The sequence below is a fragment of the Ambystoma mexicanum genome, chromosome 5q (assembly GCF_040938575.1).
Source record: "Ambystoma mexicanum isolate Mex_15411 chromosome 5q, UKY_AmexF1_1, whole genome shotgun sequence".
NCBI classification, from domain to species: domain Eukaryota; kingdom Metazoa; phylum Chordata; class Amphibia; order Caudata; family Ambystomatidae; genus Ambystoma; species Ambystoma mexicanum.
The window spans coordinates 1,209,105,118-1,209,177,206 of NC_090933.1; positions in this window are offsets into that span (position 1 = coordinate 1,209,105,118).

Here is a 72,089-nt window from a genome sequence, read left to right on the forward strand (position 1 = left end):
CTCGCACAGGGCCAATCGCGTGTGAAACTTCCCGCACACCCCTGGAATACATGTACCCCACTGGCACAGGCCCTTTTGCATGTGAAACATCCCGCGCACACCAGGAATACACATTCCCCACTTGCACAGGGCCAATCGCGCGTGAAACTTCCTGCGCACCCCAGTAATACACGTACCCCACTCGCACAGGGCCAATCGCGTGTGATACTTCCCGCAAACCCCAGTAATACACGTACCCCACTCGCACAGGTCCTTTCGCGTGTGAAACTTCCCGCGCACCCCAGGAACACACGTACCCCACTCGCACAGGGCCAATCGCGTGTGAAACTTTCTGCACACCCCAGGAATACATGTACCCCACTCGCACAGGGCCAATCGTGTGTGAAACTTCCCGCGCACCCCAGGAATGCACGTACCCCACTCGCACAGGGCCAATCGCGTGTGAAACTTCCCGTGCACCCCAGGAATGCACGTACCCCACTCGCAAAGGGCCAATCGTGTGTGAAACTTCCCGCACACCCCAGGAATCCACGTACCCCACTCACACAGGGCCCTTTTGCGTGTAAAACTTCCCGCGAACCCCAATAATACACGTTCCCCACTTGCTGTGTGCTGTGTGGCGGCCCTGTATACTGCTCCAGGGTTATCATAGCCCTTTGCGCTGGATTGGGGATTTTGATGGCTTTTCCTTGCGCGAGGGGCGTTCTTGGGGGCGTAACTGGCACTGCTGCAGGGTCGCTGTGCCGCTGTGCGCCACATCATGTTTTGGTAGCTAAAATTCATGAATACGCTGTGTGCGGAAATGGATTTTAGCGCACGCGGCTGGCGCAGAGATTCGCTGTGCGCCAGCCGCCTGCGCCACTTGTGCGCTGAATTCTATGAATTACCCCCAAAATCTTCTTAAAGCCAAAATTTAATAACTAATGTGTACTTCAACAATGCCAAAAAAATTAAGAGAAAGACTATAAACAGAATACGCCAACAGGTATCTAACTGCCCAAGAGTGTATAACAACGACACAGATTAATGAATATCACAGATCCGTAACCATAAATGCACAGTTAGAATACGCCAACAGGTATCTAACTTTTGCTAAGAATCAGCAGCAAGGCAACAAATATAACATTAATCAGAAAGAAGAAGGAAACACTCAAAGAAAACAAAGAAATAGTGTGCAGCATACCAAATAAAGGTTTTTTTTAAATCCGACAAGGATTTGTTTCCCCCAGACCCAATGATTTCAATAACAAACACAGAAACTGAGCGAAATGCACACTACGCTGGTTTGTAAACTTAAATATGAGGGTGAAAAAAAAGCTAAATTGTCTATTATACAATGTCATAAGTTTACTCTTGGGTGCATAGTCTGCAGCCATGCACGCAAGACGCTAGGACGTGCACACAACTACCGCAGCACACCACACCCATATTCACTTATAACCTCACTGCTTATGACTTCAGTCTTGGGTGCATGGGCTTTGGCCATGCACCCAAGAATCTGGGTCCTGGCTAGAACCGCCACAGCATATGGCATCCATTGTGGCTTCTAATTTCACTACGTATACGCCCTCCCCACAACCACCTGAATGATGTTTTATAGTACAAGTGTACCTATATCTGTGATATGCTGCAGTAGTTGTGGCCACAGGCTACAGACTCGGGCGTGAGGCCATAGATTTTTCAATGTAGGGGTAGGCAGTATATAAAGTCCATAGTGGCTTACAACTGCAGTGTGTATAATTTTGTTCTTCGGTGCAGGCCATGCACCAAAAACTCTACGTTCTGCCCACAACTACCACACCATAAGACACCCATTGGGGCGTGTAACTCCACTACATACAATTGTGCTGTTGGGTGCATGGCCTTCGTTTATGCACCCATGACTGCAGCCCCTCCCCACAGCCACTTGAGTAATGTACTACCACACCATATCACACCCATTGTGGCTTGTAACTACACTACGCATAAATGTGCTGTTGGGTGCAATCACCCATGATTGCAGGCCCTCCCCACAGCCACCTGAGAGATGGGCGATACTACAGGTGTATGCATAGTTGTGGTATGTTGCAGTGAATGAGGCCATAGTATAGACTCTTATTTGTTTGTCCGTAGCTATGTCAATGTGTGGGTGTGCAGTAGCTTAAAGCTCTAGTGCTTAGACATTTGTTGTTGGGTGCAAGGCCATCGGCCATGCACCCAAGTCTCTGCACACTCTGCACAACCACCTGATCCACATTCAATACTACAGGTGTACCCATTGCTGTGAAATGAAGCGGTGGTTGTGGCCAGGGCCTAGAGTCTTGGAAGTATGGCCTACGGCCTATGGCCATGCACCCAAGACTCTAGGCCCTGGCCACACCCAGCACAGGATTTTACATCCATGGTCGCTTATACATCATTAACACACCCATAAAATGAAACATTGTAAGTGGACCACATACTCAGTTCATACTCAGGACTCTAGGCCTTGGTAACACCTACCAGATACATAATTGAATGTATGGCTGTGATGTATGAAAATGATGTCCTGGAGTGCTTGTGGGCAGGGTCTACACTCTTCAGTGTGTGGCCTACAGCCTTCAGCCATGCACCCCAAAGGGTACGTCCTGCCCACAACCACTGCACTCTATGAAATTCATGTTGGCTTACAAATTTAGAGCTTATAAATTTCTGCTTGAGTGCATGTCCTTCGGCCATGCACCGAAGACTGCAGGTCCTGCCCATAAACCTCAGTGATGTGCCGTAGTACGATCCATAAGCAATACTACAGGCGTATCCATTGCTGTGACATGCAGCGATGGCTGTGGCCAGGGCCTAGAGTCTTGAAAGTATGGCCTACGGCCTACGGTCTACAGCCATGCACCCAGGATTCTAGGCCCTGGCCACAACCAGCATAGCCTATTACATCCATGGTCGCTTATACATCACGACCAAACCCAGTGAATAAACATTGTAAGTGGACCATGTACTCAATTTGTACACAGGACTCTAGGCCCTGGTCAGACCTACCAGATACATAATAGAATGTATGGCTGTGGTGTATGAAAGTGATGTCCTGCAGTGCTTGTGGCCATGGTCTACACTCTTCGGTGTGTGGCCTACAGCCTTCAGCCATGCAACCAAATGGTTACATCCTGCCCACAACCACTGCACTATATAAAATACTTGTTGGCTTATAAATTTAGCATCGAACACTGCAGGTCATCTCCACAACTACCTCAGTGATGTGCCGTAGTACGGGTGTATGTATAGGTGTGCTATGCTTCAGTGCTTCTGGCCAGAGGCTGGACTTGTAGCTGTGTGTGCATAGATATTAGAAGTAATGTGTGTACAGTGGCTTAAACCTCCAGTGCTTATAACTTTGTTCTTGGGTGCATGCACCCAAGACTGTACACACTCCACACAACGAGCTAATCGATAATCAATACTACAGGTGTAGCCAAGGCTGTGACATGCTGCGGTGGTTGTAGCCAGGGCCTAGAGTCTTGGAAGTATGGCCTACGGCCTACGGCCTACGGCCATGCATCCAAGTCTCTAGGCCCAGGCCACACCCACCGCAGCATGTCACAGCTGTGGTGGCATTTGAATGAATGGCGTATGCATAGGTAAAAGTAATGTAAATATGGCATGTACTCAATTTTAATTTTCGCTAACAGCACGCGTGTCCTTAGAAGAGTTTCACGTTCCCTGTACAGAGTACGGACTGAAATACTACCCTTATTAGACCCCTCATTGTCTGTACGTACAAACATCCTGAACAAGTCGGCCATAGAAACTACATCAGGAACACCTACTGCCACTACAAAAGCAGTTTTTCACACATCTCACTGTCTAAACCTCCCCAAGCACTTTGATACAGCAAAATAGGTTTCGAAATAGGTTGTTGCCGCTGCTACCCGCTCCGCGATCGGCAGATCCAAGATGTCGGGCGCATCCAAATCTTCTGACGCAGAACACGTCTCACTGCAGCCAATCGGCAGAGACGTTGCGTGCCCGCGATCATTACTCCAGCCCCTTTGCCAATCGTGTCTTGTCCGTGGACCGAACAGGGAAGTGTGACCGTGGAGCGGACATAGATATCACTAATTTTTTAAGCCCTACTTTTTGGTCGTTTCAAAATAAAGTACTACACGGAAGGTGTAGCCGTGCGCAAAGTTTTTCCTCCATTCAGTCTATGGGAAAAACAGAAGTTTTGGGACCCCCCCCTATAACTTTGTCCCTCTTGGACCAAACCTCACCAAACTTTGCAGAGAAATTCAGAGTGACCTGTATACTTATTTTGCAATGTTTCGCAAGGATTTGTCCAGGGGGAGTGGAGTTATAAGCCGCCCAAAAAGTGCTCTTCCTATGGAAACAGCAACTTAACCATAACTATAGGCCACTACCGATGCCGTGTAATATATATATATATATATATATATATATATATATACTTTGCGAAACTCACCTTCAAACCGAAACGCACTTCCTCCAGTTCACTGAAGGATGATAAAATTGATGCTGATTCTCCCATTGCCACAGCTCCCAAATGGAGGGTGCTGAGGGCCAAGTACTTTCTGTGGTGTCTTGAGACCATCTTTCAGATACACCCCCATAGGTCCCGCCAATGCTTCTGACTCTAGGTATCCAAGCAGAGTGGTATTGCCACTGCATTAATGATCTGCAGGATGTAGTTCCAGGTTTTGATCCATAGGTTTAATAGGATCTTAAGCCTCACTTTCTATAGGGCACCCTCCAACTTGACCTTCAGTTCATCACCTTAAAACTTTTTGTGGTGTGACTGAGGCCTGGTTATGGTGGGGGTCTGTGGGTGTTAGACCAAGAAGTAGCCACATTCGTCAGGCACATGGACTGATGTTCAGGGGATGTTCAGGGGAGATGACTGAGCATGAAGATGAAACAGCTCAGGGGCAAGTGAGGGTGGCAGGAATTGGCAAATGGTGATGCCATGAGCAGTGCATGGGAAGTGGGAGTAGGAGTAGGAGTATGTGCAGGGCCAATGGTGAGGGGAACAGCAGACAAGTGGGGGAAGAAGAGGGCTAGGGCAGCAGCAGTGAAGGGTTCAATGTGTCAAACGGTGACAGCAGCAGTCAAGAGGACATAAGGGGACAGATGGCGAAAACAGTCAAGGGAGACGACGGGCCAAAGGGGGACAAAAACTATGGGCGGCTGAAGTGGCCGGAGTGATGCTGCAGAAGTTAATGAGAGGAGAAGCGGGAAATCATCATTCAAGTGGTGCAGGAGGGTGACAGCAAGGAGAGGGAAAAAGGTGAAAAGGGATGCAGAAGTAGTGAAAGCATGCAGGACGGGACAAACATTGACAACACCAGTCCAGTGGGTGAAGAAGGGGCCAAACGAGAGCTTCAGCAGTTAAGGGAGGTAGAAGGGGGCAAAAGGGGAAGACATCAGTCAAGGGGGGCACAATGGGAAATAAGCAAAAGAGAACAAGGGTAGCAACGATTATGTAGAAGGTGCATATGGCTAAGCAGAGGGCAAGCGTGCTGATCCCGAGATTGTTACAAGCACTTTGGAGGGTTTTGGACTTGTTGATCGGCAAAGCACTCCAAAATACTCAAATGGATTATTCTACTTGCACTGCACACATTGGGCCTCATTCCGACCCAGGCGGTAAGGGGTTTACGGCAGCGTAAACAGCGCCGACCCTTACCGCCTGATTCCGAGGTCCCTTAGCGCCATGGAGGATTTAACACCTGCTTTTAGCAGGTGTTAAAATCCATGGCGCTAAGGGACCTTGTTGTTAATTACGCCACCGTAATTTACGGTGGCGTAATTAACGCCTTCCCCACTCCCATTATGCCCTATGGGGTAAAAATGGGAATGGGGAAGGGTAAATGGGGATTGGGGACTTACCGCCCCGCCAACCTCGGAATGGGGCGGTAAGTCCGCCAACCACCATGGCGTAAACATAGTTTACGCCATGATGGTAAAGGTACGACCCAGGCGGTAACTTACCGCCTGGGTCGGAATGAGGCCCATTATGTGAAAGGGAGTTTTCAAGCCCCGTTAAGCTCAGCATAGCTTTGCTGGTGTTTGTGAAACATGCCTTAATGATCCACCACAAGAACATTAGACTATACTATGCTCCCTGTTGCACCAAACAGGCTCAAGACCTGCCATGTCATGCATTTTGAAAATAGTTTGTTTGATTGCGTTATAGTGATTTTACCATAAAACTTTCTGTGGATGAAAAAAGGATTCAAGCTAACCGCATGTATGAAAACATTCTGAGCAGTTTATTTAAACGTCTTCCCTATCCCCATTGCAACTATTCAGGTGCCCCCTAACCCCTTACATATGCCCCCTTTTGTATAAGCCCGCCCCCCCTTGGACAAAAAAGGTCTGGAAACAGGCTCAACATGCTCCCCCACCCCCTCTAAAAGTCCCACTTCACATAGTGCCCTCTTGTCCACTCCCCACCTCTATCCTGATTAAAATCACCCTTTTCCTGGCTCAAAATATCATTTGAGTACTTTTCTTTTTTTGTCAAGCCTCACTGATGCAGCGTACCATGGGAAAGCTGGGACAGGGGGTAACCCGTTGTCCATGGAGGAATGGAAAAACTACTGAAAGGTTTTACCCCAAAATAACAAAAGGAACATTTCTAGCATGTTGCCCCAAATTCGTTCTTATTTGGTGCACATCTGTCATAATAACTTTTGAACCATTGAATGAATTTACGTGTTTTGCCCAAATCGTCCAGTTTGAGGGACGCAAGGCAGACATTATTTGGGACTAGGATTTCATTCGAATCCGTCAGGAAACTCAAAACGTATTAACAATACATTTTAGGAAAAGTCCATGCAAAAGGTTTTATCTTAACAGTAGCGCAGTAATGCCATGTATAGTGTAGTTGCGCCCCTCCCATCTTAGCTGGTTATAAATACCATGTTTAACCATTGTTCAAAAATACAAACCTGAGGGTGTCTATACCTTATGCAAATGAAGAAGAGATGTGATGCACGTTAAACATAGTCAGACCAAATGAGAACATGTGTAGAACAGGTATGTGCATAGCTGGCGAGATTGCCACTCTCATATAAAATACTGGAGCCATATGCCTGTAAGTGAAACTGGTGTTATGCCTCACACCACGTTCGGACCCTAGTCACGATTCTTGAAACTTTTCCATGATTAGCTAGCTTTGCAAAAATTGCGTTCTGCTTTAGATTTTTACAGTCAGCAATTTCGCTTTTACTGCTTGCAACAAGTATGACCAAATATTTGGACAGTGTTTGCAAATTTCCAGTAGTTCTGATTTGTGAATGTGTGAGAAACAGAACATACATCATTAATTTTCCATCTTTGCATTGTAGCTGTCAAAATGGAATTCTCACATGACGGTGATGGAATTGACTTCCCTATTTTTAATGGTCAGAAATATGACTCAGACCGCAATCAGAGCTTCCTGCATGCAGTCTGCCAAATTATCGGACAAAGCTGATGGTTTTTCTACTGATAGCATCACAAAACTGAGTTTTTTTCAGTGTGTGTTTTGTGTATGTTAATGTACCAGTTTGATGAGCACTTGTACAGTCCTTCAAATGAGTTGCACTGTGCTCTCCCATTTTTTCTTTTTTTTAGTGAAAATAAGATGTAAATTCCCATGATCAAATAAAATAGCTGTATACTCCTATATGCAGTGCCAGAAAACACAGTTCCTGTTTACAGTTTAGATTTTCTGAACCAATGTTTTATTAGCTCCTTAGGGAGAGACACTGTGATAGCACACTGGTTGGAAAGCGGGCTCCTTTAGCTGGACCAAGTCCACATGCCTCCTTGGCCTGCTGGCATCTCTCAACCGTCTGGAATTTTGTTTCTGAATCCTCTCGTTTTGATGCTCACCATGGGCCTTCATGCTCAAACCACCTGGTTGCCATTTCCCTTTTCCCAAAACATCTGTTGGCCCCCTCAACCTATTCACCTGCAGGGAACTAATCCAGTTCATGAGGACCATGCTCTGTACTCCCAAACGGATTGACAGTAACGTAGAAATAAGACATACACACCATTGGTTTCTTTTACATGGCAGCCACCTTGTTTTGTATTTTGATTAAAGGAAATTGGGCTTGGGTGTGGAGCCGATTTCCTTTTGGGAAAAGATGAATAATAGCCCCCCAGAAGTAGTCCTTGCATGTAAATAGTACTAAGGTACTCAAGGGAGACAGACGTGGCCTACATTGGCCCTGAACCCCCTCGTTGAGGGTATTGTTTAAATGTTACTCACTAGTTGCAATTAACTGTGATTGTTAGTCAGTAAATAAAACAATGAACCTCCTAATGGTCCATCCTGTGATCTTGGAAGACATGACTTAACAACACCACATTATGCCTGAAGAATTCTGTTCATCCTCCTCATATGACTCAATCTCCGCCTGCGGCAGGTCACTCCATCAAACGTATTGATCCACATTCTGGTAACTGGCATCCAGGGCGCAAGTGGGCCAATATCGGCCAAGTCTGGTCCCCATATCAGTACTTACCGATATAATAAAGTTACTCCCAATTAGTTTGAGTATGGAACCAGCACCCATTTCCACTATGATCTGTATACAATAAGGCAATACACATAAACCAGGATAGTTTAAGGAAGAGGGGTTGGGCTGGACATTGCATCAGATTGTGTTTCTATATTAAGTTCATAAACATAATTTTTCTTTGGGTATATTTATTAATTTGTTTTTTCACTTATAAAGCGCACTAAGCCCAGAGGCATCAAAGCGCTGTTACAAAACCAATTACACACGCATGCAAAGGAAAATGTACGACTCAGAAGGTTCAGGAGCCACATAGGCAGCCACCATGTGTGGTTTTGCGAATAGCAACTTTTATATATTAATGATTAGTAAAGGTATGGATTGTTATTCATATTAATACAGTATGTTTCAGATGCATTGCATTTGCTCTTAAGTTCAGGGTGATCATTTTATAGCAAAGAGGCTATGCAGTAGTGGCAGTGCAGGTTATTAGAGGCAAGTCTGGTGCATTATGCAGCATTTGATGACTTTTCTGTTGACGGAGGTGACACTTTACGGCTGTTTTGGTTATGCATGTGAGGTTGCTGCTTTAGGGTTTATGGAGATTACATGCAAATGCAGTGGTGCCTGAATATGAAAGAGTCATGCTAGGAGTTGGTGGATCTGGATATGGAAATATGGAACAGCAGACTTGTAGGTTGTCAGATGTGTTGTGTTTGGAAGTGGTGTTGGTGACAATGGAGATGTTTCAGTAATTTTAAGTGGTAAAACGATGGGTTTATTTGAATACTAGGGCCACAGCTCTTCCTTCTCAAAGGGACTCTACCCTTCCTCACCTTCCCCCAGAGACTCAATGTTACCCGTGCTCTGGTTCTCTCCAGGCTAGATTACTGTAACAGCCTCCTCCTTAATCTTCCTTCCCCCACACTGCGACCCCTCCAGCTTACACAGAATAGGGCAGTGAGACTTATCCTGGACCTCAAGCCCAGGGACCACATCTGTCCTGTCCTACTAAGCCTTCACTGGCTCCTGGTATCAGTACGGATTAAATTCAAATCCCTCTGCATCATACACAAGGCTATCTGGGGCTGGGAACCACTCTATCTTCAATGCCTCCTGACCAAATACTCTCCTTCCAGACTTCTCTGCTCCTCCGGCACCAACTCCCTACGTGTTAAGTGCTTTGCCAAAAAGAGAGCTGGTGGGCAATCAATTTGCTCGGCTGGCACCCTCCTGTGGAACAGCCTCCCTCTCCCACTGCATCTTGAGCAAGACCTCATGAATTTCTGAAAAAGCCTCAAGACCTTGCTCTTTACCTCCTCCTTCTCCTCCTCTCTTCCCTGCTAATCTTACAGGAGTGTGACTGATGTGAAGGGCCCTTATGTGTCCTCGGGGCCTTGACCCCTACATTTCTCATTTAAGCCGTTGTCTTTCGTTATACGGCGCTTACTTGGCTCACCCATTCATTGATGATTTCACTTACGCTCCTCTCCTCTCCGCACTTACCCTGAGCACTTCTCCTATGAGCACCACAACACCTTGCCCCACTCCCCTACCCCATCTGCACTTGCACGTTCTGAACACTCACAAGGCATAGTAGGTTTGTCTAACCTTCCCTCCATTCTAAATATGTGTTTGTACTATTAATGCAATTGATTTATCCGTGCTGTAATTCATTGTCTTCCTTCCCCTCTCCCAACCCGGTTTGCCCTGTGGGCGCTTTGAAACAGTTTTGCTAATTGTATAAGCCCCTAATAAATGACCAATAAATACAAAAAAAATGTTCATTTCCAAGAGCCCCCTTGTCAGCTTCCTTGTGTTTAAAAAACAATCTTTGTGGGTTTATTTTAACACAAACATTGGTGAATCATTTTGTATAATTTTATGGAAACTAAATTGACAAGCAGAGCGAATTGATAGTATCTCTCTAATGTTATTAGTTCTCTTTTTGATCTGACTAATAACGAAATTGATCACTATAGAAAAGGGTACCACGAAATTATGTAGGTACTGACGTCTCTTAAAAATCAAATTAAGGTCTTAGGTCAGATAAAGTTCCCTTATATTTATGTAATCATTCTTCTGAGTTGTGAATGCCCGTATTGGTTTAATGCAATGACAACACCATCTCGGTTTTAAATTGTGTTGTTCTGTGATGGTGCAAATGGGGCAAACGTCAAGTCATGCCACTGAAACGTGAACGCAAATACAAGATAAGGGAGTTCACTTAAATTAATGATTTTTGACCTTTTTTCCACAAACTTCCTTGATGGGCCTCAATACAAGCAACACACTGACAGAATGTGACACTCACCTGGTATCCACGGGGACGTCACTCAGCCTGGCTGGACCCTTCACTCCCTCTCGAACCTCTTCCCTTGGTAATGCTTCAGAGAGTTGGGCCTGCAATACAGGAGTGCTGGGTTCAAACGTATTGTTCCTTGCTGCTTAACCCCCCACCTCCCTTGAAAACCAGACCTTCCTTCAGCCCTGTCCTCACCTTGATTTTTTGTACGATGCGCTATCCGTCCTGCTTCTCAATGCAGGGGGGCATAGATGGAGCGTGCGTGTTGCAACCGAGTTGCTTCACTGGTGCTAGCCCTGTGCGAGTCCAGTCCTGCTGTGATTCCAACTTGTTAAGGTAGGTTGCTTCTTCACAGTTTTTGATGTTTCAGTCTCTCCTCTTTCTTACTTCCTCCTTATTCTTTTGCTAATGTCTCTGTTTTATTTCCTGTAGGTGTGGAAAGTGATTTTGGCGTTGCCATGCGTATCAGTGTGGCACCTGAATTGGTGAGCGAATGCGCGTTGCACAGCATTATGTGCGGTGCGCAGGGATCATCTACCTTTCTTGTGCTAACCTTTGTTTCTTGTCTTGCTTGCAGGTCGCTGTGATGTTCCAGAATGGATGCCGACCACAAGATGCTCGAATCAGGTGAGCGTCTTGAGCTTCCTTAACAGGAATGATTCAGTGTTCACTAATGCTGTTCTTTCTCTCTCTCCTTTCCAGGTTGCGGTGTTCCGGAGGAGGATGTGGCGCCTAGATGCTGGTGTTCCGGAGAGGATGCGGCACCTAGATGCTGGAGTTCTGTGGACCGGGTAATAGATGGACCGAAGACAGGATGCTACCCACAGGTAAGTGCGATAATAATGATGTTCTTGTTTTTTCAGGGTGCGCTATTCCAGGATTCAGCAGGTAAGGAATTCAGGAGGCAGAGCTAGACACGGTGAGCGTCACGCTGCTAACCACAGAATAACGCAAAGCGTGTTCCTCTGTTTGGGCGTGGCTTATATAGCCCCAGGAACTTCAAGGTCCGACCACACCCAAAACACTAGACCGCATGGTTCAGTTCTGGGAACTGAGCCATGTGGGAGCCTCCATGTTGGACGTGTCCATTACGAAGTGCAGGTCCCCATATTACCTTCACATTTAGCATAAGCCTGGCGCCAGAGGCGCCAGGACTGACTCCAGGAGAGTCTTTGGCAAGGTGGCAAGGCCTTTGAGGCCATAATACGAGACCCCAGGGGAAGATTAACTTGCCTATGAGGGTTGGGCATAGGGACCTGTCGTAATAAAAAGTATATCGTGCCTCCTATTGTAATACATATATTAATATTGGCCTACGCCAAGCTGCTCGAAAGTCATTTGCGAGATCTGTGTTACAAGGTCCTGACCTTTAATCTATGTAGGCCGCCATTTTAGGTCAAACCGCCATTTTAGTATTTATGTGGAAAAATCACCCTGTGAGCTAAAATGGTGGTCAATGTCATTGCAAAATACAACATGGCCGTCTTGACCTCAGGCTACTTGTTGAGGTCATGAACTGAGACCTCGTCCTACGTTGACCTATGTGTAAAAGGATTACTCGCACAAGTAAACCAATCCACAAGTATGTATTATGATAATGTATTTACACATTGGACAAAGAACATCTGTTCTACTATATTGTATTAACGTTTAAGAAGACCTGCAATACGAAACTTAGAATACACAGTTAATGCATACGCTTATTGTTACGTGTAATAAAGAACAAACCAGTTAGACACTGTTATTTGAGACTCTGCCACGAACCCTAGAAATGGTGATATATAAAGTAGAATATTAACCCGAAGAGGGGTTGGCCATAGCGCTCACAAAATGTATAAAAAGCGAATGCATTCTAATGTACAGTCTCTCACTGAACACACTGAACCACGCTGGAGTTTGTTGTGTTGTACTGAGGGCCGATAGCTATCTGACTTTGCACTGTTTTTTAATTGTATTCGATAGAGAATAAAGTACTTTGTATATTCCTTTGAAACCTGTGTTTGGTGTATTTCTTTTTGGGGTACTCAGCCTCGATATTTTGTTTCTGTTTTCACAGACCATGACACAAAAGTAGAATAGGGACAGGTATCTTATTATGTTGCTTTTTTAATATAAACACGAGTAGAATAGAAGTCATTTGCAACACTGTAGGTATTTGTGCCACATTGAGGGAGTTAGGTTGCAGTATACACTGAGAAGATCACTGAGAAATATAGGGTGCTGAATACACTGAGATTACTAAAAGATGCATGTGCGAAGAAATAATGTTCCTGATTAACCATAAAATTAGCACTGAGCAAAGGTTCTGCCATTTTGCAGCAAAGGCCTACTATGAAATGGCCCGATGTGTTATTTTAGAGCCGCTGCACTTTATGGAAAGACCTTTTCTGGCCTTAAAGTATGAGGCAATCCAATATTGACACTAAGCACAACTAGCTAGATAGATTTATGATTATGTAAATTGCTTGATATTGTTTTTAATAGATTGTTAGTGATATTCTCTATGCGGGGCAGAACACTACAACCTTGGCATATAGGGTGTGAAACAATGAAAACAGAACTAAAGTTCCCTTTTAGGGAGATTGTGTTCCCTGCACACTGTCTATGGCCCGGATGGAAGCCACATTTTCAATAACAGAGGTTAAGTAAGATACTGGTAAAAAGATACCAATTTAACTCATAGAGCTTTGGATGCAATTCAATGACTCTTCTTTTTAACAATGAATGATTTGATAAATAGTAATTCAAATGACCATTCAATAGTTCAATAGTTCAATCGTTCAAATGTTACAGAATGTTATTATACAAGCAGCCCACCGTGTTTCGAGTATAACTCTTCATGAAGGGCGAAAAATAAAACTTGATAAGTCTCATGTAAATATGAATACATCATCAATTGCTGATATACAGATACATTTTTATTTTGGGAAAATATTTCTCATTATGATGCAAAATCTACACTTTGGTCGATTTAAATCAAATGAGTAAGTTGCTCCAAAGTTTATAACATTTTTATTAACATGGTATGTGAATGAACTCCATAACAGTCCTTGTGACACTTTGTGTGTTAATAAAGTTAATAGCACTTTTTTTTCTTGCACATGGCACACTCCCATACGTTTGCCTTGTTCCCTCTTTTTTCCAGTGAGCAGAGTCTTGTAGTCATTCCTACAGTTTTTAATGACCCCCGGGGGAGTAGCTGGCCCGGACATGTTAAGTTTACCTTTAAAACACTGTAACCCTAAACATGTTAAGATAATTTTGATGCAAGTGTGTGCAATGTGTACCTGCTGAATTTGAATCAGATAAGGCATAAAGAGTACAATATTCATCACATTTTGAAAAGGTCATTTGCGGCACCTGATTCAGCTTATGTAGCCTACACCTAATATACATGTGATTTAAATGATACAGCTAAACTGCTTACTAGAAATAAAAGGTGACTTTTGAGTTGAATAATATTCAGATTTTTGTTAAAACCCTTCTCTGTTGGAATGCTCTGTGTATTAAAATGAGACTGAGAATCTTACCACTTGCTTTCTTTTACCTCTAGGTAATAAAAGGATATGTCATCCTTGAAACAGTGCCGTTTTATAAGGCTACTAAATAGGACCTATTGCTTTTCTTGTGAATATGACCCTGTTATATGAAACTAAGGAGAAAGTGGCTCACATACCACTTTTTGTCTAATCGTATACAAAAGTTACATAGAGACTCATCTATGGTGCCTTAGGAAGGTACATGTTGTTACCATTGGGGTTTCATTTTTCTTGATGAAGACTTGGAGAAAAAGAGACAATCGTTTTAAAGAGATAATATACTTTCTGAATGACTAATCTAAAAAATAATATAAGTAAAAATTCATTCAATAAGCTAAAAAAATATGGTATGTAATACGTACATACTCTGGAAAGAACTTGCCAATCCTACTGCAGTATCCTCCTCTCCTCCACCCTCCCAGGCCTTCTCCACTGAACTGGCCACCCACTTCTGTTATGTTATGTTATGTTATGTTATGTTACTTGGCATTTATATAGCGCCTTATGTATCATTGGTATAATCTCAAAGCACTGGTAGGTTGAACACCCTCGGGAGTCAGTGGAGAGAGAGACTGTCGTATGGTGCGTAGGTGCACCGGATATGTGTGCAGCTGGTGTCGTTGTTGGATGATAGCTGCTTTCTAGCGATAGGTGTGGGTCTGAGGAAAATAGTTGGATGTGTACAGTCTGGTGGGTGGACACTCATACTGGGTTCTGGCTGCTTTAGGCCTGAGGAACGCCTATGTGAACAGCTAGCCGGAATGTGCTCATCTAGCTGTGTTTTATTAGGGTGATGGGATGATCGCGGATTTGTAGTTCGTATGTGAACAGCTAGGCTGGGTACAGCTGTGTTTTAGTTGAATGATGGTGTATAGTAGAGAGTAAGCGTAGTGGTGTGATATGGTGGTTATCAGTAAAAGCACCTGAGACCAGGCACGTGAGCAGGATGGTGTGAATGTACGTAGCGACATATAGATATATAGTGGCAGGGTGTAAAAAGGTATATATGGGATACAGATATATATGAGGATACAGGAGGATAGCATATATAGGGGATACATGTATATGGCGACGACATGGGGAACTGGTGTAGCCTCCATTCGATACATCCGCTGCATCCGTTCCATCTGCACCGTCCGTTCATCCTCTTCATCCGCTTCATCCACTCGATCCAATACATACACTCCATCCACTCTAACCACTCCCTCCATACCGTCCATTCCATCCAATACATCCAGTCCATCTGTTGCATCCGTTCCATCAGTGCCATCTACTCCAGCTGTTCCATCTACTCCATCTGTTCCAACTACTCCATCTGTGCCATCTACTCTCTCTACTCCATCTACTCCATCCACTCCATCCGTTCCATCCATACATACATTCCATCCAGTCCATCCACTCTATCCAATACATACACTCCATTCATTCTATTCAATACATACACTCCATCCACTCCATCCGTTCCATCCACTCCATCCAATACATCCACTCCATCCGTTCCAACTGTTCCATCTACTCCATCCGCTCCATCCGTTCAATCCATTCCATCCATTCCATCCGTTCATCTGCTCTGTCCGTTACATCTATTCCTTCCGTTATATCTACTCCACCGGTTCATCCGTTCCATTTGTTCCATCCACTCCATCCACTCCATCTACTCCATCCGTTCCATCCACTCCATCGGTTCCATCCATTCCATCGAATACATACACTCCGTCCACTCCATCTACTCCATCCACTCTATCCAATACATACACTCTATCCACTACATAAAATCTCATCCACCCCATCTGTTCCATCGGTTCTGTCTACCCCATCTGTTCCATCTGCTCCATCCTTTCCATCTGTTCCATCTACTCCATCTGTTCCATCCACTCATCGAAATCATGCACTCCATCCAGTACATACACTCCATTTAATAGAAACACTCGGTCCGCTACATCCTCTCTGTATGCTCCGTCCGTTCCATCCGTTCCATCTACTCCATCCAATACATACACTCCATCCACTACATCCACTCCATGCGCTCCATCCGCTCCTTCCATTTCATCCACTCCATCCAATACTTACACTCCATCCACTCCATCTAGTACATACACTCCATCCAGTAAATACACTCCATCCACTCCATTCACTCCATCCACTCCATCCAGTCCATCCACTCCATCCACTCCATCCATTCTATCCACTCGATCCATTGCACCTACACCATCCAATACATCCACTCCATCCGTTCCATCCGTTCCATCCGCTCCGTCCACTTGATCCACTTGATCTGTTCCATTGGCTCCATTCTCTCCATCCGTTCCATCTGTTCCATCTGTTCAATTTGTTCTGTCCGTTCAGTCACTCTATCCGTTCCACCCACTCACTCCTTTATTTTTCTCTACTCGATCAGCTCTGACATTCTTTTTCTCGTGTCCACTCACTTAGGGGAAGAGCCATGTTTTTAGTAGTCTGCGGAATGACAAGTAGTCTTCGGTGAGTCGGATGTGGGGTGGAAGCGAGTTCCATAGAGTGGGGGCCAAGGCTGAGAATGAGGATCCCCCCAATCCTGACCGAGTTGGCGGTTGGTAACACTAATAGGAGGGCGGAGCTTGATCTTAGAGTGCGCTGAGGTGGTAGGGTTTTAGCTTGTCTTGCAGGTAAAGAGGGCCGGTCTTGTGAACTGCTTAGTGGGTGATGCACAGGTGGCCCTTGGTCCAACTGGGAGCCAGTGGAGTGTTCTGAGAGCTGGAGAGGTGTGTCCTCTTGGGCCTAGTGCTAGTAGCATCTTGGCGGCAGCGTTTTGAGCTTGTTGTAATTTAATCAGTGGTATGCCCAGACTCCGAGATAAAGGCACTTAGCGTAGTCCGGTCTCGACATTACAATAGATTTACCAGTGGCAAGTCTGTTAGGAAAGGAGAGGTAGGGAAATATGCATCTAAGAATTTTGAGGTGGTAACGACAAGACTTAGATACATTGTTGATTTGGCGAGAGAGGGTAGGTCAGAGTCCAGAGTGCATCCAAGGTTTTTTACTGTGGCGTAAGTGGTGGGTGGTTAGCCCATGGATGGGGGCCAAGATAAAGGGTGGGGAAGAAGCTTGGTGTTGCCGCATACCATGATTTCGGTTTTTGTGCGGTTTAGGAGGAGGTGGTTTGTAGTCATTCAATGATCAATGTCAAGAAGGCAGGCTGCAAGGTCGGGCTGAGAGTTAGAGTCTGAGTTGAGAAGTTTTAAGATTATTTGAGTGTCATCGGCGTAGTTGTAGCACATGATATTGCATTTCCACAGAGTCCTAGGGAGTGGAGGCGTTCAAGTAGGATAGAGTGGTTAATTGTGTCGAAGACGGCAGAGAGGTCTAGGAGGATTAGTGCAGCGCATCCTGCAGAGTCCGTGGTGATATTAAGATCATCCCAGATTGAGGCCAGAGTGGTTTCGTTTCTGTGTCATGGCCTGAAGCCTGATTGTGCGGGGTCAAGGAGGTTGTTGGATTCGACAAAGGGGGTTAGGAAGTTTTGACCGCATGAAAAAGTTTGCATGGTCAAAAAGTCCTAAAAATGCTACCACCAAAAGTTCGAACACCAAAAGTTCGAACCTTTGGTGGTAGCAATATAGCTGAGTATAAAAAAAAGACTGCGGGGGCTGCAGGGGTGTCCCCCGCAACACCCCGCTCACTATAGTGAGCGGGGTGTTGCGGGGGACACCCCTGCAGCCCCCGTAGCATGTAAGTGTGTTCGCATGAGAAAGGTGCAAACTTTTGGTAGATCGCACCTTTCTCATGAGACACTTTACAGTATAGTGAGCGGGGTGTTGCGGGGGACACCCCTGCAGCCCCCGTAGCCTGTAAGTGTGTTCGCATGAGAAAGGTGCAAACTTTTGGTAGATCGCACCTTTCTCATGAGAATGATTTGCCCGCGGCAAAATCACTCAGATTCGACAAAGAGGTTTAGTTGGGAGTATGCAGTTCGATCAATGAGTTTTGCAAGGAATCAGGTGTTCCAGATGGGACAGTAGTTTTTGGGGTCGAGGGGTCAAGGGATGTTTTTTTTAGAAGAGGCTTGACATGTGCAATTTTGAAGGTGTTGGGGAAGATTCCCGAGCTGAGAGAGTCGTTTAGGATGCTTCTTGCATACTCTCCTGCGCAGGTGGATGAGAATATTTCTTTGAGGACTGAGGCAGGGCAGGGGTTAACGGGGGAGCCAAATGGTTTTAGTGCAGAGAGAAGGGCAAGAAATTCTTCGCTCTAGATTGGTGTGAAGGAGTCAAAAGATGGGGAAGTTGTTATTGCAGTGCTGGGCGGGGGAGTGATTGGTAGAGCGGACGGATTTTGTGGCGGTGAGAGGACGGCCAGGTTGTTGTTAAGAGAAGTTGTTCTGTCGAGAGCAGTGGTGTAGAAGTGGAGAGAGAGCGAGTCACAGAGTGATTGAGAAGGGGTGGATTGAACTGAGGTACAGGTTGGTTTGTCAAATTCAGAAGTGATTTTGTGGAGTTCCTCGCTGCGGTATCCACAGTGGAGAATTCGGGTGTTGTAGAGGGATTTTTTACCTTTTCAAAATTCAGCTTTGTAGTGGCGATGGTGCAGGGCGAAGGTCGATCTACTCAGATTGGTTTTACTTTTCTGCCACTTGCGTTCGAGGGATTTTTTCAGTTATATAGCAAACTTCAGTTCTGGTGTAAACCATCTGGGATAAGGACCATGGTGAGAGGAGGATTGGCAAGTGGGCTTAGTGAGTTATTGAGCCATGAGTCAAATGAGTCGATGGTTAAGTGTTCATTACGTGGGATGGTAGAGGAAGGTCTTTGCAGCAGGACTTTGGCTAGGTCAGGGTGAATCTTTAGTTTGTTCCAGAATTTGTGGCAGAGGGGGGCAGCTGGCTCAAAGATGGGCGCAGAGGCATGCGAGCGGATGGTGATAGGGACAATGAATTGATCAGAACAGATGAGAGGTACGGGGGGTTAGATCTATCTGGTCGTGGGAGCTGAAGATGGCATCAAAGGTGTGTCCTTTAGAATGAGTTGGGCCGTTCATGTGAAGGTATAGATTAAGAGCATAAAGGCAGTTGACCAGTGAGAAGGTCATGGGGTTGATGGGAATGTCTAGCCAGATATTGAAGTCCCTTAGAAAAGTTAGAGAGGGGTGGTTTACTTGGATGGTGGCTATAGAGTCACAGAGGTTGGTTGTGAAATGTCTGTCATATCCGGGAACTCTGTAGATGTTTGGAAATTGTGGGAGAAAGTCGGGGGGAGAGATAGTTTGACGAGAAGGGATTCGCAAGAAGGAGTGCATGTCTGGGAGTCAATGAGTGAGACAGAGAAGTGTGATTTGAAAACAACTGCTACCCCACATCCTCTAGAGGGTCTGTTGAGTGGGATGAGGGAGTAATCGGGGGGGAATTCATGAGCAACAGGGGCAAAGTCATTGGAGAACCAGGTTTCGGTGATAAAGACTAGGTCTGGATTGTCAGAGGTGAGGAGGTCAAAGATGCTCTGTCTGGTTTTTGCTACAGAGCAGGTATTAAAAAGAATGCATCTTACTTGGGAATGGGGGTTGTCCTGGGAGTTGTAGGGGTGTTGGTGGGTGGAATTGGTGGAGTGGCAGGGGACGGTGAAGGGGGTGGGCCAGGGGTAGGAAGGAGAGGGGGGTAGGGTGGAAGCGGGATTGGGGTGGTGAATGGTGCCGTCGGGTGGATGCAGTTTGGGAAGAGTAGGTGGGCGGAGGAGGGGGTGGGTGGAGGGAGGACAGAGTTAGGCGGGCAGAGGGATTTGGGATTGGGGATTCAAGGGTGAATCACATGGGGCTAGGGATGCTAGGTGTGCTGGGCGAGAAGTCGAGGGAGAGGGGTTGGAAGCGTGGAGAGGGTGGTTTGGGGGGTGGTGATGGATGGTGGGGGGTGAGAGGTTGAGGGGACGGGTCAAGATAGGAGGGGTGAGGAGTAGTGGGAGATTGAAGGTGACCAGGCTCGTTTTCTCTTTTCACATGGTTTCAGTGCAGTTGGTGTGTGAGAGGGCATACTGTCCTCCTGTCTTCTCTGTCATCTGAACCCTCTACCCGCTTCTCTTTCCTCCCTTCGTCCCTCCGCCCAGCATATTCACCTTCTTCTATCACTTTGCACCAGACGAGATCTCTACAGTTGTCCGCTCTATGAAAGTCTCCTCGAAACAGGTGCTCACCTGCTCCTCCAGAACCATCAAGGACAACATCGCATCCCTCGTCCCAGCCTTGGTTGCCCTCTGCAACACCTTTGCCACTGGCTCTTTCCCACATAAGCACTCCCTTATGCACCCGCTCCTAATAAAGCTGTCTGCTGACCCTTCTTGCCTGTCTAACTGTTGCCCAATATCTATCATCCCTTTTTGTTTGGGCAACCTCATGGAGAAGCAGGTCATCCCCCAACTGACCCTCCACACCGATATGGCTGTCTGCCTCCATGACCACCAGTTTGGTTTCAGGGCTTCCAGAGGCACTAAAACCTCTCTCCTTAACACCCGATAAGACCTACTCTCTATTCTGGACTCACACAGTCCCGTCAACCACTCCACCCTCATAAACCATCTCCATGAGGCCATTGGCCTCATGGACAGTGCACTGACGTGACTGACCTCCTTCCTTTCAAATAGACCCTCCCAAGTGCAAATGGGTCCTTTTCTCTCCTCCACCTCACTCTCTACCTGTGACGTCCCTCAGGGCTTTATCCTTTCACCTGGCCCCTTTGGCCCACTTGATTGCCACCACCTCCCCTCACTTCCAGTGTTATGTAGAGGACAAACAGCTCTCCTTCAAGCTGCCATCCTCAACCGTCTCCTTCATATCTAACTGCCTGACTGCTATTCGGACATGGTGCTAATGCCAGTAAATGAGAGATCCTTCTCATTGGGATGCCTGCTTCTGGCGTCCCCCCACTCTCTGGTCAGCCTCCTTGGGTCCCCTCCCCTCACCCACCTGGGAGGCAAACACAGTGGCATCATTGTTGGCTCCTCTCTCTCTTTCTCTCCACGCATCACAGACCTTGCCAAGGAGTCAAACTTTCAGGTCCACTTCCTCAGGGGCATTCTACCTTTCTGCGCCTTCCCCCAGAAGCTCAATCTCTCCAGAGCCCTGGTTCTCTCTAGGCTGGACTACTGCAACAGCCTCTTCCCCAATCTGCCTATTTCCTCCCTCTGCCCCCTTCAACTAATCCAGAATAGGATTTCAAGACTTATCATTGGCGTCAAGCCCAGGAACTGCATCTCTCCGGCCCTAAAATCTCTCCACTGGCTACAGGTGTCGGCAAGGATGTAATTCAAGACCCTTTGCATCATACACAAGGCTGTCTGGGGCCTGGGACCTCTCTCAATCTAGATTTACCTCTCTAAATACCTCCTGGCCAGAGTCCTTTGATCCTCTCGCACCAAGTCTCTGCAGATCAAATGCTTCTCCAAGCAGAGAGAGAGGGAGGTAGATCCCTCTTCTCGGCTGGTTCCTCCCTCTGGAACGGCCTCGCTGTCCCCCACAGACTTGAGCCGGATCTTTTTAAGTTCCAGAAACTTCTCAAGACTTTTCTTTTTTCCTCTTCCTTCCCTCTCCCCTGCCCGTGCTTATGTTTCCTCCTGCTGCTGTGACTGTGGCCTGGTCCCTTCAGAGTCATACATGGGCCATACCACACCCCACCAGTCCCCCAGCATCCCTTTCAGCACTTGTCCTCAGTCTCCCTTTCAAGGTTTAGCCCAACCTGGTCCTCCTGTACAACGCACTCCTCTTCCCATACACCTCCCTGGCACTTGCTGCCTTGCCCCCCAGCACTTGCCCACCCATTCCCTTTGGTTACCCCAATCCTGCACTTGTCCCTCTACCCATCCCTGCACTTACCCCATCTCATGCACTTGGACAGTAGGACTGTCATAAGGCCAATATAACTGTTTTTGTTTTTTTTTGTTCTCTACTTTCTTTCACATGCACCCCCCCTCCCTCATCCTGTATTGTGGCACCTGGAAAGAGTTGTCTAGAGGTGCCATATAAATATCCAATACATAAATAAATACAAATACTTACACCAAATAATTTGTACTTAATCTACTTAATTAGGGGATCTTAGTCAATTTAGTTGTACTTACATTATTTGTTTGAGATTGGTACATCAACACAATGCATATCATACATTACACTGCCTGCGGTAGCGGGCGTGTACTTATGGTTAAGTTGCTCATCTCATAGGAAGAGCACGTTTTAGGCGGCTTATAACTTTGCACCCCTGGATGACTGATGACTCCTTACTAACCTTTGCAAAAAAGTATATGGCCTGCTCCAAATGTTTCTGGCAAGTTTGGTGAGGTTTCGTTTCGTCAAGGGGGGCAAAGTTAAATGGGCGGTCCCAATTCTTTTTTTTTTCCATAGATATAAGGTAAAAAAACTTTGCTCACGCCTACAGCCCAAACTGCTGGACGGATTTTCACCAAATTTGAAGCAGCTGCAGTGGCTTAGTCCCATAAGCGTGCTTTTGAAAATTTGGTGTAAATCTGTCCAGTGTTTTTTTTTTAAAACAACCAAAATGTAGGTGCAGAAAAATTTTGATATCTGGCTCCGCTCCGCTGACCCATTCCCCTTTTCGGTCCAAGAACACGCATCTGATTGGCCTATCGGGCGATGTGAAGTCTGCGGACATCGGGCGCGCCCACTGTTTGGATGGGGCAAAGCGTCAATTGCGTCAGTTTTCTTGAAACGCCTGCCATGTTGGATTTGCATACTTTTGCAGGTGTCCGTGGCCACCGCGGTAGAAACCAATAAAGAATGCAACATTTCACTTGTCAAACTCAACAAACAATCCCTGGGGATGTGGGGAGTGATGAGGATAGGATGGCCATAAGAAGCAGTAAATTGTTTTTTTTCATCCCCAAAGTCAGCAAACACTACACTGTGCCTATTTCTCCATTACCACAGTTTTTGGACGGCTTATAACTTTGGCGCCACTCAATAAAACATCTAGCTAATTTTTGAATGTTATTCTAGACCACATTCTGAATGGTTTTGCAATGTTTGGTGGAGTTCTGGCAAGAGGGGGCAAAATAAGAGGAGGGTCCCAAAAGGCTTATACATTTGGTGGCATTTGATGAATCTGCAAAACAGTTAGCAAAACTATTTTGGATCTAGATGTAAATGGTTTTGCAAAGTTTGGTGAGCTCCTGTCAAGAGTGGGCAAAATTAGAGGGGGTGGGGTGTGCCAAAATAATTTATTGGCTTATAAATGTGGTGCCATTTGATGAATCTACACAATAGTTTGCAAAAAGATTTTAGATCAAGATATACATGTTTTCCTAAAGTTTGGTGGGATTTTGTCAGAGGGGGCTAAATTAGAGAGGGGATCTCAACATTTTTAGATGGCTTATAACTTTGTTGCCGTTTGATGAATGTGGCCATAGGTTTTCAGAAAGATTATAGACTCAACCTTGAATGTTTGTGTAAAGTCTGAATGGATTTAGTCAAGTGGGTGCTAAGTTATATGACTATTGTATGTACATACATTTTGACACTTTTGAAAAAATAAAACATAGGCGGATTTCAAGCAAACTCGTGTAAGGAGCATTGGCAGGGACCTTAAAGCAAGGTTTTGCAAATGTGCCTGTGTATTATTTTTTGACAAGTGTCATAATGTAGGTACAAAGAATTGTGATATACCTTTGGTGACTGAGGTATAGCCTGTGGCCATGGGAAGTGACCATATTGTCTGGGTCATGACATAAGGTCATGATCCGGACAATCTGGCTACTGGCTATGACCACGAGGGACAACAAATGGGGTTAAAGTGGCCATGTCTCCCTGGGACCGGCTATGTGTTAAAGTTATTGAAAGTGGGATAGGTTTGAAAGGGAAAAATAAAATGTGCTTGTGGTAATATGGACATAGGGTTCTCTCTTCACCTTCTGCAGGCTGCCATGGAAAGGGAAGAATGGTTCTATACAGAGCCCCGCCTTCCTTTCAATGGTGGCCATCTTGGAAAAGGATTTTAGCACCCTGGGTTCCCGCTTTGGACTGTCTCCCTTTCGTGCAGTAACTCTGATGGACCCTGCTTAGCTTCAAAGCAAGTGGTCTTGTAACTTGTGCTCATTTGTTAGGCAATAAGAGCTAAGGTGGCTGGTTGCTTCGTCGCTATCAAGCTAAGCAGGGTCAGTCCTGGTTACTGCATGGATAGGAGTCCAGATGACCAGTGATTGTTCACCCCCAATGTCATTGTAGCTGCAAAAATATCAATTTTGTAAAACTGTTTTTCTATGGTAGCAGGTAGAGAACTACAGAAATCCTCAGATATTGGTAGTTGTTATACAGCCTTGGCTATCAGGAAAAAAGGTTAAATAAACAAAATGCTTTCCTACCCTTCCAAGCCCTCACCAAGTGCCTCCAACAGCTAGTCCAGGTACATTCACTTGTGCGATGCCTTCCTCACCTCACCTGCCCTCTCCCATTCCCACCACAACAGAAGCTGTTTCCGTCGGTTATCCGCTGCTATTCTGTCCATATCTGAGGCTACAGAAAAGCTTTGTGATGCAAACTTAGTCCCTAGACCGCCTCCAACTCCCAAATTTCACTTGGTGTCCTCTTACCTTCCCCCACCTCTAGACTGATGGCATGTGCATTTTTTCTGACCTGCAAATGGCTTTTTTCCTGATTCTTTTTTTTTGATACCCTCGTCTATAGCACGGCTATCTCTTGAATCAAGCAAAAACAGCAGCAGTTTCATTTATAATCACCCGGCTTCTCAGCAATTTACCCAAGATATAGCTATCTATTTTGAAGAAGCGGGATCACCTTCTCCAACAAATATTAAATAAACAAGTTGTTTCGGACCTGGTCCAAGTTCGGCCAGTGATTTCACCTTTTTTTTTTAATGGGAAAATGAATATGAAGTAAGTCGCAAATTTGTTTTTTTCTTAGTTCCTAATAACTTTTTTTTTTTAACAAATCTTTACCAAACTTTGCAGTATACGTGATGGAGGGGAGGGGCGTGTTCCTAATAGACTTCAAAATGTCAGCCAAATCCATCCTCTAATTCGTCATTTGAGTCAAGTCATTGGAAATTCATTTTCTGAAGTTCCTATAGGAGAATAGCGTTCTTTAATATGTGTGTGGCTGATCTACTTAGCTAAAAAAATAGTGTAAGAAAAACATTGCTTAAGTTCTACATACACCTTTAGCCTAATACATTGTCTTACTTAAGCTACTTATTTAGCTTAGTAAGTCAGCCCCATATATATAGGTACTTACCGATAGTTGTATTTTTGTGTAAGGGTTCAATTCTGCCCTCGTTCTTTTAGCAGTTCTTTATGAGACAGATCAATTCTTGAGCGCTTACTAATAGTTTATTGGGATTTAAGTATTTTGTGCGAACTGTAAGTGATTGATATTGTCAAGCTTGCATTTTATTTAGAATGTGCCCTCCTGATAGATTGCTGGTGTGTGTATCAAATACCTCTTTGCCATTCTTTATGAAGCAATGTTTCTCTACTATGCTAATATATTTCTTGTATACCATTTGAAGCAATGCTTCTCTACTGCGCTAATACATTAATTGTATACCAATTGAAACGTGTATTAATTCAGAAATAAACAAATTGACTATCAATGTCCATTTATGTATTTATTTATGTATATGCTTATAGAGCGCTGAAAGCCTGCATGCATCATGCCGCTTGACCTAAATCATACAACAAACACATCCACATAGCACAAAACAAGACATTTAACACAGATAACTCAACAGCAAACATTGCGCAGGTTACTATAGCCGTGTGCTAGAAGAAAAACATGTCCATAACAGTGCTAGCGTGAGAGCACAGCTGTTGACAAATACTACTACCACTAATTACCATGCACTTCAATAGAAATATACCACACAATAATATCTTTATAAAAACACCACTCGTAGATTATTTGTTAAAAATGTCCCTTTTCTGTATAATAAATTGTAATTATGTGCATTCCTTATTGATCTGGATGTGCATTCCTTATTCATCTGGCTTTAATTAACAGGTCGATTTTACAATTGTGTTTGTTCCTAAAATTACTCAGGGGATACAAGAACCCCTGAACAAACCTGTACCCCTTCACTGCCTGATTGTCATAGTAAACCTGAGATCTGTTGAATTAATGAAAACAAAGGGGAAATACAAATACATGGGTAGGACTATGTGCTCAATTTCAATATAGCAATGAATTGAGGGAACTCCTCAGTGAAGAGAAGCTTGTGAATCAATTTCTCTCTCTAGAAGTAGAGCAACCTCTGCATGTGCCATTCTCCACGGGGATAGGTAGTTACCTCAATGTAAGGGCAGACTGCAAACATACATAAAGATCAGATTCAATTTATGGACTTGACTGCTTGCAAAATGTGATGTGTAGTTCTAGAAACAGGTATACAATACCATATTTGTATCTGTGCAGTCTCCTTTTCAAACAGGCAAATGCATGATAACATTCACCAGAACCGCTAGAGATTCAGAGCCACCATATAAAGACAATGTTATAATCATGTCTTCCACTGATGGCCCTTGTTAAAAGTAGCTCCGTTTACTCTCCTAGACTCTGAAATATTTGGCGGCTGAGATAGCCAAGACTTGAAGGGGTTTGACTGCTGAGTAGATTAATCCGTTATTAGATACACATCCCGGCCTTCCATCAAGCCGGGAGAGAATTGCGCTATAATGTTGCAGAAAAAGTGTTTTTCAATGATCACCAGGGCGGGAACGGCTCTGAGAGGGGAATCAATTTTCACTGAAGAACCTCTAGACATTCATCTAGGTTTGCAAGGCAAACCTTGCAAACCTCTGCAGCCGACAGGCTCTGCAGCAGAGTCGATGGCTGGCTGGAAAGCCATAGCTTGCAACGGAACAGTCTGAATAATGCGGAAACCCAAGGCCGGGGTCATTATCTCGGAGGACCTGCTTGTAGCAATGGAGGAAAGAAATATAGTGTCTCTGGGAGAAGACTGATGATTTCATTTCAGATGCACTTTGCAGAAGGCAGCTGCCTTATATTTCACCCGCAATGACATTGTTTGTTGCCCTTGCTTTGTAGGGTTTGGCGTCGAGGCCTTTTGAGCAACAACAGTCGAGCAAATTAGCAGAATGAAGCATTTAGTAATGCAATGTAATTGCAACTGGCACTAATATCATTCCAGAGAGATAAATCCTCTATTGAAAGGAAATACAATTACAATTCAATTTGTTGTTATTGTTTGGCATATTCGCCTTCACAGTGCTTATTATACAGGTTATTTATGTAAGAAGAGGGGCACATAAGCTTTTGCAGCATATGAATGGACAAGCTTAATTAAGGGAGCAAAGTGTGCAAAAGCATGTTAACATCGACTAAATGTGACCATTTGCTGGCAGAAACTCTCGGCAAAATGGAAAGTAGTTTTGAAAACTGTTAGGACTATTCAAATTCTGTAGAGAAAACACAACCGTATTGCAGGACAATTCTGCATGAACTTGAATGTGCATACCTGAGCTGCATTAGAATGCGATTTTGCAGACACGAACAAGACCTGCATGCAGGCCATCTCAACTATTGTTTGCTCCGTAAATGATACCACATTGAACCCCGTCTAAACGTCAGCGGTTCCCATGACAGTGGGTTGTAATCAGCAAATATGTCCATGCCTTTGAAGAGAAAAGAGACGCATAATGTGGTGAGCGTCCTTGGAATGTGCTGCTGCGCTATATACAATGTTTGACAGCTTGAACAGCAGCAGCACTATATATATATATATATATATATATATATATATATATATATATGACACGGCCCGCGGTAGCAGGCGTGTAGTTATGGATAAGTTGCTTGCTAAACCCATAGGAAGTTCACTTTTTCGGCAGCTTATATCTTTGCTCCCCGTGGACAAATCTTCACCAAAGAAGAAATTAGTGATATCTGGATCAGTGGACCCATTTAACTGTTCGCTCTGCAGACAAACGTCTCATTGGCTTGGAGTATGCTGTGATGTTGGTGAACAGTGGACGCGGGCAGTGGTTGGCTGGAGGGAAATGTGCTGTGCGTCAAAGTTTTTGGGAAACGCTGCCATGGTCTATCGGAGGATAGTGTTGTGATGTGTGTGCCATGCCCCTAAGGCATGGTGTGCATGGCTGGGGCTCTTGTACGTAACAGGGGGCCCACTAAAATTAGTCATATATGCCTCCGCTCCGGCGTCCCATTTCCCTGTTCGGCATGTTGTATCCGAGGACAATGCATTGGAGAAGGGTCTGGAAAACATATTTTACGCATCTGGTGGTGGGATGAAGGGATGGAAAGGGTGGGGGAGTGAGAAGTGGTTCATCTGATATACCTCATTAGAAGAATACGGTAGTGTGCCAGTGGTATCCGTGCCTACTACGCCAACAGGCAACAAACTTTTGTGGTGATTTCAGGCAGCGTTCTTTATGGCATGACACCTCTAGCCACACTCTCTTTCTATAATGAGTGGTGGAAGGCTGAATTGCAGAAGGGGAGCGCTTTCCACAATACATGAACATTTAAACATAGCATGTACTATGGTGTGTTCTGTGTGGTAAGTCCGTTACCCCTTCAATGCATGGCTGGAGCCCTTGCATGGAAAAGTATGTTCACTGGTTGAAAAGGTATGTCCACTGGTTGCAAGTAGGTTTCACATTGTTGTTTTGTGTGTGTGTGTGGTTTGGCAGCATTGCATACATTATTGGTTCCGTGGGTGTGGTGAATGCTGCAGTGAGCAGTCCTGCTGTGTGTCCGCTGGGTGCAGTGTTGGAATAGAGTCCGTATAGAAGAGGGTACGGTTGAACTGGTTCTTATATGTGCTTGGGTATTCTGCATTGGGCAGATTAGTAAGTGTTGTATTGCACTATGCTGTATTTGGTTGTATGCACTTACTAGAGTGTTGGGAGCAGGACCAATGTTGAGAAGATTTTGTGGTTTGGTTGCCAGTAATACAGTGCTGTGTGAATGGAACTGGGCAGCGGTGCCAAATACTGTAGTATGTTTGTGGATTATGGTAACTGGAATATGTTTGCATGCATTGCTGTGTTATGGTGCAGCATTTGAGTTGAATTGGCAGTGCCTATGTTGCCTTTGTGGATTCTGGTACATGGCTGCATGTTCACCTGCATATCTCTGTTATTTTGTGTTGGGTGTGGGCAAGCCTTAGACTGTTCGGTGCATGGCCAAAGGCCATAGGGCTTATGCCATGCACCAAGGAGCCTAGGTCTTCACCACAGCCAGGACAACATAATGAAGTCATCCAGTTGCAACTCTGCATGTCTTCAAAGATGGGGACTTTTACACAATGGTTGTGGAGGGCATTGTACAAATGCTAGAACAGCAGAAGTCAGCTGCTATGCGGATATTAGCGTATGGTGTAGGTCATTGCACGTGTTGCACATTAGGGAGTCACATGCGACCATTTGCGTTTGCTGCAGTTTGCCCTTTATAAAACCCTTTGTATGTTGCGTTGGATGGATTGCTGGAGCCCTTGCACCGACAAGTATGTCCACTGGTTGCAAGTAGGTTCGAAATTGTTGCTTTGCATGTGTGGTTTGGCTACATTGCATACAGTGTTGGTTCCATGGGTGTGGTGATTGTTAGAACATCTTACAGTTATCGGTGCATGGCTGGAGATGGTGCAGTGAGCAGTCCTGCAGCATGTCTACTGGGTGCAGTGTTTGAATACTGTCCGTATAGCAGAGGGTGCGGTTGAAGTGGATTGTATATGTGCTTGAGTAGTCTGCATTGCGCAGATTAGTAAGTGTTGTATGGCACTCTGCAGTATTGCTTGTATGAAGTTACAGGATTGTTGGGAGTAGGACCAACATTGTGAAGATTATGTGATTTGGTTGGCAGTAATACAATGCTATGTGAATGGCAGTGGGTAGGAGTGCCAAACAGTGTGGTATGTTTGTGGATTATGGTAACTGGAAAATGTTTGCATGCATCACTGTATTATGGGGCAGCAGTTGGGTAGAAGTGCTGGTGTCTATGTTGCCTTTGGGAATTTTAGAATCTGGCCACATGTTCGCCTGTATGGCTCTGTTATGTTGTGGTAGGTGTGGGGAGGGCCTAGAGTGCTGGATGCATGGCCAAAGGCCGTAGGACATAGGCCATGCACCCAAGAGCCTAGGCCTTCACCACAGCCACCATGACTTAATGCAGGCATGCAGTTGTAACTCTGCATGTATTTGAAGTTGGTGAAGAGCTCAACATGCTCGCAGACACATTGGCCGAAAATGGGGAGGTTGTTTTTGCAAATGATATGCGTCGACCTGCACTGTTGCGCAAGAAAGAGATCTGGGCGGAGGTGGCGCGTAAAGTGAGTGCGGTTGGCACCACGCCACGCACGGTAAATGATGTCTGGAAGCGCCGGGATGACCTGCGCCTACGCGTCCGAAACATCATCGCAGCAAACTGTAGCCAGGGAATGGCAAAGGTGGTGGAGGTGCCTCACCCATTAAGATGACTCGCTGGGAGGAGACATGTGCGAGCACCATTGGCATGGAGGCAATCGAGGCAGTGGGGGATATGGAGCATGGAGCCCCATCATCAGCTGATGCAAGTAAGTGTCCCAAATAAACCACTGTAATGCAAACCATGAAGATGTCCCCCCGAACTGACAGTGAAATTATGCATCGCAGCGGCCACCAGACACATGTACGCAACCCTGCCTAAAGGCAGTGCACAGCACCATCTTGTCCACATGCATGATGCAGCCCATACATTTGTCAGCCCAGACGCATCCATGCATGACCCAACCATAAGGCAAGCAATCTGTATGTCACTACTCCAAAGGCAAATACCTGCCATTCCATAGAACTGCAGCTACCCCAATGCATGCCTGCGCACGTAGACCCATCAATGATGCTGTCCCTCTCTTGGTCCCCCACAGGCACACAATCTGACAGTGATGATCAGGACCCCACGGAGCAGACCATGACACCAGTGAAGAAGTCCACTGGCACGCAGGGAGTAAACAAGCCCTCAACATCAAGGGGAAGAGTGAAACCAGGACTACCTCACAAGCCCAACACAACCCACAAAGCTACAGCACCAATGTGCAAAAGGGCCACCACCACAGCACCCACACCAGCCACCACCACACAGGAGCCAGTGGCTGAAGGCTCTGTTAACACTCCCAGCAGTACTACCAGAGAGGCAGCTGCCACGGCACCCGTGTCAGATGATGATGCATGTAGTCCGACACCCGGAACACCTACCCCAACAGGGCCCCTGCAGTCAAGACATCTCTGGCACATGGCACATCCCTCCTGTGCATTGCTAGCTCCCTGATGTGCAGCCCCATCTCCTCCCTCCTCACCCCCCTCGTCAGGTGGTTGCAGTTCAACATCAGGGGCAGAGGCACATTCCGTCTGATGCACATATTGTGTAGCATGAAACATGCCATGATGATCTTGCCCACCTTCTCATGCCCATACAGGAGTGCCCCACCAGACCTGCTGAGGCAGCGAAACCGTGCCTTCAAAATGCCAAATTTCTGCTCGATCACCACACGGGAACGTGTATGTGTACGATTGTAGTCCTCTTCGTGCCTGTTCTGTGGGTTCCGGACAGGGGTAAGGAGCCACCTCTTCAAGGGATATCCAGCATCACCTGCATGTGTGCAACAATGGTTATGTGTAAGTGATTACTTCAAATGGGACCTGTATCAATGACACAATAGCATGCATTTATTTCCTGTTCGCATCCACATATCCATGCATGAATAGAGCTACTCAAAGTAACTGCAATGTTTGAATTCATATGATCGACAGGTGTGCGTGGCATCATCTAGTGGGTGCAGGGGTGTTCTATTCCTTATGAGTGCTGATGCACTGTGGTTGCCCACGCCGGTTGTTCCCATGATCTAGGTGATGTGTAGTTAATTGTATTATTTTATCCTTTCATCGTTGAAGCCAGACTCTTGATGATCTGACTTTCCACGCCTGATGTAACCATGCTGGTATGCTGGACCTCTGTGGTGGTGTAGGAGTGAGAATCTGTATTTTGGCCTCATGTGACTGCTTTGTACGCACTAATGGACACATGTCCAGTGTGATGATGTTATTCGGTCATATGCATTGGCCATACTAACTGCATGTCTCTGCATTGTATTGCAGGGGCTACGGTCTGATTATGTGCAGTGTAGTGATGGCTATGGAATGGTTTCAGCACTGCCTCATTTTCATAGTAGTGCAGCTTACATCATGCATTTAGGTGTCAGGTCCAGTCTGGCCTGCTTTGGGGTATGAGCATGGTCCATCCTCTCAGCTAATCTCAACACCCCCCCTCATCTCAGCCAGGTGAAATATGCATCTCCCCCCCATCTTAGCCAGGTGAAGTATGCATCTACCCCCCATCTCGGCCAGGTGAAGTATGCATCTATCCCCCCATCTCAGCCAGGTGAAGTATGCATCGTTCCCCCCTATCTCAGCCAGGTGAAGTATGCATCTCCCCCCATCTCAGCCAGGTGAAGTATGCATCTCTCCCCCACCTTCTGAGCCAGGTGAAGTATGCATCTCGCCCCCAAATCATCTCCACACATCACACTGCCATGAGCTTGACATGCAACTAACCGAGTAACCAGGATCGTTGCCTTGCGTGTCGCTCCATGTAGCGTGGTATCATGGAGTTCCGCGTGACCATTGAATCATGGGTTGATCCGGGAAATCGGGCACAACAATGTGTAATGATCTTGTTTGAGTCACATACCATTTGCACGTTGATGGAGTGGTATAATTTACGGTTGCGGTACACCAATTCAACATGGGTGCAGTCGATGGCACCGATGCAACCTGGGAAGCCTGCCAGTGAATGAAAGCCAACTTTGGTGTTGGAGATCTCCTAGGCAGTCTGTGGTAGGAATATGTGGTCGCCTGTGTGTTTCAGGAGGGCATCGAGCACTTGGTTCAGCGTCCGTCAGAATAATGGGTGTGATATGCCATGCATCGGTCCTACTGTGTGCTGGTAGGTGCCTGTGGCCAGGAAGTGGAGCACATACACCACCTTCAGTAGAGGGGGGATGGTGGTATGGATGTCTATGAGGCTGGCAATGTCGTTATGTATCATGTCCACAATGGTGGTGATGGTGTCCCGGTCCAGACGGTACAGGGTGTGGATCTGCTCTCGGGGTTTAGCCTGAATGGCCTGGCTCTGATTCGAGGGATTGGGGCTGCCTGTGTGGTACAACTGCCTGCACTGGTGGTGCATGCTGTGCCTGCCTCACCCTCCTTCTCCTCCTGTGTCTCCTCTGTGCTGCCTGTTGTTTTTGCTGGAGTTCCACTGCAATCATGTCCTCCAGCCCCAGTATTGCTACTAGTATTGGAATTATTTTGGTGTGTGACTGGGTGTGGGTAGGGGTGGGGTGTGCTCCTTTTGTGCTGGCCCAGTCTACATTGCCTCCACCTGTGATGATTGTGTGCACCTGTGGCAGTTGGGAACACTGCACATGGCCGGTTACGGGTGGTTCGCGATGCTGGTATTTACTCCATGCCGGTAAGGTACTTTTCGGGATTCAATAGGCCATTATTTGCATGTCTGCCAGACTTGTGTTCAGCTCCTGTTTATGCCATGCCGCTATTGCCGGCATGTAGGGACGCGTGCCCGCACCAATGCCGCTATTAGACGGACCGGTATTTACGGTGCCGCTAATAGCGGGTTGGCGGGTCGTAATAGAGTGGTAAGCGATGCCGGTAATCCTTTACCGGCATTGTTTTTACCTTACCTCCAAGCTTGTAATGAGGCCCTTAGTGTTGCTTTTGTGCGATAATGTTACATAAGTTTGTAGTAAGTGAGGTGCTGCAGAAAAAAATGCTGTGAAGTGTACAAGGTAAGTAGCAGAGATTCTGTTGTTATGAATGCAATGTGTGTATGATGTGATATGATGTGATATTGTATGATATGCCATTTATAGTGCGCATATACACAAGTTTTGAAGGTGCGACGAGTCAAGGGAGGGGGAACAGAGGGACACAGAGAGAATGAACCTCCTAGGTCAGGTGTCACGCAGATCGCCCAATTGCATGGGGTGGAGGAGGAGAAATTGCAGTACATGGGAAGAAGAAAAAATGACAATAAGTACAAATATGGGCTGATGGTGGCAAGTGAAAGGATAAGTGCAGACATCAGGTGGTGGTGGAACTGTTAGGGATACAGAAAAGAGTCCCCAATGCGTAGTTTGCTAGAAAGCCAGTGCAGGGGTGCGACTGACAGGGGGAGGAGGCCTGGGGCCCAGATCAGAAGGTGGCCAGTTAACCAGTGCAGAATCAGTTTTAGCCAGGAGGAGGAGAAAACGCAGAGGCAAAGAGAAAGGTTTTGAGGTGCTTCTGGAACCAGCGATGGTTCTCCTCAAGTTTCAGGGAAGCAGGGAGGCTGTCGCAGAGGGAGAACCAAGCCGAAGAATGAGATCTACCACCAACTGGTTGCTTGTAGAAGCGAGTGACCCTGAGGGAGTTGGATGTGGATGAGGGAAGAGCTGGAGCATGTAGATATTTAGGAAGTGAGAGTTGCACGTTATGCGGCCCCAGTGCATAAGGCCTTGTGCATAATGCAGTGGGTTTTGACCTTATTCCTCGCAGCTACTGGGAGCCAGTGCAGATATTTTAGTCCTAGAGAGATCCGATCCCTGGGCTTGAGGCCAAGGACAAGGCACGCAGTCCTCTTCTGGATGAGTTGCAGAGGGCGGAGAGTAGAAGCAGGCAGATTTAGTATGAGGCTGTTGCAATAGACCAGCCTAGAGAGACCCTCAGTTGTGGAGACAGTGAGCTTTTTGGACCTTGCTTTATGTTGGTAACATATCTTCAGTGCTGGTTTTGGTGCCATATTTTTACGATTTATGTAGGAGATGGTTTAGTGGGGAAAAAAATGTCTAGAATTGTCGAAAGGAAAGAAGAGAGTACCTGTTACTATATTACAATGGGTGATATGGGTAAATGGAAACGTTAAAAGCATATACAAATGAAGTGCCACTTGATGGTAGTGGATGGGAGAAAAAAACAGTATGCTTTTTAAGAATGTAATGGATGCTCAGTGGCAGATACCGTGTCCACAGGCACTTATAATGGAGCTGTAAACATACTGCAGAAAAAGTATTCATACCTCCACTTAGTGGTGATGGGTGTTCATGTGCATGAATGTTGATGCACAAATCATGCATTCTTTAACTGAACTTTCTACTGGACATGCTTTCCAATGACAGGACACTTGGAGGCTGAGTGTGTTACGGTAAATACAAAGTGTTGTACAGAAGTGACAGTGTTAGATGCTAACGTCTTGAATGCCATTGATGGATGCCTGTGTGACTATTTAACTGTACCCAATGAGGTAGTGATGGACAAGAAATAGTGGAAAGGGAAGAAGGACTGCTCCTACATTACTGGTCATGGCCCTCGCGGTACTTGGGGAAGCGCACATGCCACATTCTGAGCTTCTAAGGATGCTGGCCAATGGAAATGGGACTGTGGGGATTGTCCAATCAGGTGCTCAGTGTGTGTGTCACAGGAAAGGCAGAAATATTATTTTTCATTACTCTGTGTAGTGAGGCCGGCAGAGATGGAGAGACACACAGTTTTCATCGTGGATAATGTCTTTGTGCTAGATTTGTTCCAGTATGCCGTCGAAAGAGGCTGTTATGGCAATTTTGATTTGGAGGGAGTGGAGGCTTTGTGGTGCAGTGTCGATGTCTGCAGTTTCAGCGTTGTGCTTGCAGAATGTCGACAAGTGGCGACTTTCGCTACTGTACATGTTGCGGTTGTGCACTATGGATCCTTGCATTTGGGTTCAATGGTTTTTTCACGTGTGTACCTTCAACTGAGGAAGTTGATGAAAGCAGTGAAGCACATTTTTCCAAATTGCAAAGGTGCTTTTCTCATGTATACCACCGAGAATAGTATGGGACTATTCCAAAGAATGTTGTCACCAGCCAGAGGTCAGAAGGGGTCTTATCAACAGAATCATGTGTGAATTCTTGAGTCTTGCTGAGGTGTTCTCCTGTAATATGACAACATTGGGTCTCAATATGAGCACCTTTTCAATACAAATGGAATTTATTTGATGACCAGGGCAATGATATTTTGTTTTAGAAGCTACCGGCTGCACTGAAGACACTATTGTAAGAATGTGAGGTGAACTACAAATAAACAAAAAACATATGAAAACAGAAAAAAGTGTTTCTATGGAAGCAGCTTTAAAAAGATAAAAAAGGCTCTTTTCAGATTCACCACTAAAAATGAAATCCCCTACCCTGGTTAAAATGTATTCCCCCACTCTGCACGATAAGTCAGTGGATATCGCAATAGTTGCAGGGTTGCACATGTCACATCCGGGCCTTTTGAAGATGTAGTCCATAGAAATGGCCCTGTGGAGGCTATGGGATTGCTCAATAAGGTTTCTGGGTGTGGTTTGTACGCACAGACTGTGGTACACAGTGTATTTGTCGACAAACATGCAGACGGTGCGGTTATGGTTGTGTGTTTTACAAGCCACAGCGTACGGTTTTTGGGGGATTTCTGAATACATTGATGGAAAGTGAATGGAAAACAATGTTCAGTGGCTGCTCATTTTGAATTCTATCATGTGAATTTGTACTGGTATGGAGGACCTGCAATGAAGTGACTGATTTAGGATTGTCTTTGTGAGACTTTGTTAACGCATGGTCATGCTGACATTATTGTTCTTCATTATGGAGGGAAAAGTTCACAACATGTTATCGGAGTTTCAGTACCGTTTGCGATGAAAGATGCACTTGCCCAGGTCATGCGTGTGTTTCTGATCTCCTGCATAATTTTTTATTGCATTACGCAGACACGGATGTGGCTGCGTTGTTTTTCATTTGGTCCGAAATGGAGAAAGTGCAGTACATTGTGAAGAAGTCTATTTGTGGCTTTTTACGACATGTGACAATGTCGTAATTCCCAAATGGGAATATGACGTTTCATAGAATGAAGAGTTTTTCCCACAAATAGTGTTCATCTCACTATACCTGCCATTCCAATTTTTCCAAGACCTATCCAAAATGCCTTGCTGCCCTTCTTGGAAGTACAGGAAGAATGTTTGTGGTAGTTGTTGCGCACTTAAATGCTTCAAAGGAAAAAAATAACTCTTTTTACAGCTCTTTCTACTCGATTCCACTACAGTGTTTTCCACAGAGCCACGCCTCCCTTTATTTAGCGCACATTCTGTGGAGCCTATACGGTGTGCAGCGCCCTGCAGCCGTTCATTGGCAATTCCATTTTTCAACTCTGAAAGGAGATTTTTTCATTGAACTTTTTTCCTTTTCCAGTTGGTTTCTATTTATGTTGGTCCTGTAACACGTGACACAGAAGGAAAGGAAGGCAAGGGTCGGTTCGGAAGGGGCACCACATACAGGGATAACATACAGCATGTGCAGAGAGTGGGAAATGTTGGCTGGCCCTCACTTAAATAGGCAGCAGTCATTGTCATGCTCCGGGACCGACCTTTCCCAAGCACTTCCAAGTAGCTTCCCCTGTAGAGTGTCGTGTCACAGTGCATGCACAATACAATGCCCTTTACCAGGTAAGGGTCTACAGCACAGCATAAGGTCTGCAAGCATTTTTTAAGGATCCACTGCCCTACAGTAGTGTCCCTGTTGTTGGCAGGAGCAGATGTGGAGAATGCTGTACATGACTTTAACCTACTGCATTGTTGGAAGGGCAGTACCCTGCCCACTGGTACCTTGTGTTGCGATGTCAGTTCTCGCCACATGCAGTATGGACACTTCATGGTGCAGCATTAGCCATAGGACCAGTATTCACAGGGATGAATACATTCTGAAATACAAGAATTCTTAAAACAATGAGAAACGCAGCTTCATTACGTGGAACAGGAAGATAATTATTCAGCACGCCCCATGCAGCTACTTTTCAAACCACCACTGATACTCTTTGTGATCCGAAAAAATCTGCTGTTACTTTTCTTTAAATGCCCCTGTATGTTGGGGATAAAGCAGCACCAGCTTTGACATTTTGCAGACTCACTACAGACTGTCACACCTTAAACGTTTTCTCCAACTATATGACTCGCAGGCGACCCCTTGACACGTTCGGTCACGGTGCTCACTGCAGAGGCAGTGTGTCTGTTTCACGGGTCATGGAAAGGCAAGTAGCACATCAATCAAATTAATGTGACATTTAACACACCCAGGATACACTGGAGGTTGCTGTTCCTTGTTCCCAGTGTGCCTCATACAGCCAGGTGTGCTGCAGCCATAAATTGGTAGGTTTTCAGAGCAAACCACATAGTTGCCAGGACTGCTTGAAATGTGGTAGCATTCTGTATGAATTTGTAGGGGCGGTGTTACCAGCACATAGAAGATCCCCTACGCATGCGCATATCTGTGGAATGGACAGACGTGTGCTCCCACAACTAATTAAAAGGGCAATAGAAGATGCGGCCATGCGGCCTGTACTGGAGTCCTATGGATATCTGCATTGTGATTGCACACATGCCAGCCAGGTGCAGTCTCCCTGTGAAACCTCCATATTGCTTACCTGCAGCCATCTCGGACTGTTATGTGCGCCACAGACTCATACTCTCACCAACACTTAACATGTACACCTTTAATTTCTAAGATATACAGATACTATTAGTAAAGGGGTGGGTAGCACAAATGGATACATACACAGGGGAATTTGGACGTTCAACAAGTTTGTCATGAGGGCAGCCAAGGGTTCCATGAAAAAACTTTGTTAACAGGGCGTAATGGGTCAGTTGTGCTACCAAAAACCTATCACCTTTACAGAAAACACTATGCTAAAGCAGCATTCTGGTGGCAGTGCCCTAATAAAAAACCTATGAAATTAATTGTAAGCAGATTAAATTCAACACTACAGCTAAGTCAATGCCTAGTCTGGGATGCTGAGGGAAACCCTCATTGATATATTTTTATGTCCAGTTTGTTTACTCTGGATGACAACCCTTATATAACACCCCTCTCTTAGAATCCCCATGACCCCACTGAGCCAAGAAGTAGGTTTGTTTTGCAAATTAAAAGGTTTATTTGAAATTTAAACAATATATATATATATATATATATATATATATATATATATATATATATATATATATATATATATATCTCACACTTTTATAATAAATTAATGTTTGATAGCACACTTGTGAAGATGATAGTGATCAACAATGGATAATGTTACAGTGGTACACTCTTTTTGATGGCTTAGAAGTGACATAGAGAGGATAAAGTAGCTGCGAAGGCTTTTATGGCTTCAAGGACAATGCAATGATGAATGAAAATGCAGTACAGAAAATAAACTTGATGTGACTTCAACAAAACACAATGTAATAACTTTTCTTTGACAATTCCCACCCCCCCTTTTTGCAATGTAAACAGATGGAAGAAAAGCACACAGTTCTCAGGAATGCAATCAAATATAATTCAGTTCTCCCCTAGCAAGCTTAGAGGAAAACAGGTAGGAGTTTTAAACACAGGCAATATGCTTTTATGTGGTTGCAATTAAGTGAACAATATGCTAAAAAGGCTTTCAATTCCCTATAGGGGGTTCAGGGTAGTTGATAGATACTTTGAATCAGTTCAAGCCAGCCCTATCAATGATTCAGGGATGGTTATTAGGTTGAAAACAGATTTCAGGGATGGAAGCAAAAACAAATATTTTTACCCGTGGCTAAATTGAAGCAAAATGTCAAATCGCGGCAATTTAGTTCTGTGTGTCGAGCGCATTTATGGAGGCACTGTAAGGACTAGGTTTGTTGGAAAGCTTTGAATCTTAGCTTTAAGATGAAAGTTAAATCTCGTTCATAGCACAAACGGTCCCAGAGATACGGCTGATTTAGTAAAGGTAGTTTTTCGGATTTGAAATTTTAAAGCTCAGAATGACAGATGACAGTTTTCAGTTTTAAAATGACAGAATGACACGATTCTAGGAGGCAGTTGTAATAGGCTAAAATAGTTTAGATTGGATTATTTTAAACTAAGAGATTGGTTTTGGCACAGTGCTAGCTGGGTACTCACACTAGATTTTGGACAGAAGTGCAACTTCGTCACCGATCGGGTCAGGATTGGCTGGATTTCTGCTAGCGGTTCTTCACAGCGATCTGGTCTCTGGGTCTCTGGTTCTGTTATCGGTTCTGCTAGCGGTTCCGGATACAGTGGTCTCTGGTTCTGCGGGTCTGGATCAAGTGGATTCTTAGCAAGCAGCAAACCGCACAGCCCGGCGGTTGAATAGTTTGCAAATGATTTTTGAGGCCTGCTGAAGAGAACTCAGCTTGTGGGTTAGCCTCTCTGCTACAAGATCTGAAGTAAAGTTCTGGATCCCTGGAGTTCTGGATTTGAAGTCTGGAGTCTCCCGGCAAAGCATCCCGCAAGAAAGTGGAAAGTGAATGTGTCTACCTGGGTTTCAATGTTCCTTTTATGTGTTTTGAAAATGGGTGTGTGCCTGGGCCTAACTAAGCCTGCCCCTCTCACTTATCATTGGCCAAGCTTTCCTCTCTCCCATGATTGGGGGAAGGAAATGGAGTGTCAGAGTGATGCTGTAGGTTTTATGGTCAGAGGAACCTCCCCTTGTCAAATTGCACACAAATCTATTTCTGACCCAAATACATATTTATCTATGTACCATTTTTCTAATATTATAGGTCCAGTTAACATATTTTCTGTAGCACCAAACCATCCGATCCCTGTCTTTGTACGATGTCGTGTCCACTTATGACAGAATTCTCCCCTTTTCATCCAGATAACAACCTCTAAACCTTTCCAGATTTTACACAAATGTGCACCAGGGATATGGGTTTCAAATGATAAAGTGTCAGATTTTTAACATGCATACATTTGGAGTAACAAACTTTTTTTCCGCTACTATCCCCAAGAATATACCACAGGGTCCTAACACCTCTTAAAATGTGCACAGAAAAATCACAAGAATGATGATTTTGTTTATATAATTCTTACAACTCCACACTATGAATTATCCATCTTTTTAAAATCATGCTCTGGCCCCAAAGTGGTGTGGTTTTCCAAAGCACATGTTGGAATTTCTGGTTTATCCACTTCCCCCAAGCTCAGCTTGCTCTCACAGGCACTGCCCCTCCCAGTTTCTCCCAAGAGGAAGCCATTTTACGACCCCCCCAATATAACATTTGCCTGAGCCAGGGACAGCGCTTAGTTTAGTTTCCTGTAGTCCCCAGGTGCTCCTCCCCTAATCCAATCAGAGAGGTGTCATCTCCTTTTGGCAGGGGCAGCAGAATGCAGCCAGGCCTGGGAAGAGTTGTTGAGCCAGTTCAACTCCTGTCGGGGGTAGTTGTCAGGCAGAATTCAATCTCTTTAAGCCAAGCTTCAGCTAAATGTCATGTTTGTTCCCAGTTTTCTACATTCCAATCAAACGTACAATTTTTACACATGCAGCTAGAATGCTGATTCTAAGTTCAAAACTATGACATTTAACAGTTGCAACCTATGTTACACTCAAAAGCAGGTCACTCATTTATTTTAAACATTTCGATTTTAGTGGCTTTCTGTCCATTTAACTTAAGCTGCTGACATCCACAGCTCAGCCAGTTTTGTTATAAACATTGTTTTGGGCTCTTCATCTTTCCAGATTTTGTATGCACACAAGAATACATTCTGCCAAATGTCTGCTGGTGTTCATTGAGATTTTTGAATATCTTGTGATGTTTAAAATAGGCATTTTGAGCTTGCATTCAGGGAAACAAAGGTGATTTTAAAGCGCTTTTTTTAGCCAACCGGCACTGCTGTTTTTCCTTTGGCACACATTTCACTCACGGCCCTCCTGGCCCATCATGCTTGCACTGGTGGGTGGCAGGTCAGGGGACCACTTTGCTGTGCGCAAAACTGCATGGTTCTCTAGGATTCTGGCGCAAATGTGGGCTTTTCCGCCCTCTTGGATTTCCTAAACCCACAGCACCAAATGTTGCAGCATAATAGTCCAAACGTGGGTTAGGACACCCAACAAATCCCCCCGCCCGACTGCACTTTGATTTCGAGTCGAGATGGAGTCGGGTGCAAAGGATGTTTTGATCCACGCGCTGGGATGTCCGCATCATCTTCTTCCAATTCCGTAGATGGCACAGTTCAGCATCTTTTCCTCCATCCGGTTGGATCAATCGGTTCTCCTCGCCTGTCTTGATGAGAATATTGGGTGGTACCCCGGGCTCCTCGGATCTTTGCTCCCGGTCTCCGGGTCATTCTCCTTGGTCAGTCTCTGTGGTTTCATCTCTCCTAGGATGATAAAGCAAAAGTGGCAATACGTATTCGTAGACATTTCTCCACCACTATTAATGGTGTGGCGAACACATACATTTTGTACATCCGGTTACATTTTTCAGTCTTGTTTTAAAAACAAGATATAACAGGAAACATTTTCCTACCAGAATCATGATATTTTAGAGACTATCTGTGGGATATTTTAGGGTTAGAACTGAATTACTCTGGGGAGGCCCCCTCTGGGATTCCAGAGGATTCCTCCAGTTGTTGCAGAGTGTGCCTGGGATGGCAACACTTTAGCTGATTAATATGGACCCACTTGTCTTCCCCTTCCGCCAGACTACCTTTGGGGATGCGGATCTTATACGCTACTGGGGAGACCTTGTCTATAATTTCAAACGGTCCCTACCATGTAGGCAAACAGTTTCGCTGTTTGGCCTGGTTCCTTTGGAAATTGTATAGATAGACCCGGTCTCCCAAAGTATATTCCTTCCTGGTGGTCTTCAGGTCGTAGTGGGTTTTCATGCTATCAGCTGATCTTTCTAGATTCCACTGAGCATAGGCAAAAGCATGCTGAAGGTATTTCCTTAAATTCTCCACACACTCCTGAGTTGTGGAGGCATTTATCAGTGTCTGCTCTTGGGTCCTGTAGAGCAAATGCCTGGGAAGCACCATCTTGCGTCCGGTCATCAACTGAAATGGTGACATTTTAGTTGCAGATGAAGGGGTAGATCTGATGGCCATTATGACCAGAGGTAATCGGATATCCCAACTTGGCCCAGCATCTGCCACAAACTTTTTTAATATGCTCACAATGGTACGGTTGTATCTCTCTTCTGCTCCAGAAGAAGCTGGCCGGTAAGCAATATGTAGCTTCCTTTTGACCCCCAGTATCTCCCACATCTTTGTCATTACCTCACTGGTGAAGAGGCTACCTCTGTCTGACTCAATCCTTTGAGGTAGACCAAAACGGGAAAAGATGTGGTTAATCATCAGGGCAGCTGCTGTTTCTGCCTTGCAATTTGGGACCGGGAGACATTCCACCCACTTGGTAAACAAGCATGTGACGGTCAACATGTACTTGTTTCCTCTAGATGAGTGAATTACAAGGCCTACGAAGTCGATTTGCAAATCTGACCATGGCAGTGTCATCCCCCTCTTTTGGGGAGGTGCAAGGTGTGTGAGGGATGATGGCTGAAATTGTGCACACACCAGACACCCCTTCAAGTATTGGTCGAGGTCCTGCCCCATGTGTGGCCAGTATGCAACCTCTCTTAAGATCTCAAGTGTTGTGTGAAACCCCCTATGACCGGCTGTGGCCGCATCATGGGCGTGACTTAACATCAGGCTTCGGAATGAGGTAGGGACCGCCCACTGATCATGGCCAGCTTGGGATTTCCTTAGCAACAAACCGTCTTGGATTCGGAACAACTTTGGACATTTCATCAACACTCTAAGGTCCTCCTTCCCAATGTAATCGGTATCCGTCAGGGGAAAGTTCTCAGGGTCCTCAATGTGTTGGTAAAACTTACCAATTATTGGATCCCCCTTTTGAGCCGTAACTAAATCAGCATCAGTGGTCTCCTTACTCCATTGTGCAGTTGAAAGATCATTGTGGCGACCTAGTGATAGCAGTGACATGGATTTTCCCCAACAGGGACTCTATTTCTATTAGATCCCCTTGGATGGCCCCGGTTTTGGCCAGCTGATCAGCTAAGTCATTTCCCGTTTTGTCTGATCCCTCTACTTTGGAATGACCCTTGATCTTTTTCCAGTAGATGGTCATCCCATTCGATGTGACCAGATCATCAATATTTTGGATTAACTTCCCATGTTTCAGGGGTTTGTTATTAGCACATAACATGCCTCTGGTTTTCCAATTAACCAGGTGCTCCACGAACCCGTTCCGTGCATAATCCGAATCTGTGATTATGACCAGTTTGTGGAGTTGATGTTCGACAGCAGTGAGGATGGCTTGATGCACAGCCATCAACTCTGCCACCTGACTACTTCGGGGACCAATTTTGTATCCAGCAGAGGGTTCTGGAAACTCCTTCACCCATGCATTCCCTACGCCAGCCACCAGTTCTTTCTCCCCGTTGTTCTCAACATGGTAAGAGCATCCATCCACATAGACAGTGGACATTCCCTCACACTTGTCTTCTTCAAAGACTTTGTGTGGGGAATTAAGGTATGACTCCATGTTGTCCTTGATTTTTAGACTTTCGTCCTCGAGACAGTTTTCTCTGGCACAATCATGCAAGTCAGCCAGACCTTGCGCCAGGGGACTCTTCTTGTTTTGGCCATATCTGACCTCCACAGGAAAGTCTTGCATTGACAGAATCCAGGGAGTAATTCGGGAATTACTTACATTTCCGGCCCGGATTCTGTCACTTTGGAGATATTGCAGAGGCTGGTGTGGAGTCTCCACTATGATGTGTTCCCCCTGGATAAATGGGTGGTAATTCTTCAATGCCCACACCGTTGCCAGGAGTGCCTTCTCACAATTGTTGAATTTTTCCTCCACAGAGGATAAAGTTTTGCTCGCATAGGAGATTACTTTATTGACCTTGTCATGCTTTTGGTATAATACTGATGTCAAGCACGTATTAGAAAACCCTGTCTCCAGGAAGAACTCCTTGTTTCTGACAGGGTAAGCTAGGCAAGGCACTTGTGAGAGGCTTCTCTTGAGTTGTCTTACTGCCTCGGATTGTTCTGGACCCCATTCCCACTTGACTTGCGTAGCCCTCAATAAACTTTCTGCTGTAATTAGTCAGTCCAAGGAGGCTCCTGAGTTCCCGCAGAGTTGTGGGATCCTTCAATTTCTGGAGTGCTTCCACTTTCTTTTCTTGGGGACAGAGACCCTGATGAGTAACCTCATGCCCCAAGAAATTAACACGGGTTTTACACCACTGTGCTTTCTGAAAGGAAAGTTTTGCTCCGGCGGCCCTCAACTGTATCAGAACATAACGGATCTCCGCTATGTGTTCTTTCACAGATGAACTTTTGATGAGGACATCATCTACATAAGCCAGGTTACCCCTCGCACCCAGGTCGGGCATGGCCTTATGTAGGAAAATGTTGAATTCATTGCTGGAGTTGAGGTATCCGAAGGGAGTCCGGGTCCATGTTTACTGCTGGCCCCAAAAGGTTAAAGCCAGTTTGTATTGGTCCTCCCTACTGACAGGCACGTTCCAGTATCCATTGGTCAGGTCTATTGCTGTGAATACCTGTGACTCCTGGATCTCGGCCAGCCCTTTGTCAATGTATGGCAGAGGCCATCGGGAAGTATGGACCCGTTTGTTGAGCTCCCTAAGTTCGGCGCAGAGTCTCCACTGGCCGTTTGGCTTCAAAATACCCAGCACCGGATTATTGAAAGTGCTGTGGACTGGACGGATTATTCCCCGGGGATCAAGGTTCTTAATTATTTCAGTAAGGGACTCCATGGATGCGAGAGGCAAACGATATTGCTTCACAAACACTGGAGTCATTCCAGGGTCTGTGGGAATTGTTGTTGTGTGGATATCGGTGCAACCACAGTCATATGAGTCTACCGCAAAGAGATCTTGGAAATCCAAAAAAACTTGTTTCAACTTTTGCTTCTGTTCCAGAGTCACACAGGCATCAGCTAGGTTGACTCACTCTTCCACCATCTGCCTGAAGCCTGGAAAGACTTCTGGTTTGGCTATCTCAGTGGCCTCCTCCAGCTTGGTGGAGAAGTCCCTGGTCAGAGTGCTGATTTGGACTGGAGGATTCAGGTGGGAAAGGCAGCCCTAATGGACCTGGAAAATCACCTCATCCCTCCTGAAGTCACATGTCGCATCTTCGTTACCATAAGGGCAAGAAGTGTACACCAGGAAGTTCCCACCATGCCGGGTGAAAATCCTGTCTGGTGTTGTATTGTCCTCACTGTCACTGTCAAAACAGTCCTTGGGGATTATTCCTGACAGTTCATTTCCTAAATCAATGGAGAAATGTCGGTCATCAACCGCCATTCCAATAATACTCTCTAAGTCGCTGTTATCCACCTCTATTGGAATGGTGTCATGTTCTATGTTGACTAATGGTGTTGGGTTTACCCCTAACCCTTGCTGTTGGAGAGAAGCATTTAGATGAATATAAGCATGAGGGTTTTTCAATTTTTGTCCTCTTTTAACTTTCACTTCCAGGGAGAATTGCCGGGTCCTTTCTGGGATGGTTACTTCTTCTTTAAGCTGAATTTCAACTGCATAAGGTAGCAATTGTGCTGACCTAAATGCTTTTTCTTGATCATCAAAGCCCATTGGATTATCCGCTAATCGGGACCAAGCTTCAAAGTTATTAGGTCCAAACTAATGGCGAAGCGATTGAGAATGTAACTGCCTAAGTAAAAGGCGGCAGTGACGTCTCGCACGACCCAACAATAATGGACTATGCTCTTGTTGCCAATGGAGATTTTGAGCATACACCTGCTTGGCAGGAGATGTTTGGAATTGGCTGTTTCCAGATCCTTTTCCCATTTCTCTATCAGTTTGAATGTGGGAATGGCTGGATCTTTTGGGAGTTGGCGGAACATGGCTTCGCTGATGAAGCTCTTACCGTTGTTCACACACACTCGAGCGAGAACAGAGTCCTTCCCATCATTTAACTGAACAGGGATGAACAACTGCTCTCCAATTTGCTGAATATCAGCCAGGCTCAGAGCTGATTTCACATCTTTCTGGACTATAGGAGTGGGAGTGTTGATTGTGGATTGGTAAAGAATTTCAGAGTATTTCCTTCCAGTGTGGAATACCACCTTAAACTGGAAGGAAGGTTGATTTTCAGAAATAGAGAGGACCCCCCCATCACCAGTCTGTTGTCCTACTGCTATTACTGTCGCTTCTGGAATTTGGTTGTTCTGGAAGTGAAATTCTACTTGGTCAGATTTTTGTTCAACCATGTGGCAGGTGCCGTTTAAACTAACATGGTTGACACTCTGTTTTAATTTTATTGGTCGGCTAGTATGGATCCAGAGGACCTTGTTTACACAATCTATTAGGGGTGACAACCTTCTCAGAAGGTCATTCCCTAGTAAACAAGGGGTGCCCTCTGGAGTTACTACTATGACCGGGTGTTTCACCTTGTGTCGCCCAATTTTAATGTCCAAGTCTGCAGTCCCCTCAACTGGAATTCCCTTCCTGTCAAAGTTCTGCAGTTGTCCAGGAAGAGAGGTGAGAGGAATACGGTAATTCTTCCCACTTCCTGCATTTAGTTCACCAAAGGCCCTTTTGGACAGAAGGGTAGCTTGGGATCCAGTGTCCACCAGTGCCAAAATTGTACCCTGCCCCTGTACTTGTACCGGGGCATAGTATCTTCCCTCCTTCTCCTCAAGGGGGCACAGATAATGCACATTTTTGGACAAATTGTGGGCTAATTTTCTGGTTTTGGACATTGCTAGCGAAGAGATTTGGGCAGAATTCTGTGGAGAGCCTGGGGAATCTGAAAGAAAAAGTTGGCAACTGGAAATGGTTTCGGGTTCTGGGCCGCCCCCCCCCTTTTTGGAGGCAGTCATCAGGATGGGTTTGACCCATGGGATTTTGGTATTCTTGGTTCTGGGATAGAATGATGGGCAGCGACAGCTCAATCCCCCCATCTACCCAGTCTGTTGATTCGGTTTTAGGTTCCCCTGGTTCCGGTTCTGGGCCGCCCCCGCCTTTTGGGAGGCAGTCACCAGGATGGGTTTGAACCAGGGGTTTTTGGTTTTGTTGGTTCTGGGATAGAATGATGAATGGCGGCGACAGCTCAATCCCCACATCTACCCAGTCAGTTTTGGAATCTCTTGGGACCCATTTTTCCTTGGGAGGAGTTCCCCCATCTCTGAAGGAGAAGATCATATTCCCAGGATCTTCCGAGGATCCCTCTCCCTCAAATTGGAAGACCTGTACCTCCTCCACAAAGTGGGTCTGTTTGGGCCCTTTGTTTCTCCTACCTCCTCTCTGCTCCTTGGGTGGCAGACTTTCAGGGGTAGGAGATTTTGTTTCCGGTTCCTGGTTTTCCAGGGGCTGTTTACAAGTTGGGAAGGAAGCTTCCTCCGAGGCTTTACACCCCCCTTCCCCTTGTGCCTCCTCCCTGGGAACCGGTGGGTTATTGGGGTGCTGGAGCACCAGGCCCAGAGTTTGGGGCATTCTGTGCCGCATGCCCATCTGAGGGTTCTGTTGGGCCCTCAGCATGCGGCCCAAATCCTGTGCCATGTTCTGAACCTGGCTCTCTAACTGGGAAACCCGCTCAGGCTGATACAGGGTCCGATTTTCTCCCCTGGGCTGATCCCAGGAAGGGTACCTATCCCTTCTCTGGTAATACCCTTGGTTGGGAAGATTTGGGTACCCCTCCACCCTTGACCTCCCCTCTCCCGGATTAGGTTGTCTGGGCTCAGGGAATTGGGGAATGAAGGATGGATGGTTTTGGGGTTGGAATCCTTGTGGATACTTGGGGAAAAAGTTCGGCCCAGGGTTTGGTGAATTTCTGCCCTCCTGTGGGAAGTTTGGAGGGAAGTTCTCTGGGTTAGGTGCTTGACTGGATCCCCCCCTTGGGTTGGAGGAGTCCACACATAACCCAGGATGGGTCGGTTTCCCTTGTAGCGGGGACTTACATAATCAGGGGAGCGAGGGACCCCATTTGTGGGACTACCTCCTTGACTCCCTGTCTGTGACTGGCCCAAGGGCCTTCTGGTGTTAGAATTATTCTGTGCAGGCAGGTTTTTAGGCCCCCCCATCTCCAAATCTATAACGGGGGCAACCTTTACCTCCACCACCTTGGCAACAGCAGGGGTGCTGTTGGTTTTGGGTTTTTTCTGCGCATTACTTTTATTTTCTATGGGCTTCTGCACCTCATATATCCGGGTGGGTTGCTCAATGACCCAGTCTAATGATCTTTTCTCGTGAAAATCTCTCACGAGCTGGGTCATTATGTACTTGAGAAGAGCATGGAAAAATGTGTTGATGAATTCTCTGCTGTCCGTGCGCACCCTTCTGGTGGTCTGCGCAAAGGCACGCTTCAATTCTTGCACAAATTCTTGTGGGGCCTGATCCTCCTCACATTGCAAATTGTAGGCTGCCTTGCGAGCCTCTTGGGGATTCCTATGTACAGAAAAATGTTTCAAGATGGCCGCCCTATATGTGGACCATCTTGAATGGTTTTGGTCCTCCAGCCCCGCAAAGAAACTGGAGTATTCAGGGGAGAATGTCCATTTGACGTACTGGATGCAGCTACTGCTGTCCTTCAAATGGAAAATCTCCCTCATTTGCTCATAGAGCTCCAAGTGTTCCCAAACAGAATACTTGGCGTTCTTATGATAAGGCGTGTTGACTCTCCTGATTGCCTTAATCTGTTTTAAGGGATCCTTAAGCAAGGCCCTTTTCACCTTATTGGCCTTTTTGGGTCGGGTTACCCTGGTCCATTCATCCTCTGATTCAGAAGCACTGCTCCCAGAGGTGCCCGTCTGATCTTCCAGGTTTTCCTGGATTGTGCGAGCCTGGGAATAACTGGCAGAATGTGGGGACCTGTTCTCCTGTGTCCTGTGACGCTCAGAGGAGTCTTCAGATCCCTCCTTGCTACCAGGATTTGATGGGTACCCCCCCCAGTGACCTAACTGGGCAGAGGTTTCTAGGATGCCCTTAGGGGGCCTAATTCCCTGGGGTTCCCCACTAAATTGCACTGTACTTAGGTGCTCATACCCGGGTGCCCGCCCAGCCATTCCTGGGTGGTACTGGCCTATGAGCCCCATACTTTTGGCTGGATAGTAATCTGCCATTCCTGTGGCCCTGTGCTCATGCGTGCCAGTGGACATGGGGGTGGCAGAGTCCAGGGACTGAGAGAGATGAAGGCCTCTGGTGCTAGGGCTTCTGAGGTTATGCTCAGGTGTTTCCCTTTCCCAGCGAACTTCATCTCTGTCAGCCCCTGCTGCCTGTTGCAATCCAAGAGCCTGCGCTTTCAGTTCCTCAGTTAAGGCCTTACTAGACTCTATGAGTCTCTCCTGCATGGCTACCTGTTGCTGGAGCCTATCATTGTGCTGACAGAGAGCCTCATTTTCTCTCTGTGCCTCCTGATTGGTCCTGGAGTACTGGGCCAGTCTCTGCTGCAGGAGGGTTACCTCCTGAGTCCCATCCCTACTGGCCTGCTCCTTTCTTGCCAGAGCCTCCTCCACCCTCCTGGTGTGATCTAGCAAGCCCTGATGCTCTTTTTGGAGGTCACCCAGCCCCCGGAGGGCCAAGTGATTATCTTCAATTTATTTGTATTTTTAAATGGCAGACTTCCTGGCCTAAGGTATCCCTTTCCTGACCAAGAGCCTGCATTTGTGACGCCAGGTCGTCCCTCTGCCTTTGAAAGGCACCAGCTTTCTGGCGTTCTTCATCAAACTCTGCCTGGGTGTCCAGGTCTTTCAAAATCAATTTATTGCTTTCCTCTTTCTCTCTGTCTAGTTAGATTTGCAGGGTGCCTACCTGCTCTGTGCATGCCCTGTTGAAATTGATCTGTTGCTCCAGCTTTTTCTGGCTCTGCAGTAAGGAGTCCAAACTGTCTTGGTGCTCCTTCTGCAAAGCCAGAATTCTGGTATCCTGATCTGTCTTTTCCTGTTGCAGTATATCCATGTCCTCTTTCATTATACTGCCTACTATCATTTTCTGACTCCTGGCTCCTCTGCACAGAAGAGACCAGGTCAGATTGGGCCTTCTCTAATGCCAACAGTTGCCTACTTGCCAGATCTTGGCCTTCAGCACATTTGTCCTGCATGGCTCCCATATATAGATGCAAATATGCCGCTATCCTAACCATCTTGTCGTGTTCATCTTTAGCTTTAGGAGCCATGTATAGTTCGCTCAGGGCCACATGTAAGGGACCCTGATTTCTCCAGATATCTAACCCAGTTGCAGTGACCTGATGTGTGATTGCCTGCAACCACGCATCCTTGCCTTGCTCAGCCCATTCACCTCTCACAAATAGCTTATGTAAGAAGTGGTCTCTGCCTATTTTGACGTCTACCAGTTTCGTCATTCTGGAATTTGAGTTCCTTCCTGACTTACAGAATTTTGTATTTTATTTTGCAAAACAGACCGTTTCCTTAGAGCGTTCCTTTGAGGGGTGCTTTCACAGTGTAAAACAGCGTGGTGATCTAACCGGATATGTGTATCCGGTCAGTTGGCACACTGTATTAAGCTGCACAAGTGGTAAATCTAACCCAGAATATCCCGGCTCCGAACCCCCACTTTGTAAGCGGATTCAATTCAACACTACAGCTAAGTCAATGCCTAGTCTGGGATGCTCAGGGAAACCCTTATTGATATATTTGTATGTCCAGTTTGTTTACTCTGGATGACAACCCTTATTTAACACCCCTCTCTTAGAATCCCACTGACCCCACTGAGCCAAGAAGTAGGTTTGTTTTGCAAATTAAAAGGTTTATTTGAAATTTAAACAAACAAAAAAAAAAATATATATATATATATATATATATATATATATATATATATATATATATCACACTTTTATAATAAATGAATGTTTGATAGCACACTTGTGAAGATGATAGTGATCAACAATGGATAATGTTACAATGGTACACTCTTTTTGATGGCTTAGAAGTGACATAGAGAGGATAAAGTAGCTGAGAATGCTTTTATGGCTTCAAGGACAATGCAATGATGAATGAAAATGCAGTACAGAAAATAAACTTGATGTGACTTCAACAAAAGACAATGTCATCACTTTTCTTTGACAATTCACCCCCCCGCCCCCCTTTATGCAATGTAAAGTGATGGAAGGAAAGCACACAGTTCTCAGGAATGCAATCAAATATAATTCAGTTCCCCCCTAGCAAGCTTAGAGGAAAACAGGTAGGAGTTTTAAACACAGGCAATATACTTTGATGTGGTTGCAATTAAGTGAAAAATATGCTAAAAAGGCTTTCAATTCCCTATAGGGGGTTCAGGGTGGTTGATAGATACTTTTAATCAGTTCAGGCCAGCCCTATCAATGATTCAGGGATGGTTATTAGGTTGAAAACAGCTTTCAGGGATGCAAGCAAAAACAAATATTTTTACCCGTGGCTAAAATGAAGCAAAATATCAAATTGCGGCAATTTAGTTGTGTGCGTCGAGCGCAATTACGGAGGCACTATAAGGAGTAGGAAGTCGGTTCTAGGTGTGTTGGAAAGCCTAGAATCTTAGCTTTAAGATGCAAGTTAAATCTCACAAACGGTCCAGGAGATACAGCCGATTTAGTAAAGGTAGTTTTTCGGATTTGAAATTTTAAAGCTCAGAATGACAGATGACAGTTTTCAGTTTTAAAGATGACAGAATGACACGATTCTAGGAGACAGTTGTAATAGACTAAAATAGTTTGGATTAGATTATTTTAAACTAAGAGATTGGTTTTGGTACAGTGCTAGCTGGGTACTCACACTACATTTTGGACAGAAATGCGACTTTGTCACCGATCGGGTCAGGATTGGCTGGACTTCTGCTAGCGGTTCTTCACAGCGATCTGGTCTCTGGGTCTCTGGTTCTGTTATCGGTTCCGGATACAGCGGTCTCTGGTTCTGTGGGTCTGGATCAAGTGGATTCTTAGCAAGCAGCAAACCGCACAGCCCGGCGGTTGAATAGTTTGCAAATGATTTTTGAGGCCTGCTGAAGAGAACTCAGCTTGTGGGTTAGCCTCTCTGCTACAAGTTCTGAAGTAAAGTTCTGGATCCCTGGAGTTCTGGATTTGAAGTCTGGAGTTTCCCGGCAAAGCGTCCCGCAAGAAAGTGGAAAGAGAATGTGTCTACCTGGGTTTCAATGTTCCTTTTATGTGTTTTGAAAATGGGTGTGTGCCTGGGCCTAACTAAGCCTGCCCCTCTCACTTATCATTGGCCAAGCTTTCCTCTCTCCCATGATTGGGGGAAGGAAATGGAGTGTCAGAGTGATGCTGTAGGTTTTATGGTCAGAGGAACCTCCTCTTGTCAAATTGCACACAAATCTATTTCTGACCCAAATACATATTTATCTATGTACCATTTTTCTAATAGTATAGGTCCAGTTAACATATTTTCTGTAGCACCAAACCATCCGATCCCTGTCTTTGTACGATGTCGTTTCCACTTATGACAGAATTCTCCCCTTTTCATCCAGATAACAACCTCTAAACCTTTCCAGATTTTACACAAATGTGCACCAGGGATATGGGTTTCAGATGATAAAGTGTCAGATTTTTAACATGCATACATTTGGAGGAACAACCTTTTTTTCCACTATTATCCCCAAGAACATACACAGGGTCCTAACACCTCTTAAAATGTGTACAGAAAAATCACAAGAATGATGATGTTGTTTATATAATTCTTACAAGTCCGCACTATGAATTATCCATCTTTTTAAAATCATGCTCTGGCCCCAAAGGGGTGTGGTTTCCAAAGCACATGGTGGAATTTCTGGTTTATCCACTTCCCCCAAGCTCAGCTTGCTCTCACAGGCACTGCCCCTCCCAGTTTCTCCCAAGAGGAAGCCATTTTACGACCCCCCAATATAACATTTGCCTGAGCCAGGGACAGTGCTTTGTTTAGTTTCCTGTAGTCCCCTGGTGCTCCTCCCGTAATCCAATTAGAGAGGTGTCATCTCCTTTTGGCAGGGGCAGCGGAATGCAGCCAGGCCTGGGAAGAGTTGTTGAGCCAGTTCAACTCCTGTCGGGGGTAGTTGTCAGGCAGAATTCAATCACTTTAAGCCAAGCTTCAGATAAATGTCATGTTTGTTCCCAGTTTTCTACATTCCAATCAAACGTACAATTTTTACACATGCAGCTAGAATGCTGATTCTAAGTTCAAAACTATGACATTTAACAGTTGCAACCTATGTTACACTCAAAAGTAGGTCACTCATTAATTTTAAACATTTCGATTTTAGTGGCTTTCTGTCCATTTAACTTAAGCTGCTGACATCCACAGCTCAGCCAGTTTTGTTATAAACATTGTTTTGGGCTCTTCATCTTTCCAGATTTTGTATGCACACAAGAATACATTCTGCAAATGTCTGCTGGTGTTCATTGAGATTTTTGAATATCTTGTGATGTTTAAAATAGGCATTTTGAGCTTGCATTCAGGGAAACAAAGGTGATTTTAAAGCGCTTTTTTTATCCAACCGGCACTGCTTTTTTTCCTTTGGCACACATTTCACTCATGGCCCTCCTGGCCCATCATGCTTGCACTGGTGGGTGGCAGGTTAGGGGACCACTTTGCTGTGCGCAAAACTGCACGGTTCTCTAGGATTCTGGCGCAAATGTGGGCTTTTCCGCCCTCTTGGATTTCCTAAACCCACAGCACCAAATGTTGCAGCATAATAGTCCAAACGTGGGTCAGGACACCCAACATAATTTACAAAAAACATTGTAAAAGGGATGTTATGGTTAAGATTACTCTGTGTAGTGAGGCTGGCAGAGATGGAGAGATGCACAGTTTTCATCGTGGGTAAGGTCTTTGTGCTAGTTTTGCTCCAGTATGCTGTTGAAAGAGGCTTTTATGGCAATTTCAATTTGGAGGGAGTGGAGGCTTTGTGGTGCAATGTCGATATCTGCAGCTTTAGCGTTGTGCTTGCAAAATGTCGACGAGTGACCACTTTCACTACTGTACATGTTGTGGTCGTGCACTATGGAGCCTTGCATTTGGGTTCCATGTGGTTTCTTCACGTGTGTACCTTCAACTGACGAAGTAGATGAAAGCAGTGAAGCACATTTTTCCCACTGCAAAGGTGCTTTTCTCATGTATAACAGCAAGAATAGTATGCGACTATTCCAATGAATGTTGTTGCCAGCCAGAGGTCAGAAGGGGTCTTATCAACAGAAGCATGCGTGACTTCTTGAGTGCTGCTAGGATATTCTCCTGTGAGAATGACAACATTGGGTCTCGATATGTTCACCTTTTCAATACAAATGGAATTTCTTTGACGACCAGTGGCAATATTTTGTTTTATAATCTACATGCTGCACTGAAGATGCTATTGTAAGAATGTGAGGCGAAGTACAAAAAACAAAAAAAGGATAAAAAACTGAAAAAATGTGTTTCTATGGAAGCAGGTTTAAAAAATAAAAAATGGCTCTTTTCAGAGTCACTACTCCAAATGAAATCCCCTACCCTGGTTAAAATGCATTTCCCCACTCCCGCATGTGCAGCACGATAAGTCTGCAGACTTCACAATAGTTGCAGTGATGCACGTGTCACATCTTGGCCTTTTGAAGATGGCGGCCATAGAAATGGCCCTGTGGAGGCTATGTGATTGCTCAATAAGGGTTCTGGGTGTGGTTTGTACACACAGACTGTGGTACACAGTGTATTTGTCGACAAAAATGCAGAAGGTGGGGTTATGGCTGTGTGTTTCATGAGCCACAGCGTACGGTTTTTGGGGGAGTTCTCAATACATTGATTGAAAGTGAAGGGAAAACACTGTGCAGTGGCTGCTCATTTTCGATTCTATCATGTGGCTTTGTACTGGTATGGAGTACCTGCAATGAAGTGACTGATTTTGGAGTGTCTTTGTGAGACTTTGGTGATGCACGATCATGCTGACATTATTGTTCTTCATTGTGAAGGGAAAAGTTCACAACATGTTACCGGAGTTTCAATGCTGTTTGCGATGATGATCCACTTGCCCGGGTGATGCGTATGTTTCTGATCTCCTGCTTAATTTTTTACCGCATTACGTAGACACAGATGTGGCTGCGTTGTTTTTCATTTCGGTCTGAAATTGAAAAAGTGCAGTACATTGTCAAGATGTCTATTTGTGCCTTTTCACGACATGTGACAATGTCGTTGTTCCGAAATGGGAATATGACGTTTCACAGCATGAAGAGTTTTTCCCATAAATAGCATTCATCTCACTATTCCTGCGATTCCGATTTTTGCAAGACCTATCCATAATGCCTTGCTGCCCTTCTTGGAAGATTCAAATAACAAGAAGGGTCCTGGGAGACCCTCTGCCAGACATGAGTCCTGGTTACAAGAGCCTTACCCAGAGTCTTCAGATCACTATCCTTCACAGAGGAGAAATATCCTAAACATATCAGTCTTTGTCCTGACCTGGGGCAGTCCAGCACCGAAATGCTAGGCAATTCTCTACTGAACAAGAGTACCAACAGCAACCCCAGACACGCGTTTCTGTCTGGTTGAACCTCATCAGTAGGGTGTAGCTGTGCCTCTCTAAGAATAGTGAGCACCGGGTCCAGGTCTGGATTCCGCTAGTAACTTAGGGTGAGACCCAAAGTTACTTGAAATATGCAAATAACAAGGGGTGTCCTCGGCGACTCGCTGCCAGACATGAATCCTGGTTACAAGAGCCTTATCCAGAGTCTTTAGCTCACTATCTTTCATAGAGGAGAAACATCCTAAACATATCAGTCTGTGTCCTGCCCTGGGGCAGTCCAGCACCGAAATGCTGGGCAATTCTCCTCTGAACAAGAGTACCAACAGCAACCCCAGACATTAGATGCAAAGTTTTTAGATGGAAAAAATGTGTTGGAATGGCATTAGATGCAATGGCATTAGATGGAAAGACCATAAACCCTGTAGATCCTTACATTTCGAAGGTCACAGTGTTCTGCATGTACTGCAACACACTGCTATGCAGGGTGGAGCAGTTTCACAGTGCTTTTGAGACAGTTGTGAAAGAGCACAACTAACAATACCCCCTACCTTAAATTTAAAGCATGCCCAACATCTTCCCCTGTCCACTTGCCCCTCCATATCTTTGGTTGGTGCCCGTTCCCCACCTTAACTTCCCTTTCCTGTAAAAAAAAAACCTGAAAAGGCCAAATAACATACAAAACCAAACAAAGCACACAAAAAATGGTTCCTTTAGGAGCCACCTTTCACAGTTAAAAAATAGAAGAGAGAAAAAAAGTAACAGGTCCCTGTGCAGCCTGTATAGTCCTTGGACAGCACAGTAGTGCACAGACTTCTGAAAAATTCTAGGCATGGTACAATTAGAATAATTATAATTGTTTACATTCAAAAAGGGTGGCTTTAAATGAACCTTTTTTATGTTTTTGGGTTTTATATTTTTTATTTTTGGTTTTAGAGACTGAACTAAGAAAACATTTGACTGAATGTATTTATTTCTTCTCACTTTCACAAAAACTGCTTAAAAGCATTTTGAATGTTTTCCACAAAAATCATATTCCCTGAATCCGTTAGATGGACTCCATCTGGCCGAAAAATGTTGGCCCTATCAAATTTAATGTTCTCATTATGAAACAATGCCATGCCAGCATCTCCAACAAAAGCACACACTGATTTATTGATGATGCGCCTCGCTTTTTCCATTTGCGGACCAAATGAACTGGACTGCATTCACATCTGTCTCTGGGCAAAGATTAAAGCAATAATTTTTGAATTAGGGAGCATTTCCTTCAACTTTCCCAATGTCTCCTTCATTGCAAACTGCAATGAAATTTCAGTCACGTTCACAAAACTGATCCCACCACAATGAACGATAATAATGTCTGGTTGTTTCAACTGAACACTATTTGTAGAAAATGGGAGCAAGTCCACCCACTTGATGCTTCACACGCTAAACATGAACACTTCCAATTCAGGGAATCCAAGATTTTTGACTATTCCACAATGTTCAGCATAAACCTTCAACTAATAAACCCAAGAGTCTTCTAAAATCCAAACACTGTGCCTGCTGAAAGACATTGTCATGGCCCTTTTCAATCCTCACACAACTCATACTAACAACACTCCTTCTACCGTCTCTTCCTGTACACCACACCCAGTCCCCATTCCATGCCAGGCAACCTTAAAATATACAGATATAGCAGGTGCCATCCAAAGGCTACCAAAGTTTCTGCAGATGTCACAGCCACTCAAAGTGGTGGGGGGTGAATTAAACACAATTTAAGTTATTTAATCTTTAATGATGGCTCGAAGAAGAAACATTTTTTTGCGGTGGGTTTGTTAACAAACACTTTTTTTTTCTTCCTTTGTCTGCTTTTATGTACAGTAGTACTGTAGACTCTACATCTTCCGTTATCATTTTATTACAGGAACTTTTTCAATGCATTCCTCACATTGTAAAGGCAAGTTGCATTTCCGACATCTGTGAAGTGAGAAAAAAAATTCACAACATGAGAAATTATATTGTCATTCTCAAAAACTGACATTCCTGCAGAATATAAAAAAGCAGATACAGCTTTATTGACAAAATGCCTTGATTCTTCAATTTGTGGACTGAAAAAGTGTGTTGGATATCACCATGTTTGACTCTGATTTATTTCAGAAAAAATTAATCTTAGCAGCACGAAACAGTTGCATTAGGCTTTTAAATAAATCCTTCAGGGCACCTTGCAAAGACACTGGAGTCACACACGCCAAACTGTACCCTCCACACTCAATGCACAATCACAATGTCTGGACATTTAAAGTGAGCCATACTCTCACAGAATAAAAACAAGCTTGACCAGTTTAAGCCACAAACTGCATGCTACAAAACGCTCACTTCTGCCAATCCAATATTTCCTAGGATGCCATGATTTTCAGCATAAACCTTCAATGAATGAATTGAAGAGTCCCCCAGAATCCACACAATCTACATCCTCAAACACATAGTCATAGCCATTGTCAGTGCTCTCACAACTCCTCCAAACAAAACCTGTGCAACCCTCTCTTCCTGTACACAACACCCAGCAAACCTGATTGGCTAATCCCCAAAGTCCCCTTTCCATTCCAGGCACCCACAAATAAAAACTACTGTGCTGTCCGCGGACCTCGTAATACAAGGACAGCCATTCTACCCGCCGACAAAAAGAGCAATGCTGTCTGTGACTGTCTCCCAAGCTCATTACTCTGTTCACTGCTGCCTTGTTGCGGGTGCTTCCTTGCCCCACCCACCATCTCTGAGGGAAGAGGACGAGGAGGGGATTAAACCACTGCAGTAGCACCGTTGCAGCAAAAGCCCTCTGGGCAAAAAGGGCAACACTGTCTGTGGCTGTCTCCCAGGCTCCTTGTTTTGTTCGCTCCTGCCCTGTTGCCAGTGTGTCCATGCCCTGCCCACCATCTCTGAGGGAAGAGGAAGAGGAGGGGATAACACCCCTGGAGCAGCACCCTGTGGCAAAATCCCACCAGCAAAAACGGTAACACTGTCTGTGGTTGTCCATGGAGTGGCCGTGTCACAAGCAGATCTGGAGTTGTGTGTTGGCCCCCTACCACTTTCCATTATTCCTTGCCACCTTATCCCACATTCAGCTTTATTGGCCAATGGGAACGGAAATATCACTTCTCCGAGACGGGCTGCTGCCATTCCAATGCTGCTTCCTAACTCTTGGGGGTCTGGCAGAGGAGTGGGATGCTTCTGTGCTCACTCTCATACCAATCCTGATGACACGTTCAAGTAGGAACTTGCCTATTTTATTAATTTATTCTGCCCCATGCCTTAGTGATTAACAAATGACTGACTGAGAAGCTATTAGTTTAATAATCCCTCGGGGAAGCCAGAGCTGCCCTTTGCAGGAGTAGCGTTACTGCCAGAACTTGAATATATTGGTCTATTGGGTTCAGTGAAGGCCAAAGAGCGTGATTGTGCGCAGGCGTGGCTCCTCAAGCTGTTGAGATGTTCCCTGCCCGCCCCCAAACTCGCAGCCAGTGCCTTCCTTCAACAGACTGTTTGCTTAAAACTTGCGTGCCCCATAAACAGCGTGTGTCTGCACAGGCAGGGCAGGGGGGAAGTCAAACTCTGGCAGCTCCTCAAGCTGTCGAGCCGTTCCCTACCGGCCACTACACCCGCAGCAAGTATTCCCTTTTGATAGCCGTGCCAAGGACAAATTAGTTGGCAACTATCTTAAACCTATTACCTTGTCCGCTATTGGAGAGGGCAAGTCACCAGCTGTGAAAGCACAAGCACTTTAACTGTATTTAACTGTATTTTTACAGTATTTTTAAGATATGTTTTTAGAATTAGGTTTGAACTGTGATTACTTTTTGGGCATAATAGTGTTTACTGTTTTCTGTTTTGTAAACTTGTACCTGCAAGCATAGTGCTCTGTGTTTTAATATTAGTGGCCATTTTTAACTAATACTGCTGCCGTATCACTGCCTTCAGTTCCCTCGACCTTGCAATCATGACCAAATGGAAGGCGGTGCAATCTCTTTCACCCAATGGGTTTAGTAGGAGGGTGCACAAAATGCTTAAGCCCATCAAGGATGTTAACATACTCATAACGAAAATCAAAGGCTAGTACATGACATTGAGGATCTACTAGTTAAGAAATTGAAGGCCCCCCATATACGAAATCTGCTGCAGCTCCCAATTGTATCATGGTAATGGATGACAATGAAGTCTGTCTGAAAGCGGATCCCTGACCTTAAAGCACGAGTCCCAATACCTGGTCTTAGGGACTGGAGTAAATCCAAGGATCCACTGGGAAATATTAAATAGGCCCCTTTGACAGCAGGAGTGGGGAAAGAATTAGGTGCTACCCATTGCCCAATGTTAGGCAGAATCCTGTGCAGTTCCCTTGGGGACCACTGCAAACAGATTAAGACTACAGGAGTAAGCAGTAAACCCAATTGGTAGCAGTCTGTACCACCCGGATTTACCTGGTAGCTGTGGCTGAACAGTCAGGCTTCTCTTCTCTCAAGAAGAGTTAGGTAGTATACAGAGGATACACAATAGGGCCAAAAACACAGTAGAACAAGCAAACACTGACCAGAGCTTTGTATCAAAGGTATATAATTATTTATTTAACACACACTTTAGAAAATACACTAGCACTATTAATCAAAATCAAGTTCCAACACAATCAGAAAAGTCTTTACACCTCCCTTAGCAATTACTAGACAAGTCTAAGTTAAACACCACTTTTTGTCAAAACAGAGGTGAGCGCGTCACTCAGATGGCACTCCAATAATTAGGTTAAAGGGAGAGAAAAAGGCAGGTCATAAAAATAAAACAGTTCCCAACACTTTTAAGAGACAAAATCAAGTTACTGAAGGCAGGGTATACTGTAGACCCAAAGTTCATAACCCAGGCCCACTTTGAATGGAGCAAGGCGAAATGTGCCCAAGATCACACGGTTTAGCAATGCATTAAAGTCTTTGTAGAAATGTTCAAAAGAGGTTGGGATGGTTTGAAAGACAAAGATAAAAGGTCTGTGGGCCAACCCAGTTGGAAAGCCAAGGTTTTAAGGGTCACCTTGGGCAAACCGAAGAAAGGGAGGCCAGGTAGAACACAGTACCTTAAAGAGTGAGGAAGCTCCAGCGGTGGCAGTTGTTCCTGGCAGCGGGTGCAGTTCATGGTTTCGACCAGGGGAAGAGAGGATCTCGTCGAGGAGGAAACTTGGAGTCGTTGTACTGCCCAGGGAAGAAACCAGCCATGGAGTTCGTCGGTGACAAGGTGCGTTCCTGGTATTCGTGGTCACAGTGGTGCAGCTTGGCTATCCGGCCGCCGGAGTGCTTGGCACGGGTGATTCGACCAAGAGATGTCCTGGAAGGTGAAATGGTGAACTGGTTGATCCCACCAGCTCAGAGGAAGAAGACTCTTTCAGCAGAAGATCTTCTCTTGTTGTTTGGAAAGTGGTGAGGTTGTTGCAGCAGGGCTCCACCGGTGGTGTTGTCGTTGCAGATGGCTTAGCTTCTCCCCTCTTCTGATTTCTTAAGTCCTGTGGTGACTTCTGAAGTTCAAGTCCCAAAAGCCCTGCTTTTATGCAGAAAAACCCCCATTTAACAGCCTAGCTGTCACTCAAACATGCCAAGTGGTGAGCCGGGTGGCTCACCATGGCCCAATCAGAACAGAGTGCAACTTGGGTTGCTAAGGCAACGCAGTCCAGGGTGCCAATTCCCCCACCCACACATCCTGTGGAACCCAGAAAGAGTGGCACCAGTTGGAGGGCTTCTGTGGAGAAGCCCGCCAAAAAGTGGAATAAAGGGCCCAACCTTGGTTTCGGGTTACAGAGACGGACATGAACACCATTTCAGAAAAGATTTCTGGCAAAAAGACCCAACCAGTGATTTAATATTAAATAAATAAACCGGCGGTATCTTTAACATTGCACCAAAAAGTGGTGCGTTTAAAATCAATGGGAAAATCCCATAGGAAATATTCCGATGGAATATTTTGCGTGGTAACCACTGCCAACAGCCAGAAACTCGACAAGCGGGAACTGGACAGTGCCCCCTTGAAAACAGACCCAGGGGCAATCGAATGAACCCCTTCCAGTACTTCCACAATATGATGGTTTGTACTGGTTCTGTTCACAATTTTGGACTAGTAAAGTCAATGGTGACTTTACATGCCCTGGGAGACAGTAGTCAGTCCCAGGGTATGGAGTCTATGTTTGGGAGTCACTATAACACCCTTGTGTTATTGCACTGAGGGTGCTGTGTAACACACATGAAAAACAGATGATACCCTATGGAGTAAAAAAAAAACATAGCCCATAAGCACACAAAGTCAAAGACATGCCTCAAATCATGCCTAAGAGTGGGAGGAAAAGAGTCTCACTCTTAGCAGGAGAAAACAAAAAAAACAAACCCCAAAAATCCAGCAAAGCTGCTGGGGGACTCAATAGGTTTGGGAAATTAGCCTTATAAGAGAATTCTCCCTAACACCCAACAACGGGAGGAATGTGTACAAGTGATAGTGCTGCATAGTAAGACTGTGGATCTTTCGATACCTCTTAGTCCTTCTGTATCATTTAATAAAGATGCCTCTAATGACCAGGAGTATGGAAGAGCGGGGAGTCTGCGGTTAATGGGACCAACCCAAAGAAGAAGGGCGAGGAGTGTCTAGTTATGGTGCCCATTTCAAACCGATATCTGGTCCTGGGAAAGTAACTCCTTAACTGGGGAAACAATGATATTCCCGATATCACTGGTTCATCTGTGAAGCTCAACAAAGGGGCACAGGCTCTGGAACTGATACAGTGAGATAAAAAGACCAAACCTATTCGTAGGGATATGAGGATCCAGATGGAAGGGTATGAACCCACCACTAATATTGGGAAATATTGAGTTATGAGCACTAGGACACACCAGGTGAATTTCTTGAACTGATACACTTTTTAAGCTGCAAGATGGAAAAGATGCTCAAGACACATCTTGACCCATTTGCTGCAGACCTCAAGGAGAGGTTGTACCCAGGACCTGAACCTACCAGGACTCCAAGTGCGGCACAATTACATAATTCAGCCAACCAAGTCTGAATAGAGATACCCAAAATAGGGGTGAGTGTGGAAAACTGAGTAAACAGAGTGGACCGATGGGGAATCGGTTGTGGGGGAGGCAAGGCCATATTTTGGGCTGGGTCCGATGAATGCAGCAGGGATGGCCACTGTAAGACCATAAATGCAGAGGTGAGGGATGACGGGGTGGCCAAGGGGCACATCCCATCCCCCCATTTGTGTCCAACCATGGGCACTCCACATGAGTTCTCCGCGCAAATTCCACACACCTGGTGCCCATCTGTGGTGAGGTCACCGCTTTGGACGTTAGTTTAATAAATAGTGAAAGACCCAACCAGAGAGGCCCCTCCGTCACCCTGCAAAATGTGGACAAACTGGTGCCAGGGACATATGAGAATTTGGAAGCCTTCATTAGCAAGCTCACCCATTATTTAAGAGAGAAGAGAGACTGCAAATCAATAATCAGAAGTGATATTATGGATTGCATAAGACAGAGGATGACCCCCAATGAGGATGACAGAATTGTGGTCACTGTAAAAAATGGTTGGCTGAAGGAGGCAGGCCATATGGATGGCTGGCCATATGGATTAGTACAACCCTGTACCTAAATATAGAATCTATGGATACTGGGTCTCTGGATGTTCAGTAACTAGTGCTGATTGGCAAAAGTGCCAAACCAGCTTCCTTATGTAATCTGCACAATAGAGTAATTCCCAAGGCCCCGACTAACACCATACACCTGACCTGGGACCTAGTGATGACCAGGTTGGGTCAAGCAAATTTAAAGCATCATATCAAAATCGTGGGGGATCTGAACATCAAATAAGATCCCCTCCTAGATATTGAGGGGGACTGGCACAATTAAGATGAGGTTGGGACAAACCACCCTTGGTTCTGCCACCCAGGAGGCAAGCTCATTCATCGGCACTGCTGGGTTTGGGACTCAGAGCTTGCAATGGCCACTTCCCTAAGGACCAACCACTGAAGCCGACTTTTGTAGGGCATGGGTGCTCCTCGTATATTGATTACATCCTTGTATCAATGGAGCAATGTGACACAATAAAAGACTTTGAGGTCCTAAAAACAGAAGGGAGCGACCACAAACCACTACTAATTACTTGGGTGGGCCCCTTAAAGACCGCCTGAATGGACTACATATTAATATTATTCCAATATGTATATAGGGTTCAGGGCAAAACAATGAGTAAAATGGGCATACCTTGACCTAACTCAAGTTAAACCCCAGATTTATGATGTTATCCTGCCACAAATAAGAGAGTGTGCCCTGATATATGTGGGCGACATAGAGATCTTGCCCAGATTTACTAAAGTAATATAGATTATCCAACCCTTTGTCACAAAATCTTGTACATCTCTTAAAAAACTTGCCATGAAATTGTGGCCCATGTTTAATAAGGATTGCAGAGCTGCAAAGAGCCCCATTCTAAACTGCCTAAAAAGCAAGCAACCTATCGATAAATTAGACCTTAGATCGCTTAGGTCAAACTTTAAAACTCTGACAAACAAAAAGAAAGAGGCCTTTGTTTCTCAAAATGGGCTAGACTTACAGGAGGCAGGAACAACGGCCGATTTACAGATCTTCTGGAGGCTGGTGAGCGGCCTTGAGGATGGGCATGATAGGGGGATGGTCTCTGAAATAAGCTGCAATTCCTGGATCAAGCATTACCAGGGGCTCTATGTTATGAATGAGTGCCCTGGCGACCAGGGTAAATCCCAGGACTGCCTGAATGTTGCCGACAATAGCAGACCTATTCAATTAGACCTAAGGGAAGTCTATAATGCAATCAAATCCCAGAAGTGGGGCAAGGCTCCAGGCCCAGACCTCATTCCTATAGATTTATTTAAAGAGGAGGTCATGGTCTGGGGGAATATGCTATGTCTACTTTTCAATGCATGTCTTAGATTGAAAAGGGTCCCACCCTCATGGTGTATTGCCACCATAATCCCAATCTATAAGAAGGGAGGGAGAACCCATTCAAATGAAGGCTCATATTGTTACTAGATGAGGTGGGGATAGTTTTTGCAAAAACAATTTGGGTATATCTGCAGTAATGGGTAACACAAAATGAGATCATTGACCATGTACTCACCGGATTTCAAACCAGAATTAGTACCATTGACCAGGCGTTTCACTTGCATGTCATAACACAGACATACACAGTCCTGAGATAGATGAAGGTATACTCTGCCATCGTCGACCACAGGCCGGCCTTCGACTCTGTGTCGAGACCAACCGTTTGGAACATTTGGAAAAAAAGGGGAATCCACCATCGTCCCCTGCAGATAATTATCCAGTCATATTCTGGCAACATGGCTGCAGTCCGATGCGGACTGAGGGGGGGATTCACTGACCCCTTTGATGTCCTAAGAGGGGAAAGGCAGCATTGTATCCTAGCTCCTTTCCTGTTCCTGCTATACATTGATGAGGTAGTAAGGCACGTCAGAAGGAAATGTCTAGACCCCCCCTAAATGGTATTGGAGAAATGCCCACTGCTCCTTTTTGCCGATGAAAGAGTTATATTAGCAACATCACCAGAAGGCCTTGGGACCACTGTGGAGGCATTTGTGGATAAATGCTCCGAGCTCTGTCTGGAGATTAATATGGTCCTGATCTTACATCAGAAGTTCAGAAATTATGCTAAAATGGGGCTTCTCCTTAAGAAGTCCCCGCTGGAGCAAGTCCAAGAATATGACTACCTAGGTATTAGGTTTAATAGCCAAGGAAATTGGCCCCTCCAAGCTGGCCAATATAGTCAGCAGTTAGAAAAATATGGAGGTGGGGATAGTGACATTTTTTTATTCCCATGGGCAGGGTTCGAAAACGTCTGCAAAAAAAACACAGGCCAAATCTGCTGCCATCTATGGGGCAGAGATTTGGGGCCACGCTGATTGTAACAAAGTGAGGCTGACAGAACAAGCCATTCTTAAGAAACTTCTGATTCTTCCAAAATCATCCTCAACTATCTCAATATATCTGGAACTGGGACTTAGACCAATACAGAGAGAGGCCAGTTTTAGACCAGCATTCTACTGGCTGAGGCTTTGGTCACCTGGAGTTGCGAAGATACCAAGAAACTCTACAACACATCCCTGAGGTAGAAGGGGGTAGATCCCTGCCATTTGTCCAGCATGATAGAAAAAACATTGGGGCAGCTGGGACTGTCAGACCTATGGCAGAACCCGCAGGGAATTACCCAGGGAGATAGATCAAAAGCAAAGAATATGGCACGATTACTTACAGAGGCTCAACTGGTGAATGAGTGCAGGTACTTGACAGAGGATCCATCCTACCTGGCCAGTCAGACACGTCTGGGGTTCAAAACCTATCTAGAAATGATCAGGCCCCCATTTTCTCGCAATCTCTACACTAGGTTCAGAGTGTCTCATTTGAACCTGGCTTGTGTCACAAAGAAGTGGGCATCAAACAGCAACGGTCTTTGCCCAGTGTGCAGGCTACTGCGATGGTTATCATGCTGCAAGACACAAGCTCTTAATTCCGCTTTTGAATACAAACGGTATCATCAACATAGATGTAGTGTTCCAGTTCCTTCAAAAATGTGATGAAATTAAAGTGGTATATTGTGTGGCAACCTATCTTATACAAGCTTGGCGGACTAAAGCCATAATTGTAAAACAAGGTTTAATTGGATCCTGATTAAATAAATGGCCCAATAATGAACATTAAGGGGGTACCCTTCTATGGGTTAACATGGTATTTGATCTACTTTGTATGTTTTATAAATAACTCTAGCTTCAATCACTTGTATTATCAAATATGAATTGTCTCGTTGATTGCTGTGTGTATTCTATGTTATTTTATATGTAACTATGGCAAGATGACATTTTGTCGAATAAAAGCCTATTGAAACTGAAACCTTCTACATTTCCACTTTCTTGTTCTCAACACTCCCTCATTGGCTGCTTTCAAAGATTCACAGATCCATCCACCAATCACATCCAAAACCTCTACACCTAATCATGTCATCTCACTTCAACACTTCAGATGTACACTTGAACTCTCAGAGTACATATCGCCTGTTAAAGAAAGGCATCTGCATCTAACTGTCCAAGATTTCTATATCCTATTCAATAAGATCTGCTTCAAACAAAACATAGTATAGATATGCTTATATTTAAAACAATGTTTTCTTCAACTCTTCCACACATATACATACCACCAAATATATATACTACCAAATAAACCTGCATGCAAAGTCACCTAACCTGCCACAACCTTTGCATGCATATACCTTATTTTTGAGTCAGTGCTTGCATTTGCAGTGTTTCAGTACTTCCAGCAGGAGGTACTTGGTGTTATGTCTAATATGAGCTACAACAACAACACATTTGTATTTGTGTTCCACCATAATAGTAAATAAAGATACAAAGTATTTATAAGCATGCTACCGTTAAAACATTATGAATTAGACAACTTCACAAAAGCTGCATAAATACACTTAGTTATAACATAGTCTACTGGCCCATTTATGTACATTCATTCTCTGTTTTATTGCCATTGCATACTTGGTTGGCATATGTGAAACCATCAAAACATTTCCTATATTAGGGGCTTTCTTGTCCTTTTTTATTTGATGAACACTAGGCACAGATTTTTCGAGTAACTCTGATATCTGAAAACCTTTGCTCTCTAGATGTTATGTACTACAGCTCCCAGCTGCCCTAGATAGCATTGACAAGGATAAGGGCTCATGTGAGTTGCAGTACAAAACATCAGGAGAGATGCACGTTTCAGACCCTGCCATTAACTCTTATGATTACAGTGAATGCTTTCTTTATGTACATCAGGCAAAGGAATTGCATTCCTGGTTGTGACCCTAGGTCTCCACTTTGGTATTTCTAAACTGCTCAGTCTTCAGTGCGTTCAGAGTTATGTACACTGCATTTCTGCAGTGATCATGGGAAATGCTTATAACAGAACATCCTGTCACATAAATAGGAAGCTCAAACGATGGACTTCGAAACACAGTGGGGCTCATTACGAGTTGGCCAGTATACAGTATAAGTGACGGTAATACCACTTACTGGCACATTTATCGGACTGGCCCAGTACGAGTGTGCCAGAAAACAGTTGCCTGAATTACCAGAAGCAGGACCGACAGAATTACCAGCATCGGTAATACCGGCACAACAGTATCACTGTCATATCACACGCATGGTTTTGTTGGTAATTCCAGCTAATATTTTCCGGTATTACCAGCAAAAGCAAGACATAGATACCTACACCTGAAAGCAGGTTGGAAATGCATACAGGTGTGGGAAATTAGGCCACAGGGGTATCCAATGCACCCATGTGCACCCAATACACTCAGGAAGGGTACACAAGGGCCCCACCTTCCCCAAACACACTCCCCTAGTCCACCATGCTGCCACTGATTACAGGCAGCAGTACACATTGACATTGGCTGTTCCAGGCCAACATGGAGCTGCAGCAGGTGGAGGACCATCATAGGGAACAATAGGCAGTTGAGAGGAGGAGGAAGATGAGGATTGTGAGGAGGAGATGCCAAGCAAGGAATGCGCCCATAGCCCATGTAAAGGCCACATCATGAAACCTCACTGGCATGCAAATCCTGACCGTGTACCACCTCGAGAGGGGGAGCATTCCACAACCTGATTCAGGAAGTCATAGAGAGAAGGATCGGCATCAGGATAGCCATACCAGCGCTGGTAAAGCTAGTGTTGGGGCTGCACTTCCATATATCGGGCATGTTCCAGCACACTGTGAAGCAACTGCATGGCCTTTCACAGCCTGCATTTACCAAAGTGTTGGGTCAGGTGCAGAACACACTCCAGCGCCATATAGGACAGCACATTGCACTCACCACCATCATGGCACAGGTGAATGCCACGGAGGCCAGATTACATGACATTTCACATGTTCCCAATGTGGTGGCAGCCCTGGATTGCATGCATATAGAGCTGGTGGTACGTCTGGGTCCTGTGGAGCAAGTTTACAGGAACCGGAAGCAGTTACATTCACTGAATGTCGAGATCACCCGTGGTGCCAACCTAACGCTCACCCACTGCTGTGCCAGGTTCCCCGTTTCAAAGCCATTTGGAACAGCACACTGCCAGCATACATGGAGGGGCATAGAGGCCAACGAACCTGGATATTGGGTGACTACATGCACCATCACACAATACTTGTTGTACAGTTTCTAACAAGTTCTAACAATACCTCATACATGAAGGGTCCATGCGCACAACTGACACAGGACAGGCAGCAACCCACAGTAGTAGGGCATGACCCACAATTCATCTGTGAATGGGCAAGACATGCTTCCAAACAGACCTGCCCGAAACAATGGAATACAGGTACCAGATGCAACATCACACACCATACTACATTAATGGACTGTCATGTGAGATGCTGCTGTTACAGGCAATGCTTCCACATGATGTACTCCTATCTCTATGGTCCTTGCGGGTGACTCTGGATACCCACACCTTCCATGGCTTATGACTCGTCTGAGGACTCCTCTGACGGCACAGGAGGTGGCATACAAAATGGACTATATGCACACTAGTGTGTCAATTGAGCGTGCTCACGTACAGGCTGGACAAGATTGGCCAGATAGTCCGGGCATGTTTTATGTAGCAGAACATATGCATCCGTTGAAACATTCCCCTGCCCCTGGTTGTGGACATTCCACCATTTGAGCAGGATGATGCGGTAACTGCAGGTGCCACACATGCACCCACTGAGTGTGAAGAAGCCAGGCTCGGGCCACTGGCTCACCAGGCACTCATTGACAACTTCTTCAGATGAAGCCACCAAATTGCACTCCCTTTGCACTTTTGTAAAGTGAAACTTAACTGCGCACATTAAACACTTGCACTCAATAAGGAATGTCCTGTCATTGCTTCAAGTGATTTAAAAAAAATCTTGAAACATGTAACTAACATCCCCAAAACAGCATTGCCCCTCCACAAAGCACTCACCCTCAGAACTCCCTACCCAAGATCTGCACCCTCAAAATCCCCCTCCCAAAAACAGACAACCTCAAAATCCCCCTCCCAAAACACCCACCCTCAGAAAACCCTCCCCAAACACCCAACCTCAAAACCCCCCTCCCAAAATCACCAACCATCAAAATCCTCTCCACAAAACTCCCACCCTCAGAACACCCACCTGAAAAAATACCCACCCTCACTACACCCTTCCCAAAACACCCACCCTCAAAATCCCCTCCCCAAAACACCCACCCTCAAAATGTGCCTCCCCAAAACACCCACCCTCAAAACACCCTCTGCAAAACACCCACCTTCAAAACAACCTCCCCAAAACACCAACCCTCAAAATCACCCTGCAGTGTCAAAATGTCATGTCCTGGTCCTCTTGGCCTTGGGGGCCTACTCCAGCTCCTTGGAGGTGAGATGGAACAGCGAACAGCACCTTGGGGTGCTTGGTAGGGTGGGATGAGCTGAGCATTCTGTTTCTATGACTCTGCAGAGGCCAAGGAATAGTCAGTGTGCTCACTCTTTGCCCCAGTGTTACCATGGCTGCAGGTGCACGCCTGCAGGCAGTCCTGCATTGCCTGCATTTCTTGCCACTGCTGGCCCAAAAGTGAGTGGATGTCCACCCGCTGCCTCTCAATAGCATACAGCCTTGCACGTATTGTGTTCATGCTGGTCTCAGGCAGTGGTGATGGGCTGTGTGGGCTTTGTGGCTAGGCTTCAGAGGTAGAGACATGGGCCCTGCCACAATGTTCCAGAGGCTGCAGTCAAGGCGATGGGGATGATGGCATGCTGGAACCCTGGGTTCTATATACCACAGCTCTGATGGTCACAGTGTGTGTCACTATGGGTGGTGGATGTGGCATGGCACTGGGAGCTGTAGTGACAACTGTGTTACTTGCCCGAGTGGTGGAGGGCCACTGACCACCAGCATGGGTATTGTGTCCCGCTTAGGGCTTGAGGGAATTTCCATGGCACTGGTAGGTGGTGGTGGAGCTGGAAGTGGATGTGGCAGTGGAGTTGGGGCTGCTGATGGTGGCCCGGCAGTCATGCCCTGCTGGTGAGTGGTTTGGCCTGTGCAGTGGTGGGGACAGTTGATGTGGCTGTGGTCGGGGTTCCATCCTCTTCACTGTCCATTGACTGTGTTCCTTTTGGAAATGTTATGACATGCTGTAAGTCATCTGGTAGACATATCTGCGTACTTGCATTACACTCATGCAACATTGTGGGTGTCCCAGAGGGTGGTCGGTCAAAAGGCTGAAAAAAAAAATCCCGAATAACAAAAATCTCGAAAAAAAAGGCCGAAAAAAAAAATATCGAATTCATTATTTTTTTATATATATGTATTTTTTGGGTCAGGTAAGTAAAAAAAAAGGGTTAAAATAAAATAAAAATAGAAAAAAAGGGGGGTTGGG